This window comes from Prionailurus viverrinus, chromosome B2, assembly GCF_022837055.1.
Source record: "Prionailurus viverrinus isolate Anna chromosome B2, UM_Priviv_1.0, whole genome shotgun sequence".
NCBI lineage: Eukaryota > Metazoa > Chordata > Mammalia > Carnivora > Felidae > Prionailurus > Prionailurus viverrinus.
This window is the reverse complement of record NC_062565.1, coordinates 46,179,200-46,251,288: the sequence shown is the minus strand read 5'-3', so window position 1 is coordinate 46,251,288 and position 72,089 is coordinate 46,179,200.

The window sequence follows — 72,089 nt, the reverse complement described above, 5'->3', positions numbered from 1 at the left end:
CTTTATAGATAAGGAAATTGTGGCCTGGAAAGGCTAACCTGGATATTGCCACACCACTAGTAATTGAGCTGGGATTCATTTCCAAATAGTCCAGCTCAAAACTCAGCCTTAACTAAGATATTACAATGCATGTTTTTGGAAATCCTTATTGGAACATAAAGGTTTCAGAAGATACCTGGTGAGTATATATATTTATTTAAAGTGAACCAATATAACAGAAGATGAAGAAACTTCATTATAAGTATTTATACAGTTACATTTGAGAACTTGGTCTTCTGTTGATGTTGTAGTTTAAAAAGATTATTGACACAGTCATTTATGATGAGGGACTGCAGATACTCAGAATCTTCTACATGCATTTTCATTACCCTGATAAAATAAGAATGAATACAGGGAAATCAAAGAAGGCCATCTGCGAATTATGATGGCAAACTTACTGTGACTTTGAGCTATTCATCAGTTGAACTCAGCAATGGATTCTTTGTTATTAGAAATGATGAAGCAAATAGTGAATAACATAACTGATCTGATGTATGTGGGCTGAGGCTGGAAGACAAACTGTGTCTAGGGAGCTGGTACTGGAAGATAAAGCAAAGACAGAAAAGGGCACTCCCAGGGTGCAGAATTTGTGTTCTCTGGTGTACAAGAAATGCAGAATACTGTGAGAAAGAGTTTCAGCAGCTCAAAGTAATGTGAATAGGATGAGGGAAAACTCAGGCTCTGATCATCACTCATAGACTGCCAAGCAGATCAAGAGGGGCATAGCAGGGAGACTCTCCCAGTAATCACAATACTAGGAAGGCAAAGGTTGGCAACACTGTGGTTTGATTCAATATCTCAATCTAGGACTTCACTGTGGGTCTCATGAAAACCTTTTACATACTCCACAAGAAGATGAGTATCGGGCACTTCCACACCCATGCAGACAGATAACCTAGAAATAATTTCAGAATCAGAAGATAAGTCTGTGAGGTCAGACTAAAAGGGACAATAAAGCGTAACTGAAGACCAGGGGGCCTCAGAAGAGAAAAGCCACCATGGGAGTGAAGTGAAAGGAGATGATTAATTATCTAAGTTTTTAAGAATTGGGGCATTCAACTGGGTGTTGTTTTATCAGACAAGGTCATCACACTGATTTCCTGGGATGGGAACTGAAAATTTGGGGGTGGGGGTACTAAGCTCTGAAACACAGAATTTACAGTCAAGTGGGTCTTTACCCAAAGGGATCTTACACAAGATTTTGCATGGATAAAATGCTAAAATGTTGCATCTACCAAGAGATTCAGGATTAATACAGGATGAACCAAAAACAGTTTCTACCAAGTCCTGAAGAAAACACATGTTCAATAAGTAAGAATTGATTCTTAAGTATTATTGAGTAAAGTACCTAACTATGTCATATTATTTTCTTTTTATAACTTTCTCTTTTAACATATGCTATAAAATAATTATAACAGTAATATGTTGAATTTTAATATACAGACGGTCCCCAAATTACAATGGTTCAACTTATGGTTGACTTTACAATGGTGAGAAAACAATATGCATTCAGCAAAAATTGTATTTCACATTTTGAATTTTGCTCTTTTTCTGGGACAATGATATGTTGTAGAGATAGTCTCTTCTGATGATGGGCAGCGGCCACCCAGTCAGTGTGGCTTCCCATTAGCCACGTGATCAGGAGGGTAAATAACCAATACACTTATAACTCTTCTGTCCCCAGACAACCATTTTGTGTCTAACTTTCAGCACAGTATTCAATAAATTACATGAGACGTTCAATACTTTATTATAAAAGTCTATTTTTAGAGGATTTTGCCCAACTGGAGGCTAATATGTTCTGAGTGGGTTTAAGGTAGACTAGGCTAAGCTATAATGTTCAACAGGTTACAAATATTAAATGAATTTTCAACTTATGATACTTTCACCTTCCAGTTGGTTAATTGGGACGTGAACCCCATCAAACGTCAAGGAATATCTGTAGTTACATGTGCATTTTCTAATATGGAAATGGAAAACTATATTAACTGTCTCCCATTTCCCACCAGTTTTGGAAAGCCACCTTCCTAGATCATACAGTTATGGGGACATCACATAATTATATCATTGCTGAGCTAAAGCATATAAAAAGTAAAAAAGTAAAAGTAAAACCAAACAAACAGTAGACTCCTGACTTCTAATCTTGAATCACAATGCACAAAGTAAGTGATAAAATACAAATAGACAAAATTATAATTGCTGGTTATAGGGTTTTTATATAGCTATGTCTCTGTTCTCTTTTTGCTTAGATATAGTGCTGCAGTTAGGAATTTATTACAACTAAGTGCTTAGGTTATAATTTGGATAATAACAGGCATTACAAATTTTAGGATTATTGGGATATATATATATTTCCATATATTTACATATAGGTTTATATATATAGCCATACACACACACACCTGTATATAAACACATACACACTGATATATAAACATAAATATGTATACTATATATAAACACACACAGATATGTATATCCATGTATACCCATATGTATTGTATATGTCTATATATATGAATATATACGTATTAGAATTTTTAGGACTATTATAATATATAGATATAGATATAGATATGTATATATATGGACATATATGGACCATATAGATATGTAGATATATGGATATATATATCCATATATGTATAGATATATGTATAGATACATATATATATGTATATGTATATATATCCATATATGTATATATATGGATATATATATATATGGATATATATACATATACATATATATATACATGGATATATCCATATATGTATATATATGTGAATATATATACATATACATATATATATACATGGATATATACATATACATATATATACATGGATATATATATACATATATATACATATATACATATATATACACACATATATATACATATACATATATATACATGGATATATATACATATATATATACCCATATATACATATATGGATATATATACATATATACATACATGGATTTATATATACATATATATATACACATATATATACATATACATATATATATACGTGGATATACATATACATATATATATATATACATGGATATACCCATATATGTATATATATATGGATATATACATATACATATATATATACATGGATATATCCATATATGTATATATATATGGATATATACATATCCATATATATATACATGGATACATACATATACATATATATATACATGGATATATATATCCATATATCTACATATCTATATGGTCCATATATGTCCATATATCTACATATGTATATATATATCCATGTATATATATATACATATATATATACACATATATGGATATATATATACATATATCTACATACCTATATGGTCCATATATGTCCATATATCTACATATGTATATGTAGATATATACATATATATATATACATATATGGATATATATATACATATATCTACATATCCATATATAGACATACAGATATTTTTAGTTTTTTTTCTATAAGTAAAATAGTTTACTATATATATAGTTTACTTTCTCCATGCTGAGAGTGGAGCCTGCCTAAGATTCTCTCTTTCTCCCTCTGCCCCTTTCCCCCACTTGTGCTGTCTCTTTAAAATAATGAAAAAATAAAGCACAATTTATGACTAAGAGCTCACAACTTTAATTACGAATAGAATATGAATTATTTTTCCTTGAAAGAAATTCCATGCCCAAATTAAAACATTCAATTTGGTGTCAGAAAAGAACTGACATAGGCCATTAATTACAGGTAGTTAATATAAAATAATTAGCATAAGCATTTGTCATGGAGTTCAGAGACTTATGTGAGAGAGACAGTTCTAATTCAATCAGCATAGCCAGAGCCTTGGAATGACACCTCTACAGCAATCATTCTGACGAAATATGGTTGCCATTTAGAGTATGTCTTTGCACTAAGGAGTCATATATTAAAGGTTGGAGGTGGGGAGAAGGTAGGCTTATTTCTAGTGAAATACCATTCCATAGCTTTGCCATTATTTCTTCCTGTTCTGAGGAAGAAATTGCATTTTTTTTAGCTAGGCACCAGAAATTCTGGGAAACAATCTTATATCCACCTAGAAGTTTGTAGCATTGCCAGTCCCAATCAAGAGATGTATCAGACAGACAGAGGCAGGGCTTTCTGAGTTCTCTTAATGCACACATATATGGCACAAGTAGCTAGAGTCATCGTCGGACTCAACAAAGTTAGACTTGATAAATTTATAAATTAGGATCAAAGAATAAAAGAATAATCTATAAGGGCTAATTTGCTTTTGCATCCTAAAGCACCTCTGAAATTTGCCAATTTTCTATGGTAATCCCAATTATGACTAAATGAGATCTTCCTTTTAGAGTTTTACAGCTTTTTCCTAATAAATATGGATTTATGAAAGGAAAATTTATTGTGTACATATTAGAGTTCTCCAAAAAACAGAACAGGATGTACTTATACATAAAGAGGGAGATTTATTTTAAGGAAATGTGTTATATAATAGAAAAGGCTGGTAAATCCAAAATCTGTAGCGTAGAGCAGCAGGCTGGAGACTCAGGGAACAGGGTAAGGGAGGGGAGCTTGAGTCCAAAGGCAGACTGCTGGAACTCCTTCTTGCTCAGGGGAGGTCAGTTTTTGTTCTATTAACACCTTCAACTGATTGAATAAAGCCCACACACATTATAGAAAGTAATCTGCCTTACTCAAAGTCTACTGATTTAAACGTTAATCTCATCTAAAAACTTTCACGGAAACATTCAGAATAATGTTTGACCAAATCTCTGGGCACTCTGATCAAACCAATTTGACACGTAAAATTAACCATCACGTTGACATTTTGTTAAACATGGTCAGGCCTTCTCTTGTTAGCCCCTTAGTGAAAAACAAAATTTTCAGACACAGATAATAGGAGAAGGCAAAAACTAGTGCCAAATAAAGTCGGCCTAATGGGCACAGTAATAGTTCTGTAATCAGGAACTTAAATTTAGATAGGGTTATCTTGCTGAAAAGTTGAATTATGGTATTCTATTTGGCATTAAGTTGTTTAATAGTCTTTCTGGGGGCAGAAGAGGATAAAAATTCTGAAATTCCTTGTTTCAGATTTTCTTCAGCTCAGTTGGACTCTTTAGCATTCATGGCCCCTGACCTTCTCCCTCACCTGGCCTTTATTTCCCTGCCCCCATGAGAAGAAGAGAACCCCTAAGAAGCCTGGTGGGCTCAGGTGCATCTTTTGTTTATAATCTTCTTATATGCTTCTGATAATCATTACAATTGTGAATAGAATTGGTTGGTGCCTTCAAGTGCCATTTCATCCATTCTCTGAGGCTAGTTCCAGGCTTTTGACAACATCGACCATAGGTCTCTATTTTTATTGTGAACATTATGCTTATTGTTTGCAAAAGAGATGTGCTGTGATTTTTACCAAGGATCCAAAAGTCTTCATAAAGTATACATAAATTTCTCCATAAATATAGTGAATTAACAGAACCATATTTCTATTTGGCTTTAATTACATGCAGATTAAGTTTTAAAAAAAAAAGTCTGAAGAATTACCCTCATAATTCTCCCAGCCCTATTCCTCCCTTATTCTTTTAATCAACACTCCCCACCAAAATATAATGTCTTAATTGGTGTTTTTTTTATTGTTGTTTTTTCTGGAATTTCAGACAACCAGCTATCCCTTTTTTCTTTTCTTCCTTTTTTTTTTGTTTTTTGTTTTTTTGGTTTTTTTTTTTTGTTTTTGAGCCAGTGACTAGGAGAGATATTTATCTTATCAATCATGTTGGGTATATATTTGGACTTAGATGCTTGATAAACATTTCATAATTAGTCAAGGCACAAGCTGAAACAGATGTTATTTCAAAAGAATATATAGCTAGGAGGAAAGTATTAAACAAGCAGTTAAGTTTCACATAACTGTATCAAAAGACAGATCTTACTTTACTAGGCTCTTTACAGAATTAAACTGACCAACTGGATCTCTTTCTCAATGCCTATAAAATCCTATGTATTTATAATTTTACCCCTAATAAACCTGTTTGGAAAGTTCAGTCTATCCTTTCTTTCCTGAGTGGCAGGCAATTTTTATTACCAAAACAATTTAATAAAGACCACGTATATTCTTCAAATAGATTATACTAAATTCAATTTATTATTATGTCAGTGTTTAAGTAAACCTGATAGAAATTGTTTTTGGAAAGCAGGTTCAGTATAATCTCTTTTTGAATCAATTTCTGACTATGAAATTCTAACTATTTTAGCCTAGTTATAATGACACCATTTAAAGTTTAGCAAAAATTCACCATACCTTAAGGATCCTATCACAATGTAAACCTCTTAATCTTACCATACAAGACATATTGAAAGACACAATATACAGAGAATTCTTTACAACTCTCAAACTTATCACCCTAAGAGTTGAGGAAGAGGTTGAGAAAAAAATATTAAATATAGCTTGTATTATCTCCCTTGTATTCTAGTTTAATAAATAGCTAGTCTTCTATTTAAACAAAGAGGATAATCCTCTAATGCATAATGCTGTTATTGAATATTTACCAAAATAGTTCCCTGTCAAACACCAACAGCAACAGAAATCCTGTTTCCTAATAAGCTATCTTGGGTACAAATGCTTCACCAATAATTATATTTTATGCGTAAAGGTACAGAAATCTATTTTAAGCATATTATATTTTCTGGAGGGGTTGAATTTAAAACTATTTCATTGACTGGAATTGCTTTACTAGGTAATATTTTAATTAGAAAATTTGAAAGACTAAAGTACAAGGCTAATAAAATGTTAAGAGATTGGAAAATGGGAAAATATTTTAATCCCTATGGAACCAGGGGCATTTGTCAGGGTGGTAACCTATTGGCAGGAAATGGTGGGGGTCAGGAGAGGAGATGCAGAGATAAGTGTGTGAGAACCACCTTATGTAGATCCTTGATAGTCAGTGTTGTCTATAGTTAGCATCATCTAAGGACTTGCTAGAAATACAGAATCACAGTGTTCATACAAGATTTACTGAATTCTAATCTGTGTTTTAATAAGAATCCTAAACTCAAGCATTATTAACATCTGAGAAGCACTGATCAATGTGATAACAGTCTAAAGCAAGCCTTGATCTATAGGGCTTTTATAATGAGTTTTGACTTTTCATGGTGTGCAAAGTCCATTATTCTGGAATGACTTTGATGGGTTGATTGGTCACAGCTCACAGTGCCATAAACAACACACACAAGAACTTACAGATTTGCTGCCACTTATAATCTGTGCTAAATAACATCAATTAGATTATTTTTCCAGCCATTCTAACTGAAAGAGACAGAGTGGGACACTGACAGCAGGGGCACTTGAATTATCTAGTTCTTGGTCAAATCCTTTATGACTTGAGTAAGGTATACAAACATTTTGAACTTCAACTTTCTCTTCTATAATTCAGGGTGTGTAATGCCTAGTGTGTGGTACTGTATAAGGATTAAAGTAGATAAATTATGTAAGTTTGTGAGGAAGGGCAGGAAGATGGCAGAGTAGGAGGATCCTGAGCTCACTTCGTCTCATAGACACACAGAGATAATAACTACATTTAGGAGTTCTGTGGTGGCTCAGTGAGCTGAGCATCCAATCTTGATTTCAGCTCATGACCCCAGGGTCATGGGATCAATCCCTGTGTTAGGCTCTGTGCTAAGCCTGGGCAGCCTGATTAAGATTCTCTCTCCCCCACTCACATGTGCACTCTCTCTCAAAAATAAAAAAAAAATCAATTAAAAAAAACCTACTACATCCAAGCAACTACTTCTGAAAATGACCTGAAGACTGACAAAACACACCCTTCACAGTTAATAATAGAAGACTATATCAAAAAGGGTAAGAGCGGCAGAGATGTGGTTGGGAACCAAACGCCTGGGGAGTCTTAGCATAAGTGGGAGGGACATCACAATCATGGAGAATCAAAAGGATCAGATCCCATTCCAGATACCCCTAGCACTGGGGACCCACACTGCGAAGACAAGTTCCCATAACATCGGATTTTGGAAACCAGCTGCACTTTGGGAGCTTTAAAAATCATTTGGCTTAACTCTAGGAGAGCTGGAGGACAATAGGAGTCCCTGCCCTTAAAGAGCCAGCATAATAACCAACTTGGCCCATGACACAGTACAGAAGCAACAGTTTGAAAAACACCTAGGGTATACACAAAAAATTATAAACTGATCTTATGTGTCCTTGAAGGATAGCTACCTAAAGGAGACCTCTCCAGGACAAAGTGTTGGCAGGTGCAATTTCTCTTTCTGTTCCCCAGACTACATAGCCGAATGCTTAAAGGAGCCAGTTCTAGTATCTCCACCTATCTTGCCAGCACCACATGCCCTGGTGTTCCCCTATGGACCCACCTCATACATCCTGTCTGCCTCTGTAGGCATTCCTCTGAAGCAGGTCCTGCTCTGGTACACCCTACAGGCAGCCCCAGCAGGGCCCTGTGCCACTGTAAAGTAACTCCTGGCCTGGGGTGGGGGAGATATAACACCCCACACTAGTGTACCCACAGTTCCAACAGCCAGGCTTCTTATCTGGCTGCATAGGGAATGAGCCCTGCAATTTCGTGCAATTGCAGCTACAGCAGAGAGGGTAATTATGGATACCTTGTCTGCTCCTGGCTCACCAATGACAGCTTCTCAGTTGGCCATGCAGGGAGCATACCCTGCCTTTCAGTGCACCTGCAGCTATGGAAGTGACTAACTGCAGACAGCTAGTCTGATTATCAGTATTCCCCTGCAATAAGCCTGTGGTGGCCTCAGATAAGGCCTCTTAACAGCACAGGGACAGAACCTTCCCATTGTGTCCACAGCAGATATTGCAACAGCCGGGCTGAGGGCAATTGTGGCTCAGGCAAAACAGAAGGACACAAGCAGCCCAAACAGGGGACACCCCTGGAGGATCTCCTTCTGGTGACCAGGGGGGAATTGCACTACAGGGTACCACAGGACTTCTCCATAAAACAACTTCTTCAAGACCAGGAGATGTAGCTGACCTCCCTATTAGCAAAAACAAACAATGAGAGTTTGACAAAATAAGAAGACAGAGAAATAGGCCCCAAATGAAAGAATAAAACAAAATCATAGTAAAAGAGCGAAATGAAACGAAGATGAGCAAAATGCTTCACAAAGAATTCAACATAAAGGTCAAAAAATACTTGCTGAGAAAAGAGTGAATGAGCTCGGTGAGAACTTCAACAGAGATTTAAAAAAAAATAAAAAAGAACCAGACAGAGATGAAGAATTTAATAACTGAAGTAAAACATACACTAGAGGGAAGCAACAGCCCCATTAAAAGATGCAGAAGAATGGATTGGCTATTAGGAAGACAGGGCAATAAAAAGCAACCAAGCTGAAAAGCAAAAAATACAAAATAAAAAATAAAAAATGAGACTAGATTAAGGAAACTCAGAAACATCCTCAAGCATAATAACATTTGCATTATAGGTATCCCAGAAGAAGAGAAGCAGACAGAAACATATTTGAAGTAATAATAACTGAAAACTTCTCCCCAGGTCTAAGAAGTACAGAGATACCTGTAACAAGATAAGCCCAAGGAGAGCTACACAAGAGTCATAATTAAAACTGCAAAAAATAATGAGAGTTTTAAAAGCAGCAAGAGTAAAGAAAAACAGTTATATACAAGGCAAACCTCATCTGGTTTTATAACAGAAACTTTGCAGGCCAGAAGGGAGTGGCATGATATATTCAAGGTGTTGAAAGAAAAAACTTACAACCAATAATACTCTACCCAACAAAGTCATTATTCAGAAAAGGAGAGATGAAAAATTTCTCAAACAAAGCAGTTTATCACCACTAAATCAGTGTTCTAAGAAATCTTAAAGGGACTCTTAAGTAAAAACAAAAAGCCATAACTAGAAGAAAATTATGAATGAAAAAAATTCACATATAAAAACATATAGTAAATGTAATAGATTAATCACTTATTAATGCAATATAAAGATTGAAACATGAAAATAGTAAAATCAATTATATCTACAAAAATTAATCAAGGGGTATGCAAAATAAAAAGATGTAAAATATAACATCATATACATAAAACACGACAGAGGAGTAAAAATTTAGTGCTTTTAGAATATGTTCAATCTTAAATAACCATCAACTTAATGTAGACTGCTAGACACATAAGATACAAGACTCAGTTGTAACCACAAATCAAAACTCAGATACATAAAAAGCAGAGAAATCCAAACATAATACTAAAAACAAAAACCATTAAATCACAGGACAAGAGAAAAAATAAGGACAAGAATTACAAAAAACTAGGAAACAACAAAATAATAAATCAATTTGGCAAAACAAAATCAATAATTACCTTAAATGTAAATAGATTGTATGTTCCAATCAAAAGACAAAGGGTAACTGAATGAATAAAAATTAAGACCCATCTATATGCTGCTGGCAGAGACTCACTTCAGACCTAAAAACACAGCCTGAAAATGAAGAGATGCAAAAGGATATTCTATGCAAATTAAAGGTGGGGAAAGCCAAGTTAGCAATATTTATATCAGACAAAATACACTTTAAACAAAGACTGTAGCAAAAGATAAATAAGAGCATTATGTAATGATAAAGGGATTAATCCAACAAGAGGATATAACAACTATAAAATTTTATTCACCCAACATAGGAGAACATAAATTTATAAAGCAAGTATTAACAGATAGATACAAAGGGAAGCATTGACAGTAATACAATAATAGGAGATTTTAACATCCCACTTATATCCATGGATAGATCATCCAGACAGAAAACTGACAAGAACACAATGGCTTTGAATGACACATGAGTCACCAGATCGACCTGACAGATATATACAGAACATTCATTTAATAGAGTACATGTTTGTTCCAGTTGTACATGGAACATTCTCTAGGATAAATTATATTAAGCCATAAAATAAATCTCAATAATTTTAGGAAGATTTAAATCATATCAAGCCTCTTATCCAACCACAAAAATATGAAACTAGAAATCAGTTACATGAAAAAATCTGTAAAATAAATAAATAAACAAACAAACAAACACAAACACATGGAGGCTAAACAACATGCTACTTTATTATACAACGAATGGATCAACAAAGAAAACAAAGAGGAAATTTAAAAAAAAATGTATGGAAACAAATGAAAATAAAATGGTCCAAAATTGTTGGGACACAGCAAAAGCAGTTTTAGGAGGGAAGGTTATAGTGAAACAGGCCTACCTCAAATAAATAAAAAATAATAATTTTAAAAATAAAAAAGAAACAAAAAAGAAACAAAAATCTCAAATATCCTAAACATTTACCAAAAAGACCTAAACAAAGCAAAACAAAGCAAAAAACCCAACAACAAAAATGAAGCCAAAGCTAGTAGAAGGAAGAAAATAATGAAAAACTAGAGTAGAAATAAATGAAATAGAAACTAAACAGAGAAAATCAGTGAAACCAGGAGCTGGCTCTTGAAAAAATAAAACTGATAAACCTGTAGCCATACTCATGAAGGAAAAAAAGAGGACTCAAAATCAGATACAAAGGAGAATGACAACTGACACCACATAAATAAAAAGGATTATAAAAGAATGTTATGAAAAATTATATGCCAACAAAGTGAACATCCTAGAAGAGAGGGATAAATTCCTACAAACAAAATCTTCCAAAACTGAATCAGGAAGAAACAGAAAATCTGAACAGACCAATTACCACTAATGAAATTGAAGTGGTAATTAAAAACTATGAACAAACAAAAGTCCAGGACCAGAATTCAGATGAATTCTACCAAACATAAAAAAAAAATACATATTCTCCTTAAACTATTTCAAAAACTAAAGGTAGTTTTGAAGAAGGAAAGCAGCCAGATTCATTCTACAAGGTCAGCATTATCCTGATATTGAAACCAAACAGAGGTACTAGCCCCCTCCCAAACCCCCCCCCCCCGCACACAAAAAAGACCTACAAGTTAATATCAGGAATATAGATCCAAAAATCCTCAACAAATATTAGCAAATCAAATTCAACAATACATTTAAAAAATCATTCCATATGATCAAGTGGCACTTCAGGGATCCAGGGGTGGGTCAATATTTGGAAATTAATCAGTATGATACACCACATTAATATGAAGAAGAATAAAAACCATCCAACCATCTCAATAGATGCAGGAAAAACATTTCACAAATATAATATTCATGCATGATAAAAACTCTAAACAGAGTGGGTTTGGAGGGAATATACCCTATAATAAAGGCCATATATGAAAGACTCACAGCTCAATCTAAACTAATGGCAAAAAACCGAGAGCTTTTCCTCTCAGGTCAGGAATGAGACAAGGATGTCCATTCTCACCACTTTGATTCAACGTAGTACTGGAAGTCCTACCTGTAGCAATTAGAAGAGGAGAAGAAATAAAACTCATCCATATTGGTGAGGAATAAGTAAAACTAATAATTTGCAGGTGACAAGATACTACATATATACATATAACTCTAAATACTCCACCAAAACACTACTAGAATTGACAAATGAATTCAGTAAGATTGCAGGATACAAAATTAAAGTACAGAAATCGGTTGCATTTCTATACACTAATAAAGAAATAGCAGAAAAAGAAATTAAGAATTTCATTTACGATTTCACCACAATGAATACCTAAATAAATTCAACTAAGAGGTGAAAGATCTGTATTCTGAAAACTGTAAGACATTAACAAAAGTGATTCCAGGCAACACAAACAGATTGAAAAACACACCATACTCATAGTTTGGAATAATATTGTTAAAATTTCCATACTACCCGAAGCAATCTACAAATCTAAGACTATCTATATCAGTATACCAATAGCATTTTTCACAGTAGAACAAATAATCCTCAGTTTTGTATGGAACCACAGAAGGCCTACAATAACCAAAACAATCTTGAGAAAGAAAAATGAAACTGGAGGTATCACAATCCCAGATTTCAAGATACATTACAAAAAATATAGTTCAGAATACAGTATGGTACCAGCACACACACACACACACACACACACACATAGATCGATCGATCGATCGACTAGACCGATCGATGGAACAAGATAGAGGGCCCAGAAATAAACCCAAGGTTATATGGTCAATTAACGTACAACACAGGCAAGAATATACAATGCAGAAAAGACAGTCTCTTCAACAAATGGTGTTGGGAAAACTGGACAGCTACATGCAAAAGAATGAAACAGACCACTTTCTCAAACCAAATACAAAAATAAACTCAAAATGGATTAAAGACCTAAATGTGAGACCTGAAACCATAAAACTCCTAGAGGAAAATGTAGGCAGTAATCGCTTGGACATTGTTCTTTGCGAGATGTCTATGGATGTGTGTCCTCAGCAGGGGAAACAAAAACTAAAATAAACTATTGAGGCTACACCAAAAAAAAAAAAGCTATGTACTACAAAGAAAACAACCAACAGGACAAAAAGCCAATCTATTTAATGGGAGAAAATGTTTGCAAATAATATATTTGACAAGGAGTTAATATCTAACTCAACACGGGGCGCCTGGGTGGCTCAGTCGGTTGAGCGTCCGACTTCAGCCAGGTCACGATCTCACGGACCGTGAGTTCAAGCCCCGCGTCGGGCTCTGGGCTGATGGCTCAGAGCCTGGAGCCTGTTTCCGATTCTGTGTCTCCCTCTCTCTCTGCCCCTCCCCCGTTCATGCTCTGTCTCTCTCTGTCTCAAAAATAAATAAATGTTAAAAAAAAAAAATTAAAAAAAAAAAAAAAAAATATCTAACTCAACACCAATAGAACAAACATCCCAATTCAAATATGTGTAGGGAACCTAAATAGACATTTTCCAAAGATGATATACAAGAGGTCAACGGACACATGAAAAGATCCTCAACATCATTATCAAGGAAATGCAAGTCAAATCCACAGTGAGCTATCACCTTATACTAGTCAAATGGCTAGTTTCAAAAAGATAATAACAAGTGTAGACAAGAAAGAGAAAAGAAAACCCTTGTACACTGTTGGTAGGAATGTAAACTGGTGTAACTACTATAGAAATCATTATGGAGTTCCCTCAAAAATTTAAATATAGAAGTACCACATGATCTAGTAATTCCACAGCTGGGCATTTGTCCAAAGAAAACAAAAATAATAATTTGAAAAAATAAATGTACCGTGTTTATTGCAGCATTAGTTACAATAGCCAAAATACAGAAAGAATCCAAGTGTCCCTCAATAGATGAATGGATAAAGAAGATATGTACAATGGAATATTACTCAGCCATAAAAAAAATGAGATCTTGCTATCTGTGAAAACATAGGCCTAGAGGGTATTCTACTAAGTGAAAAACTTCAGACAGAGAAAGGCAAATACCATATGATTTCACCTATACATGGCATCTAAAAAAACAAAAAGACTCATAAATACAGAGAACTGATGGCTCTGGGGGTGGGGAGGCTGGGCAAAACAGACAAGGGGCGTTAAAAGGAACAAACTTCCAGTTATGAAATAAATATATCCCAGAAATGAAAAACACAGCATAGAGAACCTAGTCAATAATATTGTAAAAATGTTATATGGTGACAGATGGTTAAAGATGACTACACTTATGGTGAGCACTGAGTAATGTATGGAATTGTTGAATCAGTATGATGTACTGTGTATGTTGTCACTGCAGTGTGATATAGTTTGTTACATAGATTTCAATACAAATAAGAGAAAATAATTATGTAAACTTCTTGGTGTAAATTCAGACATATGTTTGGGTTTCTTATGTGTATGTGTGTGTATATCCGATATAGTTGCATATATTTACATTATATATGTATGATACGTATGTAATATGTATTATGTATATATGTATTATATATGTACTAAACATCTAATATGTATTATATATATATGTGTACATATATAATTAATGTTTTATATATTTTTAGATATACATATATAATCTATATATATCCTTTAGTAATGTGATATGTGCAAATATATCTACACTTATATGCATTTATATATTCTCTCTATATATATAGTTATATCTTATACATGCATGTGCACATGTATACATATAGCCACGTGTATTTGTGTTTGTGTGATTCTCCAGAGCTAATACCTTTTCAACCTATTCTATTTATTTTATAGGCTATTGCCTCCCCTCTACAGAATCCCTTTTTATACCAAACCTACCTGATTTTAGAAGCCAAACAAAAATAAGAAGTTCCTCCAAGAGTTTCTTTCAAACTTGTGATATTAATACACACACCAACCTCATAATGTTTTCCCTCCTCTGCCTCATATTGATGATTCTGTTGGTTTGTATTTACCTGTATGGTGAAATTATGCTTCTTCCCCAAATACCTAGAGACAGAAAAAAACCCTTCTATTTCAGTTATCTGTGCCATGTAATAAGCCATCTTAAAATTTAATAGCATCAAACAAGGCTTCTTTTGATTGTCTGTATTTCTATGGATTGGAATTTTAGGCAGAGCTACCCTCAAGGTTCTTTTCATTTGATTTTGATGGTTTTGATGGGGTGCAAACATCTGATATGACTTGTATTTGACTGCACTCCATCTGTGGATGGCCGAAATGAAAGGTCTCAGAAAGCCTTTCTCATATGCCCGAGGGCTATGTGGACAACTGGGGCACCTCATTTCTCTTGAACTTGGTCTCTTTCGGTGTTTTCCCACCCATGAGGAACTGTCCATGTCTTCTCCATCAGGAGAATTTATATCTTTCTTTTTACGTATCATGGTTCCTGATTCTACCAGCTAGACTTCTAAAATAAAAAAAAAAAGTAAAACATGCTGGGCCTTTTTAATGTTTAAGGCTGGTATTGAATGGCATCGTTTCTTTTACATTTTCTTGGTAAAAGCATGTCAAAGGGACAGTAGAAATTCAAGGTGTGGAAAGTACTATGAGGCATGCATAGTGGGAAGTGCAGTTCCTGTGACTCCAAATGCAACATATCCCACAAATAGTTAACGGTATAACAAGTGTTCAGTCATGCTTTTAGACAAAGAAAACTTACATAAGGAAATGAGGACTAAAATTGGAACGGGGAAGTAACAGGAAACCTGGGTCACGTAGTTGAAATCGCAACAACACACCTTGATGAGTTCTATTGAGGGCAAGATTAATTGGTACAGAGCCCATTGGAGTTCCAGAATATTACAGAAAAAAAAATAGTATGGCTAATTTAAGGAAACCTACAACTCTTTTTTTCATCTCAAGTTGTCTAGGACTCATTATGGAATAGATCATGTTTTTCCTAAATATGGTATTACTTCATGCTGCAAAATTCTCTTCATATTAAAAAAAAAGGTGTTGGAGGAAATCAATGGTGAGATGAATGGTAAATAATGTGTACTATGTTTATTTCACATCAGCATATTTTAAATATGCATTTATTTTTGAAACAGAGAGAGGGAGACAGAGAAGCCCAATCAGGCTCCTGCAGTCAGTCTAGAGCATGATGCAAGGCTGTAACTCCTGAGTCCTAAGATCATGATCTGAGCCAAAACAAGAGTTGGATGCTTAACTCACCAAGCCACCAGGTGCCCCTCCACATCAGCATATTTTAAAAAGGCATTTACGTTAATGAAGGGAATCTATTAACATTGGTTTAATCTGGCCTTCCCAAGACATTTTCCTCCCCCAAAACAAAATATCATCCTAAAGAAAATACTTGGGACAATGCCAGAATAGTTTCTGTACTAAAATCCACCTGAGGGATACATTTTCATCGAGAGCTCTAGGGTTTATACAAACTCTAAGATTTCAGGAATTATATTTTTCCCTGTTACCAGCTAAAGAATTTTTGTGGCATGCATTAATGTAATTCTTCCCATTTTGCGCTTTTCCTTTTCATCTTACTCTTATGAAAATTCCCATTTCTATTTTACTGTTCCTGAGGAGACACCCAAGTAGATAAGGAATTTTCTGTAAATTATTCTTCTTTGAGGGTCGAGAAATGGCTCCATTTCTTGCTGTGCTCACCTGTTCCTCTGTATCCCACAGTGTTTCCTCAACAGGGAATTTCCTCTTGGCTCCTGCAGTTGGCCATGTTCAGGCGCCAGAACGAATGTGGAGTACTAATAGGAATATTTTACACTAGAATGTGCCAAAAAGTTATTGTCAGACTGCAGGCCAGATCTCAGGATATCCTTTCCCACTGCCAGTGTTTGCTTCCCAGTGATGACTTCATGAGAGCAGAAGCAGCCAGTGAGGCAGGGCAAGAGGAAGGATGTTGGACCTAGTGCCAGCCTGCTGTGCTCCTTCACTGTTGTTTTCTCCTGGTGCAAAATACTTATTTTTGCTTCTCCTCTTCTCTATTTTCTTCTAGAGCATGTGTGGGAACTGTAGCCAAAAGAATCTTTCAATCTTAATCAGGGAGAAACTACAGAAAAACACCAATAACTTGCCTAGCAAATACTATAAATCGTAATCATAATGTTTAATATAAGGTACTAATTGTATACCTGCCCCAATGGCATAGGTACCAAAGAAAGTTAAGAAACACATTTCCCTACTTCAAATTCTTTTCAATCTCATCATCGTCATCATTATCATCATCTTTATGGTTGTTAACATGGCAACCAGTTAGGTGTCTACAATGTTATAAAATCTATAATACATGTATATAGGTACACTTATATGTGTACGTATATATTGTATAGCATAGATTTTTGCAGCATAGGTACATACACACATAAAATTTTCAAAATAGAATAGCACAATGGTTTATACCTCAATATTTCAAAAAAAGATACTTCTGAGTGTCCATTTTCATATGTAACTGTTTCTCTAATTGATGGTTTTGATTTCAGTAGGATACCTGCCCACTCAAGTTCACAAGCATTTATAAATTTAGCCCATGTTAAATCATAATTCAGAGACAGGAAAGAACACCAAGAGCTAAAATGATTAGCAAAGTTGCATGGGAACTTGAACTAGACATCACATTCTCAAAGTACATAAATAGGTAAAGAGAATGAGGCAAATGTGCTGTGCCATGTTGGCAGTTTGATCAAGGGTACGGTAAATGAACTAGTAAGACAGAGTTAGAAAACAGTGAGTAAAAGTCAATCCAGCTAAAGCAGAGTAATCAGAAAATGAAACAATGGGAAATGTAGACTATAATAGATGCAGCGGTGCTGAATTCAAAAGTTGAAGGAAATAGTAAAGGATATGAAGTTTTGACAAATAAATGAAGATTTATTTGTCTGACAGAAAATATAGACAACTGAGCTATTAAGGCCTGAGCTATAGAGAGATTTATGAGTATCAATACTGATAATTTGCTGATTGCCTGAGCACAAAGAATTCTGGGACTTGTCAGCTAGTAAAAATAGCAGGAACAGGGAGCAGACTGCACGCAAGAGTAGGACAACTAAGATCCACGCTCAGAGTATGGAGGTGACATTTGTAGGGCATGGCAAGCTCGGGAGGTGGTGACATCACAAATGGAGTTCCTGGTCCTACTTCTTCATCTTAGAAACATAAGTGGGCCAGCCTCTGCATGTTCTGCATGTGTGGGCTCTTAAAGATGAAATTGTAGGGAGCCAGAGAAGACAAGGGCAGGCTAAAAGAGGTCATGATTGAGCTAAGTCTTGTGAATTAATATCAACATGACATAGCAGAAGAATGGAGGAAGATTCATTTACAGACACAAAGATATTTGTGTATACCTATAATGTAGAGGCTCTCCTGTGTGGATAACATTAATAATGACAGCTAAAATTCATTAAGGTCTTGCTTTTGCCAAACACTGAGTTAAGCATCTTAATTCGCCTAGAAATTTCCTTTCACCAGCAAGGTAACTATTAAGGCCTAGAGAAGTTAGGGCACCAAAAGTCACAGTTACCAAATATGGAGCCAGAGCAAGTCATGTTGCGTCTAACCCCAGAGCCCTTCTCCCAAACAGGAAACCACATTGCCTTTTACAAATGTGAATCTATAGGATTGGGGGGAAATATGATGAATCTCTGGGTAGATTGGCTGACACTGAGGCAACTGCAAATCACTCAAGTAGATAATTAGTGATAAAATTAGAGAGAGGTCATGACTGCAGATGGGTAGTTAGAAATTTTACAAATAAGAGATTTTCACTGAAACCATAAGAATGATTTAAATCTCTAATGGAAAGAACATACAGAAAAAGGAAAGAGGGTCAAAAAAGCGAATACTGGCTCTATTTATATCTAACTACTTAGAAGACAAGTTTAGAAATCACAGAAAAATCAAATATTTTTAAACATACACTCTGAGAAAAACAGCAAACTTTTGTGTCACGAAAAGAATAAAAAGCGTTTTGTGCATTAGAGACTGAGCTAATGATACATTAAAATATTTTAGAATTAATATCTTGGCCAAAGGATTACATAATGTATGGACTGAGTATTTCATTAGGGTCAAGCTTCTGTGGTTTGAAAGTTCTCTTGCAAAGTGAATGAGTAACTTCATGGAATATGTTTTTTTTGGGGGGGGGTTGTTTTGGTTTTTTGTCTTAAATGTCTACCTTCTGAATTTTTTAGACTTTTTTTCTCCACAATATGACAGTGGTGGTGGTCATTGTGACTAACATTTACTAAACATATACAATCTGCCAGAGTTCTAAGTATTTTTTTAATTCATGCTCATTATGATAATACAAAATACATATTCTGGTCTTCATCCCAGCTCTTACAATACTTGTAATTTCCTAAGTGATAAAAGCGACAGTATCTTTTGTGGTAGTAGTTGGATTTTGTCCCAGTCTCCTAAACCAGCTCCAGAGAAAAAAGTAGTGAAAGGAGCATTTTTTGTTATTCGGAAGAGGTGCTTTCAACCACAGTAGAGTTTATGATAAATTTTAGGATTTGGGGAAAGCTCCTGAGGATGGGGAGGGGGATGCTGGTTGCTAAGGGAACCTACGGTGTGATTACTGGAATTTTTAGCCCCATTCCCTGACCTCCAGGAAGGAGAAAGGGCTGGAGAATTGAGTTTATTATCAGTCATGTCTACTTGGTGAAGCTTTCATAAAAAACCCTCACTGGAGAGGTTTGGGAGCTTCCAGACTGGGAAACACATGGGGGTGCTGAGAAGGTGGTGCCTTTGGAAGGGGCATAGAGGCTCTGCCCCCTCCCCATACCTTGCTCTGTACATCTCTTCTATTTGAGCTGTATTTTTTGTAATAAACCCATAATCTATTAAGTAATTAGTTTTCCTGAGTTCTGTGAACCCTTCTAGAAAATTATTGAACCCGTGGAAGGGGTCATGGGAATCCCCCAGCATATAGCCAAAACAACCTGAGACTTGAGATTGGCATCTGAAGTGAGGGCAGGCAGTCTTGTTGGATTAAACCTTTAACCTGGGGGGTCTGCATTAACTACAGGTAGACAGCATTAGAACTGAATTGTATTGCTGATTGTGAAAAAAAAACAAACATATTTGTTTTCACATATTTGTTTTCAAACACACATATTTGGTTTCAAAAGTGATGTGAGTAGAAATAAACCCTCATTTTTATCCTTTATTCACTTAATCCTCAAAACTCTTTAAGGAAGAAACAGTTATCCTCATTTTTAAGTTGAGGAAATGGAGGGATGAAGGGGTTAATTTTCTGAAGGTGTGCAGCTGGTAAGAGTGTTCCTCATTAGCCAGTCTGACTCAGAACCATCCCTCCATGTTGGCTCTCTTATTGAAGCAAGAAAATCATTTTCATAGTGTCCACAATAAGGTATAACCCTTCTTTAGTCACAGTATTTACTTGCTTCAAATCATCGCTAAAAACTAGGAAAATAGTTTTTAAACACTAAATCCAGGGGTGCCTGGGTGGCTCAGTGGTTAAGGGTCTGGCTCTTGATTTCAGCTCAGGTCATGATCTCATAGTTCCTGGGATCAAGCCCTGAGTCAGGCTCTGTGCTGACAGTGTGGACCCTGCTTGGGATATTCATTCATTCATTCATTCATTCATTCATTCATTCTCTTCCTCTCCCTCTCTCCCTTCCTTCCTCCCTCAAAAATAAATAAATAAACTTAAAAAAACAACAACACTAATTCCAAAAGGCCAGGATGAACACCTGGGTAAAACCATGTGGTGAATAGAAAAATAATAGAAGTTATTAGGAAAATGTAGAGTTGGGAAATGCTTCCCTTCTTCCCTTCTAGGTTGTTTGGCTAGCCTAATAATTAAATTGGTATAAGACAGATTACCAGGAGAAATACCAATTTTGTACATACAGTAGCCCCATAAAAGTAGGAGACCCTCTAGCAGGTAACTGAGGCTTCCATCCTGAGCTAAGGAGAAGGGAATAGGGGTTTCGGGTCTCCAAAGGCTGCAAAACAATTCACAGGAAGCTGAGAAGAGCAGGTATTTGGTAAACAAATGTTTCCCATGCCTTGCAGATACATCTTTTGGATATAAAAAGGTTATTTTTGGTAGTAGCTCTTTTCCTGGTACAGGTCCCTTATCTAAATCATCGTAGGCAGTTAAGGGGGAGGTAAAAATTCTTCCTAAGTCTTTCAGGCCCTGATTGCTTTCAGCTCAAAATAATCCATGTATCAAGGTGGCACATTCTAGGGTGATGTATTCTGCTCTCCCTCAGAAACTAATCGTACTGTACAAAGAGAAATTTTATATATGGAAAACTTTTAGAAGTGGAGGCTGCAAATCACAAGCAGGGACACAAAGTGAGTATCCAATGTTATCAACCCAGACTGGGCTCCTACAGGAAATAATGTCTTCCACCATCCCCATCATTCTTCTCCTGCTTCAGTTTTCCTTCATCCAGTCTCGCCTACTCCAGCTGTTCATCCCTTCTTCCCCAAAAGTGTCTTTGCTACTGCAAATTGAATCATACACCTCCTCTCCTTTAAAAACTTGCCCTAAATAATGCTTTACGGTCGTTCTAACATGACAAACACACTTTCAAAAACTTCCCCCAATTCTCCCCACCCCACTTCCCTTTGCATTCTCTACCTACATGAAGATAATACAAAAATACTGCTATATGAACACAACTAAGACTTTCAACTCCCCATGTCTTTAAAATTCTGTTTTTTTTATCTGAAATGTCTTTGTTTTACTCTGCCTCTCAAGCTCTTATTTTTCAGGACATAATGCACATTTATTTTAACGATTAATCACAATACCCTACTCTTCTACTTAGTCTCTCTCTCGTCATGCTCTTAACCCACTGTGTACTAGTTTTGTTATAAAGCCCCTCCCATCGTACTACACATGTATCTCCACCACCACCAAATTGTGAGCTCAAAGGAAGAAACTCTTTTGTATGCTCCTTCAGAGTCTAAACAAATAAGCAGAGTGCCTATAACAAAGTAGGTTTTCAATGAAAGAATATTTATTTGAATCCCTGGGAAATCAATGAAATCAATGAACTTCCATGAAAAAAGAGATTCATTTTTTAAAAGTTACCCTTAAGCCACTTGTATACTCATGCCATAATTATATATCACATGAAGAGCCCTTGGTTAGGATAGAGGGATAACTGTGCTTTAATTCTAGCTATACGACTTTTGTTAACCTAACCAAATGAACTTTAGCATTTATTTTTTCTATGCTCCATTCCTAAACTGTGAAATATTAATAATACTCTTTGTGCTCTCAATTCATAGAACTATCATAAAGATGAAGTAGAATAACACAACTCAAGGTATCTCATGCCATACCCACATAAGCACGGAGATCTTTTTATTAGTGAGGATCAGCCTGCAGAGGGATAAGGACAAGTATCACCTTAAAAATTTTTTTGCTGAAGGTTCAACTGAAACTTGTGTTGTCATCAAAGGTGAATTTTTCTTCCTTTACATTGTATTTTGGAAAAGAAATAACCCTCCTTCTAAGAATTTAAGGAAAACAGTTTTCCAACAGGAATTTTGTGCTTCTGATTCAGTGGTGGAAAATCAACTCACTTTCGTGTTAGATATTAAAAATTAGTATAACATTTTCAGTGTTCTCTATTTTAAAACTAATGTATACAGAAATTTATTTTGAAAAGTTCAGTTGTTAAAAAATGCCTTTGAGACAGAATGTTATAAAATCCGAAGTTGTATAGCAGAGGTAGTGACTGGTAGGTTGCAATCTGACTGAAATTTACTATCCAAAGAAATTTTTATTTTGGAAGACATAAAAGTTTTAAACAGTTTGAATAATTCCATTAAAGAGAATAAATTGGCTTATGTAAAATGGTGTTCTATTGATTCCCCCTCGTAATATTTTCTTAGTGTTGCCAACATTTATTTAATTAATTTGGAAATTATATTGAGACCTTTGGCCCCAAACTGTAATGAAACTGCAGAATACTTTTGCATTGTGATTTCTAAAAGAGCTTCTCTATGACTCTAGGGACAAACAGTATGTGAGATGTTGACATCATGAAGGTAATAAAATTTGCTTATAGTAATTCCTTCTATATTTGAATTAATTTTAATCATCAATGTGATGGCATTTTATATGCATGTATGATTCGCCCTTGTAATATTAAGTGTCGTTCTACCCCATACCTGCTAGATTTTGTTTCTTCATTAATTTTTCAGATGAGAGTCCTTTGTAAAAGAACCATCTGGGGTTTAAATGTAAGAAACTGAAATTCCCATCAGACTTTACTTTTAACTTATTATAAATCACTCAGAGGTGAGCAAGTTTGGGTAAGAAATTACCAATGTGGTCTCAAGAGCCTATCCGTGTCTTGGCTAACTGCCAAGAAAGAAAGGATTGCTTCTGAATATGGAGATACCATACATATAATTTTGCTTGTTTTGTCAGAAGTACAATTTTGGGGCTTGATCATTTCATTGATCTCCCATCCCCTCACCTACCCAGTGCCAGACAGATTTTTTTATAAAATGCTTCATTTTAATTGTATTTTTTTGCAGCTCATGAGAGCTTTTAATTATGAGATTAATTAATATGAGATTAATTAATAGAATAATGATGAACCATTTTTGTTTTATTTTATCCATTCAGAAGCCTAAAATTCTCTGCATATTTTTTAAAAATATAAAAAGAAAAATAATGATTGTAACTACTTGCTTCTTTGTCATAATCTGAGTTAGACATTTGATATTTCCCCCATAATTTATTAAAAGATGCTCTATTTCGCTTAGGCACAATTTTAATCATTTTATGTAGCTTATTAGTAAAGCTATCAGTAATGGATATTCATCATGTTTGAAAATATTTGGATCCTATTCGAATCCCTTCCAAGTATTCACTTCTCAACTTCGTGTTACTTTAGATTTGTATTACAACTACAATGAACCCACTACCAAAGCCCTAAAGAATACATTTTTCTGCTCTTCTTTCTTCTCTGTTTTACAAATATTAAGAAACATTAGGGTTTCTAGTAGAGTCCATCTCATGTGAAGAGATTCATAACAAATCTTCCCAAAATGTGCCACTTTGGCATGTGGGTTATTTTGAGCTGAAGACAATCAAGAGCCAGCAGATTCAAGAAAAAAAAAAGTTTTACCTCTCCCACAAACTACTTAAAAGAATTTAGATAGGGGGCCTGGCCCAGAAAGAGAGCTATTGCCAAGAGATCATTTTTCTCTGAATGACCTATCTATATAGCAGGACAACCATCTAATTAGTAAACATCTGTTCTTATCACCCTGTGAATTATCCTCCACCCCTTTGAAGCCTCGGGGTCCCTATCCCATGTCTTAGGTCAGGATTGCATATAAACTTCAATTGCCCAGCTTGCCCTTGAATCTCCTTGCTTTGTGGGGACCCCATAATATGCAATTAAACATGCTTCCCTCTGGTTAATCTGTCTTATGTCAGTTTGATTATTAGACCAGCCAAAGAACCTAGAAGGGTAGAGGGAAAAATTTCCCTCCCCTATACCTGTATCATTTCCAGTAAAATTGGTTCTTTAATTAAATACTGTAGTGATTCATATATACCATTTGGTAAGATATTTTTAGGTCCTTACATTTACAAATACATAAAAAATGTGCTTGTCAGATTGTGTGTTCTAAGTTTAGACACAAATCATAATGCTTACGTTTATACTAGATTGATCTATTTTCCTATAGGTACTGAATCCTTTTCTGCAGGATTCTCTTGATCAGAATAGTGGCAGAAAGTTTTTGACCAACTATTTCTTCAGATGAAACCTTTTGGAAAAAGAGGGTTTCAGATTTCTAAAGGAGATTCCTAGAAACATCGGGCTTAGTATATGATGAGAATTAGCTATTGTTATATTATTTAGACTATTATAATAAACTCTGTCTGCAGAGTCAATGTAAAATCACTATGGGTAAAATATATAAGACTTACAAAAGGAAATGGAGTATAATTTGGATAAGGCATAAAAATCATTTAGGTATGCTCCAGAACAAGTGGTTTTTCTGTTATTGGAAAACAATGTTAAAACCTGATACTACTCTGCTCAGCTCAAAACAATTTGCTATGTATCCCTAGAGCTTAGAATCTGACATTTCATATCCTCCACCACTAAAAAGAATTTTTTCTTAGTGAATGGCTGATTACATATCCTGAACCTGGGAAAAATTGAACAGACCAGTAACTCCTTGTCAGATAAGATTATTTGAAAAAATGTTTGATGGTATTGCTCAAAGAAGTAAAAATATTCAAACTTAAATAGACTTCCGTTGATCAAGTCATATAACTTTGAATATCCAAACGTGAATTATAATTACATATATTGGGAGCAAATTGACTATTAAAAATCCATGAGCCATCATAGAAAAAAATACCTTTAAGTATTTCATAAATGCAATTATAAAAGATGAATAGAATAGGAAACATAACAGTTTCAACATATAAAAAAAGTATTTACAAATATAGAAGTCCTTTACTATTTCTTCCATTAATTTTAATATCTTAGAGGTTTTTTAATATCTTAGAGGTATACTCACCAAGGTTATTAACAGTAGCCATTCTAACAGTCCCCGTAACCCAATGGCTTAACAAAATAAAAGCTTAACACCGTAACTACGTTTTTCTAGATGTGTCTCTTGGGGCAAGGGGAATAAAAGTAAAACCCATTGGGAATACATCAAAATAAAAAGCTTCTGCACAGTGAAAGGAATAGTCAACAAAAGTAAAAGGCAACCTACTGAATGGGGGAAATATTTGTAAATACCATATCTGAAAAAGGGTTTCCAAAATATATAAATAACTTATAAACTCAACACTCCCCCCAGAAAAAAAAAAACAATAACCCAATTAAAAAGTGGGCAGAAGACATGAATGACATTTCTCCAAAGAAGACATGAAGATGGCCAAGAGACACATGAAAAGATGCTCATCACTTATCAGGGAAATACAAATCAAAACTAATGAGATATCACTTCACACGTGTCAGTATGGCTAAAATAAAACACACACACACACACACACACAGACGAGAAACAATGAGTGTTGGCGTGGATGTGGATAAAAAGGAATCCTCATGCCCTTTTGGTGGGAATGTAAACTGGTACAGCCACTGTGGAAAACAGTATGGAGTTTCCTTACAAAATTAAAAACATAACTACCTTAGAATCTAGTAATCACACTATTGGATATTGACCCCCAAAATACAAAAGTACCAATTCAAAGGGATACACACATCCCCGTGTTTATTGCAACATTATTTACAATAGCCAAATTATGGAAGCAGTCCATGTGTCTGTTGATAGACGAATGCATGAAGAAGATGTGGTGTATAGATACAATAGAATATTATTTCTGTAACCATAAAAACGAATGAAATCTTGTCATTTGCAATTAACTACAGACAACAAATTGATGTTACCAGAGTGGAGGTGGGTGGGGGATGAGTGAAATAAGTGAAGGGGACTAAGAGTACACATACGATGAGCACCAGGTGATGTATAGAATTGGTGAATCACTATGTTGTACACCTGTATCTAATATAACACTGTGTTAATTATACTGAAATTACAATAAAAAAACTTTAAAAAGCTTTTATTTCATTCAAGCGGAGTCTGACATGGTTTGGATATTTCTGCTGAGCAGCAGCTTCTCACGTGATAATATGGCTTCTAGGTGTCTCTGTGGGGTCTATCTCTGTACTTCAAGCCACATGACCACAAGTTAGTTCCACTCACATTCCATTTACCAGAACTGATCTCATGGCCTACCTAACTGTAAGGGGAGACAGGAAATGCAGAAGAGGAGTGGATATTCTCAAATCCCGCCACAATAGACATGCATTTTTCTCTACATAAGGGACAGTAGGCATAAGAAACTAAGGAAAAACAAACAGTTGCAGAAATAGGAGCTATACTAAGAATAGTGAAGCTTCATCAGAATGAGTGTTCATATTTGATCATCAGGTAGAAAGAAAGTCCAAGAATGCATTGCAAGTTGATGAATTAAGCAAACTTGAGAAAACAGCTGACCCCACTGATAAGTCCCTCAGTTTGAGGGACAGAAACATTCTGGATATCACTACTACTTATAATGATGAAAGACTAATGAGTCACAGTAAAGTAAATGCCAGCTCAGACAGACCAACCTATAACCAAGACTGGATGGACAGTAAGCAGAGGGAGATAAGCATTCCAAGAACAGGCTGCAATCTGATTAATCCATTTGTGGTAGCAAGAGAACATCACTATGAAAAAGAGAATGAGCCCAGCAAACACCTGTTCATGTCTCAATCACATAAAAATGGCCTTTGTTCTACCAAGTATAAGAAAGACACAATTTGCAAATATATACTTGCAAATATAAACTTGAATGGGCTTATATTTTACATCTATAGGATTATTATAAAGATAGGAAGGCATAAAATGTGTTGTTCTTGGACCTCAAAAACATGAAATATGCAAAAAGAAATAAAGAGAGGAAGAGGAAGAAGAAAGAAGAAGAGAGAAGAATATGGGGAGGAAAAAGAGAGGAAGAAATTATTTGATCCATAGAATTAATATTAAAGTTTGGGCTTTGTAATATTATAAGCCTGTATAAAATACATAAACCTATATATTATAGGTTTGTAACATTTTTTATGATTTTGGGGGTTTATAGACCACATGATTATTTTTGAATGTGGTCTCATTTACTTAGCTGCACTGATTCCCAGAGAATGGGTTTGTGTGTGGGGAGGGGGAGGGGAGGGAAAGTTTATCAATTAGATAGTTTATGACTCCAAGGGAAGAAAAAAAAGAACTGAGAACATAGGATGAAATGATTAAGAATTGAGGCACTAGGCATTAATAACAACAGGGGTGGGCCGTATGATAATATATGATGCTGTTTAAATAATATTTATATATTATATATTATATATTAAATAATATATATTAAATTATAATATTTTTATTATTTAATATATATATTTAATATATTTTATTATTTAATATATACTAAATATATAATAAATATTGAAGCTGTACTGTATTTTATTTTATTCACGGTGCTAGACACAGTGTGATCAGTTCACAAAAATTAAATAAATTGAAAAATGCTGAAAATTAGAGGCAGTCCATTTAAAGTATATAGAACACTGTAACTCAGATGACGTGAGAAAAGTCACTGAATTAAACAGTTGGGCTAACAATGGTTTCAGTTGGTAGTCACTTGTACAACTAACCTGGATACACATATAAAAATTTCTAAACATCTATTTTTTTTTTCAGGGAAGTAAGAATGCTGTTTATATGTGTGATAGAGAAAGAGAGGGAACAAAGATGTAAGGAGCAAAGTTGGGAGCTGGTAGAAGTGAAATCGTCCAGCAAAAGGACCACTGAATAAAAAGAATGAATGAAAAGTCCATTTAAATGTGAAACTGTGGGCAATTTGCAAATATATATTTGTGTATTTTTTTTTAGGAGGGGGAAGGGAGGAGGGAGGATGTTATGCAGAAAGAGAAGGAGAGAGAGAATCTTAAGCAGGCTCCATGCCCAGCACGGGGCACAGTCTCATGACCCTGAGATCATGACCCAGGCCAAGATCAAGAGTAGGATGCTTAACCAACTGAGCCACCCAGGCACCTCAATAAGTATGTGTTGACTTACATCAACATCTAGTGATTTGTAATGAGTCCTTTATGCAGGACTAACATTTTATGTGAATTGGAAAGGATCTCAAGTTCATTGTGCTGCAAGAGACACAACACCCCAAGACAGGAATGTTGGGGGAGAAGAGAACAATAAGAATATAAATTAATGTGTAGAAATATTCAACCAAAATTAAAGCCCTCGTCTGCACAAAAAACAGTGCAGGGAACTGAATCTTTAGCCTTGATCTCCTTCCCCAGTTGATATGTTTTGAAGAATGGCAGCAAAAATTTACTCAAGTCCAAATGGAAACCCCTAGAAGTCTTTCATTTTTCCAAGTTCCCTAAGAGTGTCCAGTGTGGTAATTCTGTATATTTGCCTTGTATTATTGAAACACTTTCCAGATGTATTACAGCTATCCTCAATCATTCAGTTATGAGGGTACAAACTTTTGAAGCACCTGGGATAACATTTCAACATTTAAAAAGAGTGATATATTCATGGCATAATAGATTTGACAAACATCTGCCACTTTTCGTTTTTGCCAAACCTAACCACATTTATGAAGGGCAAGGACTATCTCCTTTAAGATGTTTATAACTTTAAGATGTTTATAAGAATTGAGGAACAGATTATTTCAGGACATATCAGATTAGCTTCCTGATGCTTACTTCCTGGACAAAAAGGTCTATTTAGGGGAAAAAACAAACTGACCAAATATCGGAAAAACAAAGCCGTAAATTAGAGTTTGAAACTAAAAGTGATGAAGAAATCAGACTTTTTAACCAATCAGAGATGGTCCAGATGTTTATTTTGGTAAGCAAATAAACTTCCAGACAATTTCACCTATGGCATATACCCATATAGGTGAGACAAAAGTAAATTTCTTGAAGCATTCTCACCACTGCCCTTGGCATTCCTCTGTAGGAGGATGGATGGGCCCCAGGAAAGAATCTGGGAAGATAGTACAGGAAAGACAACAGGAGCACGCTCTTTCGGTCAGCATTTAAGAGAAAATTCTGATTTAACATACTAGCACACTAGAAAATCATGATTGTGTGAAGACAAAATGTAGTTTTCACTATTATATATTCTTTATAAACCAGAGGTCCTAGAAATTGGAAAAATTTCCTACTATAACTTTGAAAGCAAGCTATGAAGAGAAAAAAAATATTGCATTAGAACTTATTGTCTAGTCCCCACAATTGGGCTCTAGTAACAAATATGGGAATATTTATGCATACTTTCACACATATTTAGTACTTAAATGTCTTATCCTTGAAACAGAATTATAAACCTTGAAGAAATTTTAAAGAATTTTTTTTTTATTTGAAACATCCTTTTCCAAATGCAACAGCTGGTCTGAAATACAACAAGAGATACAAGTGTACTTTCTAACAAATTAATAGAGGTCTAAGTTAGGGAAATTTGAAGAAATTAGTGATAATTTCTCAATTAGCGCTAGCAGGGTCTTAATTAGGCTGATTATAGGGTTGAACAAGAAAAACACAAAGCATTAATCATTTATATTACTCCATGGTTATATAAAACTGGAAACCAAGTTACAGAATTATCACCAGATTTCCTGATGTTTTAGCAATTGATGTTTATGGACAATCATTTTTCATCCAGAGGGGTGCAAATAAAAAGTAAATTTAGGAGACTGAAATGAACGATAGGTTAAGAGAAAGGATTAATACAATGACTTATGCATTCCGTTGAATGAAATTCTACTTAGTGAAAAAATAAACATGGAAAATGAATCTTTCTTAAATTTGATTATAGACTCAGACTGTTTAGATCAATTTTAAATAGTTGACTTCCAAGTTTCATTTATATTTGACTATAAATTCCTGATTACTTTCTCTTATTATTGAGTTGCTTTCAAATATAAGGCCATAGTTCTTTTATGTTTGGTAATAAAGGATTCTAATTTATCACTCCCTAAATTACAATGTCATTACTCCTAGGCCATTAGCTCATCTTAATTTAGATGAATTATTAATTATTAATGTTATTTATATTGCATTCATATTATTTATATATTTATATTTATATTATTCGTATATTTATATTATTATTAATATTGTTTTATTTATCCCCTAAATTACAATGCCAGTACTCCTAGACCATTAGCTCATCTTAATTTCGATGAACTATTATTATTCTGACCAATTATTATTATTATTCTGACCAATAATACCGACTAACAAAGGGTTGGTTTGCCCTTCTCAGGAAACAGAGCCAGTTCAGAGCATTTATTGATGTATGCTATTCGGAGTGAAGAAGCATACAATTTGTCCTTTAAGGCTTAGATCTTTCATTTATGTAAGAGATATAGAAGGCTAAAATATCACCAAGAATTTGTCATTAGAATGGTAGCTAAGGTTGGTTTAACTATACTGTGCTCCTATGTCAACACAGATAAATGTGATAAAAGTGATCTGAAAACATTTTCTGAGGAGCGTCTGGGTGGCTCGGTCGATTAAGCATCCAACTTCAGCTCAGGCCTTGATCTCACGGTTCGTGTGTTCAAGTCCCATGTCAGGCTCTGTGCTGACAGCTCATAGCCTGGAGCCTTCTTAGGATTCTGTGTCTGTCTCTCCCCAACTCACACTCTATCTCTCAAAAATAAATTTAAAAAATGTTTAAAAAAATAAAAATATACATTTTCTAAGATTATCAAACTTCAGTTTAGAAACCTATCTCATTATCCATAGGATTTTTAAAGTTACTTTCTTTTTTGTTTTCAGTAAAGAAAATCAAGATCTGCCAACTTATTTCTCTTGCACCAGCACTAGTTGGTGGAGGAAAAGAAACCTGCATTTTCACTTGGCCCTAACTCAGCCTAACAGAGAGGCCCTTATCGTGGGAGTCCAAAAATGTCTTTAAACTTTTGTCCAACATGTATTTCGAAAGGGAAAAACCACCAGCCATTCCCAGAGAGAAATGTTGGCCATTGATGCCCTTCTCCATAGGATGTAAGTGGCATTGAGAAAGAGTCTGAGATGGAACAGCAGGAGAAAAGTCTTTTTTTGCAGGTCTGTGACTGTTCCCAATGGCCCCATAAGCAAAGCAAGCCTGTGCAGAATACTAGGAGATCCCTGTCCTCTTGTCATTTTATATCCCGTGTGATTTTTGTCCCGTTTGGCTATTGCTTGAAGCAGAATCATATGGCATTATCTGTCACAGCAAGCCATCAGCGCCCAAGTTGTGTGCTTCTGCAGAAGAGTAGATGATCAGTGACATCCAAGGCGCATCAGCAACCATGCTTTTTGGTTTTTTTTTTTTGTTTAACTCCAGTATAGTTAACGTACCGTGTTATATTAGTTTCAGGTGTACAATACACTGATTTAACGATTCTATAGATTACTCAGTGATCATGGTAAGTGTACTCTTAATCCTCATCACCTCTGTCACCCATCACCCCACCCACCTCCCCTCTGGTAATCATCACTTTGTTCTATATGATTAAAGTCTATACCTTGGTTTGTGTCTGTTGTTTTTTGTGGTTTTTTTGCTTTTTTGAAATCTATGTTCCCATTTATTTCAAGAGGCAGGATTCCTGATTCATATAAAATAAAAAGAGAAAGCTAAACGAAGAAAAAAAATGTTCTCAAATTACAAAATGCCATCAATTTTAAGAGATAATTAAAATATGAGAACTTTAAATTGCTAACGTGTAATAAACTGTTCTTCTCAAATCCTGAGTTGTTTCGCTGTATAGATGATATCACAGAATCATGTGGCTAAAGGGAAAATGGTATAGTAAATCAGTCTCTCTTTTTAAGATATTCTCTATACAAAATAAGAACTCACCAAAATGAGAAATTGTGAAACCACTTAACAGACAAGTCCTATCTCCTAACTCCTGTACTTATTTAACTATCTCACCTATAATCAATCAGTGATAATGGCATTTTACCAAGTTACTCAAGTGATTCTTGTGCACTTTAAAATTTGAGATGTGAGGCACCTGGGTGGCTCAGTCTGTTGAGCGTCTGACTTCAGCTCAGGTCATGATCTCAAGGTCCGTGAGTTTGAGCCCCACGTCTGGGTCTCTGCTGACAGAGCCTGGAGCCTACTTCGGATTCTGGGTCTCCCTCTCTCTCTGCCCCTCCCCCACTCACCACTCTCTGTCTCAAAAATGAATGTTAAAAAATATATATATAAAATAAAATTTGAGATGTGCCAGAGAGAACATACATTATACACTCCCTAAAAGGGCAGGTAAGAGCTGTGAAGATCCACTAACAGCTAGCTTGTGAAAGAATGCTAATCTGTTCTGTGTTGTGAAATAATGCAATTAATTGAGAATTTACGAACTCCCGGTGTTTCCAACTGCTATTTGGAGAACGTGTTTAAATACCAAACTTTGCTGAACACAAGATATTGTTTGTGTCTCATAAGGAATATTTCAAGTTTCGCAGATTACATATTGGGAGAGGGCTTTGTTTTATGAATATTACAGTGAGGTATTTTCAAGTACCTATGAAAATTATCTATTCTGGAAATAATTACATATATATCCATATGTTTAATCATTCACTGTACTTTCACTTGCAGTTTAGGCTATCTAAAGAAAAAAATACGGTTTTGCCTGTTCTATTTTAAGATTTTATTTTTAAGTAATCTTTATGTCCAATGTGGGGCTCAAACTCATGACCTCAAGACCACGAGTCACCTGCTCTACTGGCCGAGCTTGCCAGGCACCCCTGCTTGTTCTAATTCCTGAAGCAGCCAAAACAGCGGAAGTGTTTCCTATTTTATGTCCTCCATGAGAATATTTTGAAGTACAAGGTACACACACTACATTTTGATCTGATTATTTAAAAACTCCCCCATCTCTCTTATTTCTCCCTCACTTCTTAATCATCTCTCTTAAAATCAGTGGAAATAAACGCTCAGTAAATAAATCGAGAACCTGTCTATGTAAAATAATTAATTTAAAAATTGAGTGTACCTGGGCAGCTTAGTTGGTTAAACACCTGACTTAGGCTCAGGTCATGATCTCGTGGTTCATGAGTTTGAACCCCGCATGGGACTCCGCACTGACAAGTGCTTGGGAATCAATCTCTCCCTCTCTGCCTCTCCCCCACTTGCATGCTTGCTCTCTCCCAAAATAAACTTTTTAAAAAATAGCCTACTATGTATACTTGAAAGAGAAAAAAATATATATCTAAATTAACCAAAAATGGGCTTTCTAAATTGAGCCTACTCCATTGTAAATCAGTGGCACGTGATTTAACGCAAATTACAAAAATGGCTAAGATAGTCTCTTTGTCCTTAATAAGTAAAACTCAGATGGATGCTTATAAGAAAGAACAGTCCCTCAAGCATATGTTGTTCAGACCAACTAGGGTATGTAACATGCCCACAAAATCTTGCTGCATGTTATTTCAACCAGAGGAGAAACAGGGTTTCTGTGCAATCAGTGAAGTGACACATGTCACTCACCTGGAACAGCCCTGAGTGTCTAATCGGTACTCAACAAGTGTTCGTGAAAACTTATCCTTTTAATTTTTCCAGACGAGAAAGGACAGAATGTTTTCATCACAGAGGATCCAGAGTAATTCCCTTCTCCTTCCCACCCTTCATCCCTAAGGGGTTGAGCCTTAAATTGACATATGAGGGGTGGGAGTGTCCATGTGTCTCGCACATTTTTATCTTCATTCAGGCATGTGACAAGACATAATTCCTCTCTGTGTTCCTCCAGATGCAATTAGGGTAAATAAAGATGTCCAGGCTACAGAAGAAAAATAGTAGGAAATAAGCAATCATTTTTCAGATAACCAGTCCTTTGTGTCAATTATTTTTTTATGATTTAGGTTACTGCAATCTGCTTTTGTGAAGATAAAATATGTTCAGCTTCTCCCAGGTAAGACACCAAAAAGAACCAAAAACGCTGAATGCCCCAGTGTCACACACAAAAAAAATGATCATTGGAGGCTTTCAGAGAGCTAATGGGGCCCAGTTACATTCAGATTTTGTGCATGACCCAAACACGTGGAGGAGAGGAGACAAAGGTCAACAGCTCTCATGAATGGGACACAACACCTGACAAGGCAGACAAATGAGGGCAACTTTAACCCAGCTGGCCAGGATAAAATGAGAAAAGGATCATCAGGCCCTTCAGAGCTGTGATAAAATGCTTTATCTGTGTACATTCTGAAAATAAAGCCAGCTATAAATCATTATAATTCTATTGGACAGCTTCAAAACAGAATCACCATAAATAGGTTTAGTGTAATGAGAAGTGACACATCAGAGCCTAGGCCATAAGTTCTTCAGAGGATATTCTTAACATTTTCAGGCTTCTATACTCTTTATATACTACTCAGTCGTCTCTCCTGTCCCATCCTACTCTGGGAAGGAATGGAAAGGACAGCTGTTTTGAGAACTCTTTGCAAAACAAAGTATCAGTTATTTATACCACTTTTCATCCCAGAGGAAACAAGTGATCTGATCTCAACTGATCTAAAACATATTCATTTGAGGCAGAGAGATGTATCATTTTCCCTTCTCCTACTGTTCAGAAAGAACCAGGAGATATGATGAGGATTACATTGCTTGCATCCAAAGCAGGAATGGTAATAATGGTAAAAAATCTCTTGAAGGCTTCTCATAGCTCTATCCATTAATTACTGTGATAAGCAAAATCTTACCATCAGTGAAAATCATAACCGGCATTTGCTGAATATTTACAATATTCTAGTTATTGTGAAAAGTATTATTTTATTTGAATACTGATACCCTGAAGTTGCTATAAAGAGAGTACTGTTATCTTCATTTTCAGATGAGGGAACTGGTTTATATCAATAAATGTTTGACTAGTACAGATTCCATTTATCAAACTACTATGACTTACAATCTTAAATGCTAATTATTTTCACTTGTGAGAGCCATCAACCATCTCTTAGGGGATAGTTTAAGAAATAGAATACTTTTGTTTTTGTTTTCAATGTAATGTCTGGGTACGATGCTACTGTGTTTAGCATACAAAAAAATTGTTAAGCATCCTATAATACACAGAACACTTGTAGCCAGTAAAAAAAAATTTCCATTCTAAGTATACATTTATGAATATTAAAAAACCACCATGATTTGAGTATAGACTTAGCAACTTAGAATTATTTTTGCATGAACTGAATAAACTTTTCTGGTATACAATTACACTGTTTCTTTTTGAAGTTTTACCAAGAGTTATTCATCATTTTATCATACCCACACTACCATGCTTAAATTGTGGTTGGAACTGTGTCTAATTTACATCAATTTGGGAAAAATTGATATCCGAAAAATAGCCCATCTTCCAAATGATAAAAAACTCTTTCTCTTTATGGTTTCTTGTTATTTTCCTCTTTATATCATCTAAATCTTGCATATCAATTATTAATATCTAATGTTCTTGCTTTTATCTTTTAAACATTTTAGTCATTTATTAATATATGAAAACAAGTGATTTGTATTTTGATGTCATATCCTGCAATCGTACAAAACTTGCTCTTTCTAGAAGCTTGTTAATAAATTCTTTGTTATTTTCTATATAGATCCTCATGCTTTCTATAAAGCTAGTTTTATTTTTCCTTTCATACTTATATTTTTAAATTTTTATTTTTTTAAGTTGCCTTATTCACACTTGCTAAACCTCCCCTAAATCACTGAATAGAAGTGGGAGCTGACATCCTTGCTTCATTCTCAATTTCAGGGTGAAAACATTCAGTTTCACCCCATTAAGCATATTAGCTGTTGGGTTTTTTTTTTCCGAAAAGCCTTTAATTAGATTGAAGAAGTTTCCCTTTATTCTTGCTTATGAAAGTATTTTTTATCATGAACAGAAGTTGAATTTTGTAAAATATTTTTGTCTGCATCTATTGGGCTAATCATGTTTTCTTCTTTTCTGGTCTGTGATATGGTAAAATTCATTACTGATTGGTCAATGTTGTTCCAGCTTCACATTCTAATGATAAATACCCCTTGATGATGATGTATTATCCTTTTTAAATATTGCTGAATTGAACTTACTTCAAGGCTTTTTGCAACTATGCTCATGAGGCATACTGGTCTTTATTTTTATCTGGTGTGGGGAGCCTCATAAAGTGAACTGAAAAATATTCTTATTTTCTTCTCAGGAAGTGTCCATCTTGAATTGGTTTTATTTCTTTCTTGTGCATTTGGCAGAATTTGCCTATGAAGCCATCTGGCTCTGAAGACTTCTTTGTGGGAAAGTACAAATTCATTTCTGTAAAAGATGTTGTACTATTTAGGCTATCTACTACTTCTGGGGAAAACTTTTTGGTGCTCTCAATTTTTTTTCTGTTCTCTATATTATTAAATTTCTTGAATATTTTAAAAATAACTCATTTTCCTTTAAATGCCTGGGATATCTATAATGATAATTATTCTTTTAATTGAAATTGGTAATTTATATTTTCCTTGGTTTTCTTGATCAGTCTTGTTAACGTTTAACAGATTTTATTGATCGTTTCAAATATCCAGGGTTTATTTTTTGTTTTTCTATTTTTAATTTTTGATATTATTTCTTGTTGCTTTGGACTTAATTTTCTCTCCTTTCTAGATTTAAACCTTGAATCTTAGGTGATTGGTTTACAACACTTTTTTTCCATTAATACGAGTATTTAATATGGATAATTCCAGTTAACCTAGGGTAGTATAAGTTCAGGAGAGCCCATCTTTTCCACCAATTACATTTAAAAATTCTGTACTTAAATCCCTAAAATTTATCTACAAAGGAAATCCCCAACATAGGTGTGAACAGTTCATTTTACCGCCTTACTGCTATGGTAACTTTGGTTTCCTGCTTCCTCTCATCTATAGAGTGAAAACACAACTCTATTCTTCTACATATTTGGCCGAACACTCATAATTGTTGCCTCACATTTCATTGAACTAGCTAAGAAGAATACAAAATTTTTGTGTATTTATGTTTCTCAGTTCCTTTCCCTAAGTGAACAATATAGTCAAGCCTTAAATTCTGAGAATTCTGTCTTTCCTAGAGAAAATATTCCAATACAACAATTCTCTTTTTCCAAGGAGCTGATAACATTAAGAAACTAAGTGAGCTCATACATATCAAGTAACAGAACTAAAACCATCAGGTCTGATCTTTCATCCTCCTTGAACAATAACATGCTAAGAGAAAATGTTGGATTTATTATCTATAAATAACCATTCTTTTTTTTTTAATGTTTATTTTTGAGACAGAGCATGAATGGGGGAGGGTCAGAGAGAGAGGGAGACACAGAATCCGAAGCAGGCTCCAGGCTCTGAGCTGTCAGCACAGAGCCCGACGTGGGGCTCAAACTCACGGACCACAAGATCATGACCTGGGCCGAAGTCGGCCGCTTAACTGACTGAGCTACCCAGATGCCCCTATAAATAACCATTCTTAATTACAATGAATATTAATAAGACAAATGATTATTTGCTAAGCTGTGAGATTCAGCAACTGATCTATAAAGTCACTAGTTAGAATTTTTGTAATGTTTGAAAAATAATTTAAATAGCAATTGAAAAATAATTCCAAATGATGAAGAAATTTCCAATTATTTTCTCCTAATGTTAAATCAGAATCATAACCAGAATATCAGAATCAACCTGGAGTATTAGTTGAATTAGAGGAGAGGAGGAGGAAATGTGTTAATTCTCATACAAGTTCATCAAGGACTCTGATGTTCAAACATAAAGACCATCTTAAAGATAGAATCTCCTTTCATTGGATTATCATAAAAAAGGCCTTTTAAAAACCAGAATTAGAGTCTGATTATTTTCTAGAGTTGGCATAGGAATAGCCATTAAAAAGAATGTTATCTCCCCATCCTAAGTCACACTGAGTAATTTTTATATAGAAAGAGAAGATATTGCTCAATAAAACTGGTGAAGATCTTATGATATTAAAATATGTTAAAGGTCAGAGGGTCCTTATATACTAGATTAAGTGTGGAGGAAAATGCAGTATTAAAGTTATCTACAGTTCATATATCTACATTTTAAGATTATATCTACCTAACATTGTGTATTTTTCTTGAATTATTTTTTACAATTTAATGAAACACTTCTTAGCTTATATATAATGAGTTCCTGATTTGTGTTTGTTCCCTGGCTTTCTAAAGACTTGCATTTGGGATAAGCAAAATTTTTAAAGCATTGGTCAATATCACTTGATGGCCATCCTTTCTTTCCTGAGCACAAATTAAATTTTGTTTAAGAACATTTGGCTGCCTTGTCTTGAATATCTCACTATTAAAGAAACTGGAAGCTGTTCCTGTCAATAATTACCTTATTCTCCATCTCAGAACTTTATATTAGGAAAGAACAACAATGCCTCATGGTTCTATTTGTTAGTGAACATTCAATAGGATGAATAAAATCAGTAAGCATATTAGAAAACACAGTAACTCGCTGGGAAATGATTAATTTATTAATTGTAGTAAAAAGCATGACTCTTCAAATAAGTGACAGATTTGAAGTACAGTGGATGTAAGCATTTTTGTACACCCAGTAAAATGTAATTTGGGAATTCGTTTCCTCAGTGATAATAAATCCTCATTTCTTTGTGAAATAACGGTATGTGCTGTTTGCCTGACATTGTATCCCACTTAATTTGACTTAGCAGAAACTCCAAAAATTTATTCATTCATATTTGTAAACATCATCTAAGCAATAAACCAGCCCATATGGCATCCCTAAAGGACCTTGAAATGACAGTGAGACTATAAACAGAACAGATTAAGTTTACATTGTATTTATTTGCAGTTTTAGCCTTTGCAAAAACAGAATTTTATGGAACATTCTTTTATCATACTTAGCAAGTGAGATAAATTTGACCTGCTAGCACTTACATACAGCCTATCTTATGAAATGTAGGCCTATTTCATAAAGGTAGTGAATCAAAAGTGAAATCAGCAATTACGCCAATACAAGTTGAACATTTACTCTCCAGCCTATGGTTTTATCTAAGTATTGTATTTTTTTATCTGATCATCCACATATCCATCATTTACTTTTTATTTTAGAGGTTTAATTGATTGAAAACTAATCATAAATTTGATTTATAACCTACTTTTATACATAATTATGTAACATTCAAATAATCAAATACAAATGGCAGAACAGACATTACTGTTTCTCGTTTTTTTGTGAACATTGAAACTCAGAAATATTTACTGATTTGCATAAGGTGAACAGCTAACATTATGCAGAGTCCAAATTCCATTCCATGTCTTGTGATTTCAAGTCTTTTGTTTGATTGATTGATTGATTGATTTTGAAAGAGGGAGTGCAAGTGGGGGAGAGGCACAGACAGAAGGGGAAAGAGGATGTGAAGCAGGTTCTGCACTGACAGGCTGACAGCAGGGAACTGAATGTGGGGCTCAAACTCATGAACCTCGAGATCACAACCTGAGCTGAAGTGGGACGCTCAACAGACTGAGCCACATAGGTGCCCCTCGTTTCAAATCTTTTGTTCTTTCATTCTCAGTCTCCGCGTGAGCCAAATATTCATTCTTGCTCACCAATCTTTTTTTTTTTGACCACTTCTCCCTTCCATATCTAGTATACCAAAGTTCATATCCCTCACGCCTGCACTGATACCCTTTCCTTCACTCAACAAAGGACCCTACCATCTATTTCACAGAGAGAACATCAAGCACATCCATTTATCATACCAGAAGTTATCTGCACTACCTACTATGTCCTTTTGCAGCCTTAGAGGAACCTGTAATCTACTCTTGCTCAAGACTGATTATTTAACATCTATGTGTTTTTTTAGGTTTATTTATTTATTTTGAGAGAGAGAGACAGCATGAATGGGGAAGGGGCAGGAAGGGAGAGAGAGAATCCCAAACAGGCTCCATGCTGTAAGTACAGAGTCCCAGGATGGGGCTCCAACTGACAAAACCGTGAGATCATGACCCCAGCTGAAACCAAGATTCAGATGCTCAACTGACTGAGCCACCCAAGCACCCTCAACATCTATGAGGTTTTTAAAATTTTTCCCATTACATATTCTTTCTAAATTATTTCCTCCATATGTATGTCAACAGCTACCACCTATAGACTAACTTAAGAATTAACTAAAATTCACGATTCCCCTAACTTAATATAGAATTGTCACTAGGATAACATGCACACAGCTGGGTTCTACATTTCTTAGCTGTGGTGAAGCTCTGCCAATATCACGTGAGCTTATATAGTGTCTCCTTGCCATTTAACTAGGTGGAATGCCAAAACACTCTGGTCTTAGAAGGACCTTTCCTCAGTCTCTGACCCCCCTCCACCTCCATCCACCTGGAAAATGCCCACTTGACTTAAGATTCAGCTAGCAGACAACTTTTCAAGGAAAACTTTGTCACTACAGAATTCTCATTCACATATCTATCTTGGTTCCCATCACACTTGTCTCATTCTAGACAGTAAGCATTTCAAAGTCAAAGACCATATGTTATCTAGTGTTTCATCCAGATACTTGTAGTTTCATCCAGATACTTGTAGTGTTTCATCCAGATACTTGTAGTTTAACATAGTAAAAGTTAAACATTTGTTATGTGAATGAGTGCCTTCCTACAAATTTTTCTGTCATCATAGTATGGACTCTCCAATAGAAACTTAGTAAAACTATTTACATGGTTAATTTTCTCTATCAAGTCCTTTTTGCCCAATATTCTAACCCATGTAAAATAATATCAGGAGTTTTATCAAATCACAGTATAGAAAAGGGTTCAGGAATTTGATATTTTTCAAATTACATTTTCAAAATAATGTTAATTGATGGGAAGTTAGAATCAAAGGTAGAACTAGGGAGGGGCTTCTTCATTGCCTAACACAATTCACAACCATGGTTACATACCTGTACATTTACTTTCTTTTCAGACTTTTTTTCAGGAGTTTGTAGAAGAGAACAAGATAAAATCAGTACAAAAAATCCAGTACAGTAAATCCAGCAACTCCTTGTGTATAAAGAAGACCCACAAAGGAAGATACAGTTCCTCATAATTTTTCCAACTTCTGATACATTGCTCATTGGGTCAATCCACATAATGAATTTTCCTTTCTTTTTTTGAGAGTATCTAAGGCATCACCATCAACTACAGTTTTGTAATCATTTGCAATGTTTTTTTTAACCAGTTGTGTATAACCAATTATCAAGGAAATCTTCATTGTATTTAGTGCTATTTTTTTTCTTCATGTATAAAAATAGACAGGTGCAGAGCATGTGAAAATCTATTCCCTAAATGTTATTGATCATTGATCCATTTTTGAGGAGAAGACTTCATCTAGTTATGGCAATGTGCTTTGATATCCAACAGACAATAGAATTTGGACTTTATTACCAGAAATGGGTTTACATGGATGGGTTAACCTTATATTTGCCTCTTCACCACTCAAGAGCTCTAGTTCTTAGGTGATTTATCTTGCTGCCATTTCTACCTCCAGTTGGACAGAGATGCTCTAGGTAGATCAGAAAAGGTGCCCTGCAACCACAAAGTTCAGCAGTTTGTTTGTTCTTGTGGTTCATTTCCTAAGTGACTTTGCTGGATACTGCTGTGCTAGAAGCATAAATCTTATTTATAGCAAGAACTTCATGTATCTTGTGACATTTTCTTTACTCTCTGCTGTATCACTCCTTGGAATTTGAAGGCATTACCTACTTTTTTTTTAATCTTTTGGCTGATGCCTATTTAATTATAAATTATCTTTTGGCTGATGCTTAGAATTATTTTTTATATTCACTTATTATTCTTATTTGTTGCTATTGCTCTTTCCAAATGACAAGTAGAATCAGAGGTCATGAAACTTTGAACTTTCTTGTATTAAAATAAATTCTGTAACTTTGAATTTTAAGTAGACAATAAAGATCTCCTCTTAACTTTAAGATTAAGAGAACAATGACCAAAACTATGTGTCACTATTTAGTACTTTTTTGATTTGTTGAATACTTGGTGTCCCCAGCAATCTTACTAAATTTATGTACTATGCTTGAGGTAACTTGTTGAGAATCTCATTTATATATGTTCATATTACCTATTTTTAGGTGAAAAAAACATTTGTATTTTAATGACACAGAATTAATATTTGCTGAAGTTGAAGGAACAACTTTGGTTCTACCATTAATTTGATTACTTAAGATGCAAATAGCAGGTTACTGTATTCCAGTGCCTAACACAAAAGTCAAGTGACAAGTACATAAAGCTTTAGAAAAGATGCTATCTGTGGCTCAGTGATATTATCAAAAGTCTGTTTTGTTTCTCTCTTTTCAATCTCTTCCCCCTTAATTTCGGTTTATCCTAATGGTGGTTTCCCTTTGGAAGCAAAGATAATGATCAAAAATCCCCAGGAATACAGGTTTCTTTTTTCATAATAAGAACAATAATGATAGTCTGTTCCCCAGCATTTCTAGCAATATACCAGGAAAATACTAAATGAGAAGTCTTAAGTGCGCAACTGTACCTACCGCTTCTGGAATAATTACATGTTGATTTCTTTACTCTTTTATTGCTCTATTCCTGAAACAAAAACTGGCCAAGACATGAGATAGAATATCTTAAACTTCATCTTTAAAAAACAAAGTATCATCAGTCCTATAAGTGTCTCATGGCTGATAACAATGTTAAAAGTTATTATTTTTAAAACAATCAGAATACTGATTATCAAGAGAAAATATGAACAGTGACAATGCCATAGATGCCTAGCACATTAATCTTTGAATATGATTTAACATGAAAGTAGAAATGATCTGATATTTCTCATGAGTTTTTTTTTAATGTTTATTTCTGAGACAGAGAGAGATGGAGCATGAGTGGGGGAGGGGCAGAGAGAGAGGGGGAGACACAGAATCGGAAGCAGGCTCCGGGCTCTGAGCCATCAGCACAGAGCCCGACACGGGGCTTGAACTCACAAACCGTGAGATCATGACCTGAGCCGAAGTCAGTTGCTCAACTGACTGAGCCACCCAGGCGCCCCATCTCGTGAGTTTTTAAACAAGTTCTATCCAAATAGAACATGTCAATCCTAAAACAATACCCCTTGATATTCATTTTGTTATTCATCAGAGGGCATAACTACTATGTGGTGTGCCAGGATTTCACTTAAGAAAGTAGAGGATATTTGAGAAATGCCCCACTTTCCTCTTAATTGTAGATGTATTTATATTGCAAAGACAAAATAATATCATGATTTGCTCAATTTCAGTTCATTTTGAGTTACAAATTTCTTATTGATAAGTGGTAAATATACATCAATCTGGGGGGACTTTTTTAAACGTAATTTGGAAATTTACCTTTTATTTTGAGCAACACTGCAACTTAATGATGTCTTCATGCCCAAGGTTTTATTAAAAATGTAAATAAATATATATGAAATTTAAGGAACTACTGAATTCTTGCACACTTATTTTTGAGAATGATTATCTATTACATGTCTGCACGGAAACTTTTGTTTCTCTGAATAATTACAGCATGAATAGAAAAAGAAATTTCTCAACTTCTTGGGCAACTCCTGAGACTAAAAAATGGACAACTTCTTAATAAAATAAGTCATAAAAATGAGCATCAAACACCTAAAATATTTCATAAACAGTTAAATTTACGTAAATGTGGGATTGGTCTAAACTTTTGCTGAATAGTACTTTGCCCCTAAAGTGATATTTTATTATTATGAAATTTAAAGTATATAGTCATAGTAAAATACCAAGAATATAAAGAATAATTTTAAGTGCTTTAAATTCTACCACACAGAGGTAACATCTTTTAAATATTCTTTCTTCTCATTTTTTCTCTATTTCTCTAGCTGTATGAATAAAGTAACATATAAACATATAAGAGTCTTAAATCTGATCATGTGAAGAAAGAAGTTGTCTTACAGGAAAGGATACTGTAGATGTAATTTTCTAACTTCAGAACTTTATCAGTCACCCAGCAAAAAAATATATATATATATACACACACATATTTATACACACACACACACACACACACACATGGCTTCTGAAAAATTTTCTGGAAGCATCTCTGTATGTTCCTGTAACAGCGACAGAAATGGGATCAAGGACTGTTTCCTTTCACCTCTGTACCTATTCTGCCTATTCAGACTATTGGCCTTGAACTATAACTTGGTTATTTAAGGCTGTAGTTTGTTCAATAAATATTTAAGTACCCACTCACTGTTAAACACTGTTCTAGTCTTTGGGCAAACAATGATGAATAAAATGCACATAGCCTATATCCCTGCAGTCAGCATTAGACACACACTGAACTAACTGGTATAAATGAGCAGTACGGGGAACAAGGGATATAATTCACGGCAACACCAAACCTGTCTGGAATTGACAAGTCTTCCCTGAGGAAGGTGGTGTGTGACATTAAATAAACAAAGATTGAGTGTGTGTAGGTAGTGTGTCAGTGGGTGGAAAGGGGGTGTGTATCATATTATTTAGATAAGGCGGCAATGTATGCAAAAGCCTTGAGATGAGAAAGGACACAAAAGATAAAGACAATGGGTCACCCTACGGGTAAAAATGTATCCTATAAAGAGACGGGTAAGAGACTGAATGTGGACAATAGAGTATGGGCAGTGCTAATATTTTGGGCCTTCAATAAGAATAGACGATAAAAAGCTTTAGATAGAATAATGAAATAAAGTTATTTTTTAGAAGTCTCTAATTCTATTGTAGAGAATTATCTTGAAAGAGAAAGAGTAACTCTCTGGGTTCATCTAGGCTAGGAGAGGATACAATAGTTTAGGTAAATAATGATACTAGTAGGACTTACGATGATGATAGGAAATGCAAAAAAATTGACTCCAGAGATATTTATACAGGGAAATTAATGTTTGGTAATTGATTGAATATGGGGCTAAGATACAAATCTAGGGTCAAATACAAATTCTATGTATACTAGGAGCAAGGTATTTGTGGCGCTATTTGCTGAAATAGCAAACACTAGTGGAAGAACAAGTTAGGGAAGGGTAGAGATCATTTTTTAAAAATTTTACACATATAATTTGTCCAGGCAAAGGTATTACATAGCAAAGTAAGTGAATATCAAGAAGTTAAGAGAAAACTCTGCAATGGAGATATAAATTTGATAATTATCTATGTATGAATAGCGACTGAATTCATAAGAATAGATGAAACTACCCTGGGAGATTGAAAGCAGGCCTCAAATAGAACATCAAAAAACGACACCATTTCCATTATTGAGGTCAGATGGAAGAGATGCTAAGGAAGCCAAAAAAAATTTGAAGGAAAACGAGGAGAACTTAAAGTCATGCACACAAAGGGAAAAAGATGTTAGGATGGGGATAAACCTTAGAATGCAGAAGACTATCTGTTGCCTGCATGCCGATGACTTTTTAAGCAGAAACAGCCATGAAATAAAAGAAAGTTTGATTTTATTTTTAAAAATAAAGTTATCTCCATCAGAGATTAATCTAAGCAAATATAAGGTCGAACAAATTACAGCATGGGAAAATGAAAGAAATACCATATATTCTCAGTACCTAAGTGAAGAAAAATAGAAAATTAGACTTCAAAATGAATGATTCAATTCTTCCACGTTTTAGAACCAATTTGCTAAGGTCTGAATGTTTGTGTCCCCCCAAAATGAAGATGTTAAAATCTTAATGCATAACATGATGGTATTTAGGAGGTGGAGACTTAGAGAGCTGATAAAATCGTAAGGGGCCCAAGAGAGCTTCCTGGACTTTTCTGCCATATCTACACAAAACCAGAAGTCTGTGGCCTGAAATAAGGTCCTCACCTGACCATGGTAGCACCCTGATCTCTAACTTCCAGCCTCCAGAACTGTAAGAAATGTTTCTGTTCTTTAGAAGCTCTCCAGGTTCTGGTATTTTGCTATAGCAGCCTGAATGGACTAAGACACTATCCTAAAGAAATACTCAGAAGTTCACAAGATGTGAATGCATGCATGTATCCCACAGTCAAGAGAGAAAAGCTAGCGTAAGTTAATCTATAGCTACCTAGAATTGTGGCAGGACCCCAGCAACAAGAAATGTAGGTGAGAATCCAAGGTCCAAAAAAGGCCCCCAAGCAACAACCATAGACTGAACTGTATTCACTCAAGTCAAGGGAAGTGATTCCAGGTAAAAGGGACTCAGCCTTAAAATATCCACCAGACTTCAGAGAACACAGAGCTTGCTTTTGTTGACACCACTTCAAGTAGGTTCTATTTATTTGTTTCTTCTCCTTTCCCAAATCTTAGTCCAGGAAAGGCTTAAAATCTAGGTAACTAGTTGGGAGAAGAATGAGAAGACACCCTTCTCCCAATATCCACTATAGGATTCCAAGCCGAGGCACACATAAGCTAGAATGGGGAGAATGACTAGTGCCAAATCAAGTTTAGAATTCTGCTTACTGTATTGGACAGGATACTCAAGAGCAGGGTCTGCATTTGCAAACTGAAGAAACTAGTACTTCAGATTGAACAAAATGGCAAGAGTCCTGATGGTATTTTACCCAATGGCTGGGAAAAAAATTCCTTATTGAATAAACTGTAAGTGAATGAGAGAAAATTAAAATGTTTTGTGCTAGTCTCAGTGTTTCAATAACCACTATTGTAGCTGGACCAGGCCCTGTGGTTCTTATTATGATTGCAAGATGCTGTCAGCAATAACAATCAGGGAACTTTGGTGGGGGTGAATGCTGAGTGGGGAGAATATTAATTACTTACAAGTCCTAGAAGTGTACAGAATATCTGAGAACACACAGTGGTCAGGGTAGAGATAGGCAGTGCATATACCTGGAGTTCTGCTTTTACTGGGAAGGAGGGTAGGGACCTAAAGTTTTGTAGAATCATTCTTCATTGGTAAATTTAAAAGATAAGAACAAGGAGGAAGATAGGGTCCAAGATGGCAACATACAAAGACCCTAAGCTGACCTCCCCACGGACACACCAAATCTACACCCATTTATAGAGCAATTCCTGGGGTACCTGGGTAGCTCAGTTGCTTAAGCATCTGTCTTGATTTCTCTCAGGTCATGATCTCACAGTTCGTGGAAGATTCTCTCTTTCCCTGCCCTCCGCCCCCTCTCGTGTGTATGTGCATGCACACGCTCTCTTTCTCTTAAAAATAAACATTCTATAAAGCAATTCCTTCTGAAGAACAACTAAGGGCTGACTGGACGGCTTCTGCACAGTACAAGATAGATCACACAGACAACAGCAAGACAAATGGAGACGTAGTAACAAAGGTTACCTCTATCCAGGACACTGAACCACAATGGGGAGGAATAGTACTAAGGCACTGTAAACCAGTTTATCTGCCCTAGAGCCCAGGGAAAAAACAAAAACAAAGAAACAAACAACAAAAACAACAAAAACCCACTATGGCTTAAAAGGGCAACTAGGGGGGTGCCTGGGCATCGGTTAAGCATCCGACTTCTGCTCAGGTCATTGTCTCACGGTTCATGGGTTCAAGCCCTGTATTGGGCTCTGTGCCAATTTTAAAGGGCAACTAGAATATCAAGGAGCTAGCACTAGAACCCTGTCTGGAAGTGGGGTAGCTGCTGCAACTCTGTCTAGGTCTAAGTGTCCAGCAAATGTCACAGTTCATGCTTCCCTTCCACCTTGACAGCACATACGGGAGCAAGGGCCAGACACCATAGCCAGCCTGCTGCCTCAGTGAGCCCTGGGCCCCTAGCCCGCACCATCCCCAGGTACCTGGGACACAGGAAAAAGAAAACTTCTAGAATATAAAGGATCCAGCCCTAGAACCCTGTCAAATTATGGGGTTGGGGGAGCTGTTGGAACTCTCTCCAGGTCAGAGGAGCTGATGAGCACCCCAGTTTGTGTTTCCCGCGATAGCACAGTTGAGAACAAGGTCTACACACCCAGCCAGCCCACTGCCTCAACGATTCCTGGGCCTGTAGATCAAACCAGACCTAACAACCCCACAATGGTGTCCTGAGAATAACACACACTGGGATATCCCTAGTGAAGGCTTGCTACAGCTCCAGACTTCTTGCCAAGGTGACACAGGCACAAAATACTCCAGGCCTGAGCCACTTTGGCTCTAGACAACTGACCAGGGAATATTCTGGGACACACCAGCTTGCACCTACTTCAGCTCAAGCTGTCCTATGAAGAACCTTCAAGGTGGAGAGTCCTGGGACTACCATGGCCCATGCACATTTCAGCTTCAGATGTGCTTCCAGGACATCTTCTGTACAGAGAGCCCCCAGATTGGCCTCACCTGCACTCATCTCAGTTCTGTCATCCCACAGAGTACCCCACAACCCTAAGCCCACACAAGCCTAAGCACCAGCCAGCCAGTGAGCGAAAGTTGCCAGGTACACACAATTTACACAGGGAACAACCATACACAAGACCATTCCTTCTAGTTTAGAAGTAGCTGTTCCTCCTAAGTCACAGAAACAAAGAAAGTAAAGCAAAATGAAGAGACAGAATAATACCACAAATTAAAAAAAAATAAGAAGACAAACCTCCATAAATAAAATGACACAGATAAGAAATTTGCTTTATTCAGAGGTCAAAATAATGATCATAAAGTTGCTAACCAGACTAGAGAGAGGAATTCAGTAAGAAATTCAACAAAGACACATAAAACAAAGTAGAATCAGAGTTTGAGAATACAATAACTAGAATGAAAAAATACACTAGAGTGAATCAAACTAGATTAGAAGATGCAGAATAATGGGTCAGAAATCTGAAAGAAAGGGTAATGGAAAGCACCCAAGCTAAAGAACAACAACAAAATATACATATATTTTTTTTCTAAATGAGGATAAGTTAAGGGAATCTCTTGGACAACATCAAACAAACAACCATTTGCACTAGTGAGGCATGAGAAAGAGAAGAGACAAAGGGGCAGAAAACTTAACTGAAGAAATAATAGTTGAACACTTCCCTAACCTGAGAAAGGAAAGAGACAACAACAATCAGGAAACATAGGGAGTTCCAAGTAAGATGAACCCAAGGAGGTCGACATAAAACATAATAATTACAATTTCACAGATTAAAGATAGAGGATTTTAAAAGCAGCAAGAGTGAAACAAGCAGCTATGTACAATGGAAACTGCATATAACTATCAGCTGATTTTTCATAAGAAACTTTGTAGGACAAAAGGGAGTGTCATGATACATTGAAAGTGCTGAAAGAAAACATCTACAACCAAGAATAATCTGCCTGGTAATGTTATCATTCTGAATTGAAGGAGAGATGAAGAGATTCCCAAAGGTAAAGGAGTTTATCACCAGTCAACTGGCCTTCCAAGAAATGTTTAAAAGATTTCTTTATGGAGAAAAGGTGAGAATTAGAAAAAAAAAAAAAAAAGGAAAAATTGTCCATAAGTAAAAGCAAACATAAAGGTAGTAGACCAATCACTTATGAAGCTAGAGTGAAGATTAAATACAAAAGCAGCAAAATCAATTATATCTAAAAAATTACTTAGGAGGATTCACAAAAAGATGTAAAATATGACAACAGACACATAAATAGAGGAGGAGAGAAGTAAAAATGAACTTCTTCTAGAAGGTGTTCAAACTTAGGGGCACCTGGATGTCTCAGTCAGTTGAGCATCTGACTTTGGCTCAAGTCATGACCTCACAGTTCATGGGTTCCAGCTCTGCATCAGGTTCTGCACTAATAGCTCAAAGCCTGGAGCCTGCTTCAGATTCTGTGTCTGCCTCTCTCTGCCTTTCCCTTGCTCACACTCTGTCTCTTTCTCTCTCAAAAATATATTTTTTTAAAAAAAGGTGTTCAAACTTAAGTGACCATCAACTTAATATAGACTGCTATATACTTAGGATGTTATATATGCACTCAGTGGTAAACATAAACCAAAAACCTAACACGGATACACAAAAAATAAAGAGAAAGCATAACACTAAAGAAAATCACAAATCACAATAAAAGAGAGCAACAAAAGAGCATAAAAACAACCAGAAAACAACAAAATGGCAATAAGTACATACCTGTCAATAATTAATGCTTCAGGGCGCCTGAACGGCTCAATCAGTTAAGCGCCTGACTTTGGCTCAGGTCATGATCTCATGATTTCGTAGGTACAAGTCCCATGTTGGGCTCTGTGCTGACACCTCAAAGCCTGGAGCTTGCCTCTGATTCTGTGTCTCCCTCTCTCTGTCCTCACCCACTCATGCTCTGTCTCTCTCTCTCTCTCTCAAAAATAAACATTAAATTTTTTTTAAAAAAATAATTAATGTTCCAATAAAAATACATAGCTAACTGAAGAGATTAAAAAAAAAAAAAGACCCATTTATATGGCGCCTGCAAGTCTCAGGTTAGACACAAAGACACATACAGACTGAAAGTAAAAGGATGAAAAAAGTTATTCTATGGAAATGGAAGTTAAAAGAAGTTGGGTCAGCAATACTTAGACAAAATAATTTTTTTCAAGTTTTTATTTAAATATAGTTAGTTAATATATAGTGTATTATTGGTTTCAGGAGAATTTAGTGATTCATCGCTTATATATAACACCCAGTGCTCCTCACAAGTGTCCTTCTTAATATCCATTACCCATTTCGCCTAACTCTTCCCCACCTCCTCTCCATCAACCCTCAGTTTGTTCTCTATAGTTAAGACTCTTATGGTTTGCCTCCCTCTCGTTTTTGAAAAAGTAGGCTTTAAAACAAAAACTGTAACAAGAGACAAAGAAGGGCATTATATAACGATAAAGGGATCAATCCAACAAAATGATACAATTGTAAGTATCTATGTACCCCACGTTAGAGCACCTAAATACATAAAGCAAATATTAACAGCAAGAAAAGAGCACTGGACACTAATACAATAGGGGACTTTAATATCCCACTTACATCAATGAATACATCACCCACGCAAAAAAGAAAAAAAATCTTTAAGAAAACAATATTTTGAATGACACATGGACTTAAATAGAATAAAACAGAATATTTTTAATAGACCAGATGGACTTAACAGAAATATACAGAACATTTTATCCAAAAATAACAGAATACTCATTCTTTTTAAGTGCACTTGGAAAAATCTCCAGCACAGATCATGTTAGGCTACAAAACACATTTCAATAAATTTAAGAAGGTTAATATTATAGCAAGCATCATTTCTGACCACAATATGAAACTAGAACTATATGAGGAAAAATAACTGAACAGATGAACATAGAGGGAAAGAGAAAGAGGCAGACTAAGGTATTTCTTTAATATGTGGGCTTTAGGAAACAAATGAACATGGGAGGAACAAAAGAGGCAAATCAAGACATTTAACTCATGTGAGGTTTAAGACACAAAACAAATGAACATAGGGCAAACAAAAACAGGCAAAAAATAACTGGAGAAAATAAAACAGGTGGAGACTAAACAACATGCTATTGAACAATCAATGAATTGTTCAATGAATTGTATAAAGAAATCAAAGAGGAAATTAAAAAAATACATAGAGACAAAAATGAAAATACAATAATATCTGGGACACAGTGAAAGTATTTCTAAGAGGGAAGTTTACAGGTCTACCTCAAGGGGTACCTGGGTAGCTCTGTCAGCTAAGTGTCCGACTTCAGCTCAGGTTATGATCTCATGGTTCATGAGTTCAAGCCCTGCATCGGGCTCTGTGCTGACAGCTCAGAGCCTAGAGCCTGCTTCGTATCCTGTGTCTCCCTTTCTCTCTGTGCCCCTCCCCTGCTCATGCTCTGTCTCTCAAAAATGAATGTTAAAAAAATAAGAAAATAATACATTTCAGATAGACAATCTGACCTTATGACTAAAGGAACTAGAAACCACCAAAGCCCAAAGTTAGAAGAAAGGAAATAATAAGGATCAAAACATAAATAGAGACTTAAAAAACAAAAGATCAAAGAAAATCTGGTTCTTTGGAAAGACAAAATTGATAAACCTTTTGCCAGACTCATAAGGAAAAAAAAAAGAGAACAAAAATAAAATTAGAAATAAAAGACAAAATATAACCACTGACACCACAGACATAAAAGGATTATAAGAGAATACTACAAAAAATTATATACCAAATTGGACAACCTAGAAGAAATGGTTAAATTCATAGAAACATACAAGCTTCTTAATCTGACACAGGAAATATTGGATATCTGAAGACTGATTACTAGTAAAGAAATTAAATCGCTAATAAAAGAACTCAAGTTCAGGATAAAATGGATTCACAGATGAATTCTACCAAACATTTATTTTTTTTGAATTTTCCAATTAAATAACATACTGTCTCTTCATGTATTTAGATTTTAGAATATTTTTTAATATGAAATTTATTGTTAAATTGGTTTCCAGACAACACCTAGTGCTTATCCCAACAGGTGCCCTCTTCAATGTCCATCACCCACTTTCCCCTCCTTCCCACCCCCATCAACCCTCAGTTTATTCTCAATTTTTAAGGGTCTCTTACAGGTTGCTGCCTTCCCTAATTTTTCCCCTTCCCCTCCCCCCATGGTCTTCTGTTAAATTTCTCAGGATCCACATAAGAGTGAAAACATATGGCATCTATCTTTCTCTGTATGACTTATTTCACTTAGCATAACACTCTCCAGTTCCATCTACATTGCTACAAAAGGCCATATTTCATTCTTTCTCACTGCCAAGTAGTATTCCATTGTATATATAAACCACAATTTCTTTATCCATTCGTCAGTTGATAGACAATTAGGCTCTTTCCATAATTTGGCTATTGTTGAAAGTGCTGTTATAAACATTGGGGTACAAGTGCCCTTACGTATCAGCACTCCTGTATCCCTTGGGTAAATTCCTAGTAGTGCTATTGCTGGGTCATAGGGTAATCTATTTTTAATTTTTTGAGGAACCTCCATACCGTTTTCCAGAGTGGCTGCACCAGTTTGCATTCACACCAACAGTGCAAGAGGGTTCCCATTTCTCCACATCCTCACCAGCACCTATAGTCTCCTGATTTGTTCATTTTAGCCACTCTGACTGGCATGAGGTGCTATCGGAGTGTGATTTTGATTTGTATTTCCCTGATTAGGAGCAACGTTGAGCATCTTTTCATATGCCTGTTGGCCATCCGGACGTCTTCTTTAGAGAACTGTTTACTCACAAGTACGCGAGACAGCACAGGGGAAGTGCCCTGCAGTTTAGAGCTACCACAGGGATTACCCAAAATGACAAAATGGAAGAATTCTCCTGAAAAGAAAGTCCAGGAAGTAGTGACAGCTAACAAATTGATCAAAAACGATTTATGCAATATAATGGAACAAGAATTTAGAATAATAGTCATAAAATTAATCTCTGAGCTTGAAAAAAAACAGAGGACAGCAGAGAATCTATTGCTATAGAGATCAAGGGACTAAGAAATAGTCACAAGGAGCTAAAAAAAAATGCTATAAATGAGGTATAAAATAAAATGGAGGTGGCCATAGCACGGATTGAAGAGGCAGAGGAGAGAATAGGTGCATTAGAAGATAAAATTATGGAAAAAGTGGAAGCTGAGAAAAAGAGAGATAAAAAAAAAAATCCAGGAGTATGAGGGGAGAATTAGAGAACTAAGTGATGCAATCAAACGGAACAATATCCACATAATAGGAATTCCAGAAGAGGAAGAGACAGAGAAAGGGGCTGACGGTGTACTTGAACAAATCATAGTTGAGAACTTGCCTGATCTGGGGAAGGAAAAAGGCATTGAAATCCAAGAGGCACAGAGAACTCCCTTCAGATGTAACTTGAATCGATCTTCTGCACGACATATCATAGTGAAACTGGCAAAATAACAAGGATAAAGAGAAAATTCTGAAAGCAGCGAGGGATAAACAGGCTCTAACTTACAAAGGTAGACACATAAGAATAGTAGCAGACCTATCTGCTGAAACTTGGCAGGCCAGAAAGGCACGGCAGGAAATCTCAATGTGATGAATAGCAAAAAATATGCAGCCAAGAATCCTTTATCCAGCAAGTCGTCATTCAGAATAGGAGAGATAAAGGTTTTCCCAAACAAAAACTGAAGGAATTCATCACCACTAAACCAGCCCTATACGAGATTCTCAGGGGGATTCTATGTGTGAAATGTTGCAAGGACCACAAAGTACCAGAGACATCACTAGAAGCATGAAATCTACCAAACATTTAAAGAAGTGTTAATACCTATTCTTCTCAAACTATTTCAAAAAATAAAAGAGGATACTTTTACAAGGCCAACATCACTCTGATACCAAAACCAAAGATTCTATTTAAAAAAAAAAAAAGGTCAATATTACTGACAAACATAGACATGAATATAGATGCTAAAATCTTCAACAAAATATTTTAAAAACTGAATTAAACAATACATTGAAAGGATCATTCACCACAATGAAGTGACATTTATTTCCCATAATGCAAGGATGTTTCAATATCCTCAAATCAATCAACATGATACACCACACTAACACAATTAAGGATAAAAATCATCTGATTATCACAATAGATGTAGAAAAAGGATTTGAAAAAATACAATATCTACTCATGATATAAATTCTCCGTGTGGGTTTAGAGGGAATATACCTCAACCTAATAAAAACCATATATAAAAAATCCACAGCTATAAAAAATCCGCAGGCAACGTCATACTCAACAGTGAAAAGCTGAATTTTCTCCAAGATCAGCAACAAACTATGTGGTCCACTGGCACCTCTTTTACTCAGCATAGTACTAGAAGTCCTAGCCACAGAAATCAGACAAGAAAAATAAAAGGCATCCAGATGGGTAAGAAGACAATTAAATTATTTGTAAATAATACAATGATATACATTGAAAACCCTAAAGATGTCAACGAAAAACTATTTGAATAGTTGAATAACGTGTTGCATGATAAAAATTAACACACAGAAATCTATTGCATTTATATATAGTAATAACGAAATGGCAGAAAGAGAAATTAATGAAACATTGTTTACATTTGCACAAAAAGATACCTAGGAATAAACTTAATTAAAAAGTTAAAAGACCTGTACTCTGAAAATCAGAAAACATTGATGAAAGAAATTAAGGAAGATGTAAACAAATGGGAAAATATATGATGCTTATGGATTGGAAAAATATTGTTAAAATGTTCAAACTACCCAAAGAAATCTACAGATTCAATGTAATCCCTATCAAAACACCAATAGCCTTTTTCACAGTACTAGAACAAATAATCCCCAAATTTGTAGGGAAACACAGAAAACCTCCATCAAAGCACTCTTGAGAAAGAACAAAGCTGAAGGTATCACAGTTCCAGACTTCAAGATAAATTACAAAGCTAGAGTAAAGAATACAGCATGTTACTGGCACAAAAGCACATAGATGAATGGGACAGGATGGAGAGAATAAAAAGGAGGCAAGAATATACAATGCAGAAAGGATAGTCTTTTCAACAAATGGTGTTGGGAAAATTGGACAGCTACATACAAAGAATGAAACTGGACCACTTTCTTATACCATACACAAAAATAAACTCAAAATGGATTAAAGAGCTATATGTGAGGCCTGAAACCATAAAACTCCTAGAAAAAAGCATAGCTATTAATCTCTTTGACCTTGGCCTTAGCAGCAATTTTTTTCCAGATAGATCTCCTCAAACAAGGGAAACGAAAGCAAAACTCAACTATTTGGACTACACTAAAATGAAAAGCTTTTCAGAGCAAGGAAAACATCAACAAAATATAAATGCAATATACTGAATGGGAGAAGATATCTGCAAATATCTGATAAGGGGTTAACATACAAAATATTTAAAGAAACTGTACAACTCAAAACCAAAATAGTTAATCCAATTAAAAAATGGACAGAGGACCTGAATAGACATTTTTCCAAATAAGACACAGATGGCCGACATATACATGAAGAGATCTTCAATATCACTAATCAGAAAAATGCAAATCAAAACCACAATGCGTTATCACCTCATACTGGCCAGAATGGCTAGAATTAAAAAGACAAGAAATAACAAGTGTCAACAAGAATGGAGAGAAAAGGGAATGCTGGTGCACACTGGTGGGAAAGTAAATTGATGCAGCCACTATGGAAAAGGGCATGGAGGTTCCTCAAAAAATTAAAAAAAAAATAAATAACACCGTATGATTCAGTAATTCTACCACTGGGTATTTGTCCAAAGAAAACAAAAGCAGTAATTTGAACAGCTATACATCCCTATGATTATTGCAGCATTGTAGATAATATCCAACATATAGAAATAACTTGTCTTGGGGCACCTGGGTGGCTCAGTCAGTTGGGTGTTTGACTTCGGCTCAGGTCATGATCTCGCGGTCTGTGAGTTCAAGCCCCGCATTGGGCTCTGTGCTGACAGCTCAGAGCCTGGAGCCTGTTTCAGATTCTGTGTCTCCCTCTCTCTCTGACCTTCCCCCATTCATGCTCTGTCTCTAAAATGAATAAACGTTAAAAAAAAAATGTAAAAAGAAATAACTTGTCTAGATGAATGGATAAAGAAGATGTGACATGACATATATATTATGTATTTAAATAGTATTTGTGTATATTTATAATAAAATATTTATAGAATGGAATATTACTCAGCCATAATGATGAATGAGATCCTACCATTTGCAACAGTCTAGATGGACTTACAGGGTATTGAATTAAGGCAGAGAGAGACAGATCATATGATTTCACTTATTTGTGGAATCTAAAGATCCAACCAAGCAAGAGACAAAGACCAGAAACAGAGACATAAATACAGGGAACAAACTGATGGTTGCCAGAAGGACGGGGGTGGACAAAATGGGTGGAAGGGAGTGGGAGGTACAGGCTTCCAGTTACAAAATGATTAAGTCACAGTGATGATAAGTACAGAATCAGGAATATAGTCAATGGTATGGTACTATAATATGTGTTTATACTAACAGATTGCAGCTACATTTGTGATTAGCAAACCATAATATATAGGGTTGTGGAATCACTATGTTGTACATGTGGAGCTAATGTAACACTGTAGCCAACTATACTTCCATTAAAAAGAAACTGGTAATTTTAAACATGAAACATAAGAGTGGGAATTTAAAGCACAGAGAGAGAAAAACAAATGGCTCAAATGGCCAGTTACCTAAATCAACCAGGATCTCTAACACAAACGCTCCTCAAAGGATGAAGCTGTAAGGGCTGGCTCTCAATCTAGCTGTGTGGCTGGCTGTGTGCTTATTCTAGATAGCCATCTTTGAAGAGAAATACCTCTGCAACAAAAGCTTAAGTCAGCCATTTGCAATACAAAAACATCGGGTTTACACTACAATGACATTCTGATGACAGAAGTTGTACATATTCAATTTAGCACATAAATGCATTATATAGAAGCTAGAAGGAAAAGGCTAAAATGTTAAATATTCATTTTTGAATATGGGATTAAAGGTGATGTTATTTTACATCCTACTTCATTTTCCAAATTGTATTTATAGAGAGTTTTCTTTATGTTTGAAACAATTACACAATTGTGTAACTTCAAATATGCAAAATTTCTTTAAGTTTTTAAATTCCAACTGACCTACAGTGTAATGTTATTTGCAGGTATACAGTACAGTGATTCAACACTTGCATACAACACGTGGTGCAAATGCACTCCTTAATTCCCATCACCCATTTTACAAATCCCCCCTACCTACTTCCCGTCTGGTACCATCAGTCTGTCCTCTATAGTTTAACAACAACCTGTTCCATGGTTTACCTCTTTTTTTTCCCCTTTGCTCATTTGTTTTGTTTCTTAAATTCCACAGATGAGTGAAATCATATGGTCTTTCTCTGATGGACTTATTTCACTTAGAATAGTACTCTCTAGGGGCACCTGGGTGGCTCAGTCGGTTAAGCGTCCTACTTTGGCTCAGGTCATGATCTCCCAGTCTGTGGGTTCGAGTCCTGCGTTGGGCTCTGTGCTGACAGCTCAGAGCCTGGAGCCTGTTTTGGATTCTGTGTCTCCCTCTTTCTCTGACCCTCCCCTGTTCATGCTGTCTCAAAAATAAATAAATGTTAAAGAAAAAAAAAAAAGAATAGTACTCTCTAGCTCTGCTCCATCCATGCTGCTGCAAATGGTAAGATTTCATTCTTTTTTATGGGTAATATTCCATTCATCTGTCCGTGGGTACTTGGGTTGTTTCCATAATTTGGCTATTTTAGATCATATTGTCATATGGGGAGGAATTAAGAATGTAGAGTGGTAGGGGGACCCTATGCTTGCCTCATCCATCAAACACAGCTACATAAATACCAAATCAATCTGAACACTCAAGATATCAACCTGAGGACTGAGAGAATAAACTGCATACCTGGAGGGAAATAAGAGGGCACATTGTGGAGGGTAGGAGGTGTGCAGAGGAATCACGGGTGCAGTGGAGGAGAGGGAGCCCTGATCACAGATTCAGGTGGGGGGGGGTGGGGAGAGAGAGAAAGAGGGAGGGAGGGAGGGGGAGAGAGAGAGAGGGAGGGAGAGAGAGGGAGGGAGACAGAGGGAGGGAGGGAGAGGGAGGGGGAGGGAGGGGAAGGGAGGGAGAGGGAGGGAGAGGGAGGGAGGGAGGGGGAGGGAGGGAGAGGGAGGGAGGGAGAGAGAGGGAGGGAGAGAGAGGGAGGGAGACAGAGGGAGGGAGGGAGGGAGGACACAACATGTAGGGGATTGCACAAGAAAAATACGTCCCCAAAATTATTGATAGGGAAAATGAGAGGATCTGATTATTGCCAATTAGTACAAGTAGCAGAGCTCAAAGACTAAAGTTTGAGAGGTCTGTGCCATTGCCACGGTGGAGCCTGACAGGCATAGCAGTGCTTCTGTGGAGAAAGAGTGTGGAGGCCCATAAGCAGACAGTGTGGTCAGAGGATCCCCTGGGTCACACTGGGAGAGACAGTCCCCCTTCTTGGAGTGCTTTGGAAGAGGTGGCACTGCCTCTCAGGGGACAAAAGAGTTAATAGTCACCATTGTGCTGTCCTGTATCATAGGAGTAGTGAAACCTGCTGAGGACAGCTAACCTAGATCCAGCTTTTCACTGCACTTGACCACAACACCAAGCCCCCATGTGTTTGTGTACCTGCCCTTCTGGGACAAACCAGCACTAGCAACACCATGGCCAGACCTTCCCTCAAAAGTTCAGCATGAGTCTCTGACTCTCAAGGTCCCTAAAATCTGGAGTTTTGAAACCCAGCCAGTGTGCCAGAGGTAAAACACAGGAGCATTGCACTGCTTGGTGGGCACACAGGTTGGGCACAGACAGGCTGAAGGCAGGGATTGGAGGGACGTCTAGAACACACACCAGGAGACTGTTCCACTCTTCTCTGACAGCCTCCTTAACAGTAGAGGGCATGAACTCTCTTCTCTGGGGACAACAGAGCCAGCCGACACCATTTTCCCCCTCTGCCCATCAGCACAGACTTTAGTGAGCATCAGAGTTCACACAGCAGAGGCTTTGAGCCACTTACATCAAGCCCTGCCAACCCTGTGCTCTGCAAGTGCTTTTTTACTAAGTCAAGTGTGTCTGAGAGGCAGAGCAGATCAGTTCCCCCAGAAGAACAGCACAAATCCCCTCATGGACCAAGTCTACTGACCATAGAGTGTTATAGCTCCAGCTATAAGGGAAATAGGATCTAGCGTCTTCTAACAAGCAAACCGAAACACATCTAGTTGAAACTTGACACACATTGGACAAGGTCCAAACACTCCCTAGTACAGGCAAGGAGAAACTCTGCCAACTACTAACCTGAGGGAAAGAACAGCCAAAACACAACAACAGAGTGCACACGGCATACACTAGAAACACTTCCTGAAGTGCCAGACCCTAGGCAGTATGTGTCCTCTCCTAATATAGCCATTAGTCTCAGGATCATGATATATACCAGGCTTTCCTAACACAGAGAAGAAAACAGATGTAGACAAAATGCCAAGATGAAGGAATTCATCCCCAAAGAAAGAACAAAAAAGGTCACACAGCATGGGATCTAATCAAAATAGATATAGGTAATATGCCTGAACCAGAACTTAAAATAGTCAGAAGGATACTAGCTGGGCTTGAGAAAAGCATAGAAGGGGGGGTCCCTTACGATAGAGATAAAAGACCTAGAACTAGTCACACTGAAATAAAAAATACCATAACTAGTTGCAAAACTGACTAGTGTTATGACCACAAGGATGTAAGAAGTGGAAGAATGAATGAGTGACACAGAAGATAAAATTATGGAAAATAATGAAGCTGAAAAGAAGAGAGAAAGAAAAATATTGGATCATTAATGTAGGCTTAGAGAACTGACTCCATAAAGTGTAATAACATTTGTATTCATAGGAGTCCCAGAAGAAGAGAGGGGAAAAGGGGAAGAAGGTTTATCTGAGCAAAGCATAGCTGAAATCTTCCTTAATGTGGGGAAGGAAATAGACATCCAAATCCAGAAAGCACAAAGAACTCTCATCAAAATCAACAAAAGCTGGCTAACACCAAGACATATCATAGCAAAATTTGCAAAATAGAGAGAAGGAAAGAAAATCCTGAAAGCAGTAAAGGAAAATAAATTCCTAACCTACAAGTGAAAACAAATCAGGTTAGCACCAGAACTCTCCACAGACAATTGGCAGGACAGAAAGTAGTGGCATGATATAGTCAACATGCTAAATGGGAAACATATGCTGCCAAGAATACTGTATCCAACAAGACTGTCATTCAGAATATAATGAGAGAAGAGTTTCCCAAATAAAAACTAAGGGAGTTCATGACCACTAAAAAAGCCCTGCAAGAAATATTAAAGGGGACACTTTGGGAAAGAAAGACCAAAAGTAACAAAGACTAAAAAATAGAGAAAATCTCCAGAAACAACAGCTTTAGAGATAATACAATGGCACTTAATTCATACCTATCAGTAAACATTCTGAACATAAGTGGAGTAAATTCTCCAATCAAAAGGCATAGGGTATCAGAATGGATTTAAAAAATATACCCAACCATATGCTGCCTACAAGAGATTCATTTTAGACTAAAGACACCTACAGACTTAAAGTGAGGGGATGGAAAACCATTTATCATGCTAATGGACATCAAAAGAAAACCAGGGTAGCCATATTTATATCAGAAAAACTAGATTTTAAACCAAAGACTGTAATAGGAGATGAAGAAAGTCACTGTATAATAAAGGGGTCTCTCCAACAAAATCTAATAATTTTAAATATTTGTGTCCCCAACGCTAACCACCCAAACATATAAATCAGTTAATAACAAAGGAACTCATTGATAAGAAAAAACAGTAGGGTACTTTGACACCCCACTTACAACAATGGACAGATCATTAAGCAGAAAATCAACAAGGAAACAAAGGCTCTGAAAGGCGCACTAGACCAGATGGACTTCACAGATATATTCAGAACATTTCATCCTAAAGCAGTAGAATACACATTCTTTTTGAATGCATATGGAACATTCACCAGAATAGATCGCATGCTGGGTCACAAGTCAGGTCTCAATGAATGCAAAAATTAAGATCATACCAAGCATCTTTTCAGACAACAATGCTATAAGACTTGAAGTTAACCACAAAATTGGAAATTGGAAAATCCACAAATACATGGAGGCTCTATAACATCCTACTAAAGATAAATGGGTTAACCAGGAAATTAAAAATTAAAAAAAAATACATGGAAGCAAATGAAAATGAAAACATGATAGTCCAAAATCATTAGGATGCAGCAAAAAATGTCATAGGAGAGAAGTAGATAGATAGCATTATGGGCCTAACTCAAGAAGCAAGAAAAGTCTCAAAAACACAACCTAACCTTACACATAAATGAGCTAGAAAAAGGAACAAATAATACCAAAAGCCAGCAGCAGCAGATGGGAAATAATAAATATTAGAGCAGAAAGAAACGATACAGAAACAAACAAACAGTAGGACATATCAATGAAACCAGGAGCTGGTTCTTTGAAAGAATTAATAAAATTGATAACCCCCTCGCCATACTTACAAAAAGAAAAAATACCCAAATAAAATCAGGAATAGAAAAGATCACAGCCAACACTGCAGAAATACAAAAAAAAAAAATGTAAGAGAATGATATGAAAAATTATATACCAATAAATCGGGCAATCTGTAAGAAATGGTTAATTCTGGGAAACATAAACTACCAAATCTGAAATAGGAGGAAATAGAAAGTTTGAACAGACCGATAACCCATGAAGAAATTGAATCAGTTATCAAAAACTTCCCAGCAAACAAAAGTTCAGGACCAGATGGCTACCCAGATGAATTCTACCAAACATTTAAAGAAGAATTAATACCTATGCTTCTCAAACTGTTCCAAAAAAAAAAAAAAAAAAGAAAAGAAAGAAAGAAATGGAAAGAAAACTTCATTCCTCATCATATAAGGCCAGCATTACTTGATTCCAAAATCAAACACTCCTCTAAAAAGGATAATTACAGACTAATATCCCTGATGATCACGGATGCAAAAATTCTCAAGATACTAGGAAATCAAATCAAACAGTATATTAAAAGAACTATTCACCACGATCAAATGGTATTTATTCATGGTCTACAGGGGTGGTTCAATATCTGCAAATCAATCAACATGATACGCCATGTTAATAAAAGATAAGAACCATATGCTCCTGTCAATAGATGCATAAAAAGCATTTAACAAAGTACAGCATCCGTTCTTAATAAAGACTTTTAACAAAGTAGGGACAGAGGGAACAGACTTCAACATCATAGAAGCCATATATGCAAGACACAGATAAAATAATTCTCAATTGGGAAAAACAGAGCTTTTCCTCTATGGTCAGGAACAAGACAGGGATGTCCACTCTCACCACTATTATTTAACATAGTACTGGAAATCCTAACGACAGCAATCAGACAACAAAAAGAAACTAAAGCTATCCAAATTGGCAAGGAAGAAGTCAAACTTTCTCTATCTGCAGATCATAGGATACTTTATGTAGAAATCCTAGATTCCACCAAAAAATTGCTACAACTGATACACAACTTCAGCGAAATTGAAGGATACAAAAATCAACAAAAGGAGACATCTGTTGCATTTCTATACTAATGAAGAACAGCAAAAAGAGAAATGAAGGAATCAATCCCGTTTACAATTGCACCAAAAACAAAATACCTAGGATTAAGCTGATCCAAAGAGGTAAAAGATCTCTACTCCGAAAACTATAGAACATTTATGACAGAAATTGAAGAGGACACAAAAAAATGGCAAAACTACATGCTCACAGATTGGAAGAACATGTCTATAATACCCAAAGCATTCTACACACTTAATGCAATCCCCATCACCACCAGCATTTTTCACAGAGCCAGAACAAACTATCCTAAAATTTGTATATAACCACAAAAGACCCCAGATAGTTAAAGCAATCTTGAAAAAGAAAAGCAAAGCTGGGGGCATCACAATTCTGGGCTTTAAGTTATATTACAAAGGTGTAGTCATGAAGACAGTATGGCTCTGGCACAAGCACAGACACATAGATCAATGGAACAGAATAGAAAACCCAGAAATTGTCCCACAACTGTATGGTCGACTAATCTGCAACAAAGCAGGAAAGAACAACAAATGGGGAAAAAATCTTTTCCACAAATGGTGTTGGGACAACTAGACAGCAACATGCAGAAGCATGATATTGGATCAATTTATTACACCCTACATAATAGTAAATTCAAAATGGATGAAAGACCTAAATGTGAGACAGAAAACCATCAAAATCCTAGAGGAAAACACAGACAGCAACATCTTTGACATTGGTGGTAGCAACTTTTTAAAAAAAAATTTTTTAATGTTTATTTATTTTTGAGAGAAACAGAGACAGAATGCGGGTAGGTTGGGGCAGAGAGAGAGAGGGAGACACAGAATCCGAAGCAGGCTCCAGGCTCCAAGCTGTCAGCACAGAGCCCGACATGGGGTTCGAACCCATGAGCTGCGAGATCATGACCTGAGCCGAAGTTGGATGCTCAACCAACTGAGCCACCCATGCACCCCTGCAACTTCTAACTAGGCACATCTCTGGAGGCAAAGGAAACAAAAGCAAAAAGTAAGTATGGTACTTTATCAAGATAAAAACCTTCTGCACAGTGAAAGAAACAAATCAATAAAACTAAAAGGCAGCCTACAGAATGGGAAAAGACATTTATAAAGGACTTATCTGATAAAGGGTTAGTATCCAAAATCTATACAGAATTTATCAAACTCATCACTCAAAAAAACAAATAATCAAGTTAAGAAATAGGCAGAAGACATGAATAGACATTTTTCCAAAGAAGACCTACAGTTGGCCAATAGTCATGTGAAAAGATGTTCAACATCACACATCATCACAGAAATACAAATCAAAACCACACTGAGATACCACCTCACAGCTGTCAGAATGGCTAAAATTAACAACACAGGAAACAACAGATGTTGGTGAAATTGTAAAGGGAAGGGAACCCTCTCACACCATTGGTGGGAATGCGAACTTGTGTACCCACTTGAGAAAACAGTATGGAGTTTTCTCAGAAAGTTAAAAACAGGACTACCCTATGACCCAGGATTTGCACTACTAGGTATTTACTCAAAGGATAAAAAAATAGTGATTTTAAGGAGCACACACACCCTGGTGTTTATAGCAACATCTTCAACAATAGCTAAATTATTAAAAGAGCACAAATGTCCATTGACTGATGAATGTATAAAGAAGTGTTATATATACACACACACAATGGAATATTACTCAGCCATCAAAAAAGAATGACATATTGCCATTTGCAGTGATGTGTACAAGGCTAGTATATTATACTAAGTGAAAGAAGTCAGTCAGAGAAAGACAAATACCGTATGTTTTCACTCAAATGGAATTTAAGAAATAAAACAGATGAACATAGGTGAAGGAAATAAAACAGGGAAGCAAACCATATGAGACTCTTAACTGTGGAGAACAAACTGAGGGGCACTGGAAGGGAGGTAGGCTAAATAGGTATTGGGTATTAAGGAGGGCAGTTGTTTTGATGAGAACTGGGTGTTATAGAACATCGGTTCTTGAAAAACATTGTATATGTTAACTAAAACTGAAGTAAAAACTTGAGACACAGAAATAATGCTATTATTTTTGTGTGTGTGTGTGTATGGTGTAAGAGTTGTACAATTTTTCCAACTCCATTTGTTAAAGAGACTGTCTTTTCCCCATGAGATATTGTTTTCTGCTTTGTCCAAGATTAACCAACCATAGAGTTGTGGATTCATTTCTGGGTTTTCAATTCTGTTCCATTAATCTCTGTGTCGGTTTTTGTGCCTGTCGCATACTGTTTTTATCACTACAGCTTTGTAATATAACTTGAAGTCCAGAATTGTGAGGCCTCCAGCTTTGCTTTGCTTTTTCAAGATTGCTTTGGCTCTTTGGGGTCTTTTGTGGTTCCATACACATTTTAGGATTTTTGTTCTAGCTCTGTGAAAAATGCTGGTGGTGTTTTGATAGGGATTGCATTAAATGTGTAGATTGCTCTGGTAGAATATCTTTTCATTTCCTTGTGTCATCTTCAATTTCTTTCATCAATGTTTTATAGTTTTCAGACTAGAGATCTTTTACCTTTTTGGTTCAGTTTAATCCTAGGTATCTCATTATTTTGGGTGCGTCTGTAAATTGGAGTGATTCCTTAATTTCTCTTTCTTCAGCTTCATTATTGGCATATAGAACTTCAGCATATTTTAAATTGATACTGTATCCTGTGACTTTACTGAAATCATATCAATTGTAGCTGTTTTTTGGTGGGATTCTTTCAGGTTTTCTATATATAGTATCATGTCACCCATATATAGAAGTTTGACTTCTTCCTTGCCAGTTTGGATGTCCTTTATTTCTTTTTGTTGTCTGATTTCTGTGGCTAGGACTTAAAGTACTATGTTAAGTAACAGTGGTGAGAATGGACATCCCTGTCTTATTCCTGACTGTAGAGGAAAATCTGTCCATTTTACCCTCTCTAGGATATTAGCTGTGGGTCGTTCATTTATGGCCTTTATTATGTTGAAGTATATTCCCTCTGTCTCAACTTTGAGAGTTTTTATCATAAATGAATGTTGTATTTTGTCAAATTATTTTTCTGTATCCATTGATATTATATGATTCTTATCCTTTCCTTTATTAATGTGGTGTATAACAGTGATTGATTTGCAAATATTGAACCATCCTTGCAATCCAGGAGTAAATCCCACTTGATCATGGGTAATGATTTTATGTGTTTTTGGATTCAATTTGCTAGATTTTTATTGAGAATTTTTGTATCTATGTTCATCAGAGAAATTGGCCTATAGTTCTCTTTTTCAATAGTGTATTTTCTGGTTTTGATATCAGGGTAACGTTGGCCTCAGAATAAATTTGAAAGTTATTTCCTTTCTATTTATTGTAATAGTTTGAGAAGAATAGGTATTACCTCCTCAAGTGTTTAAGTGTTTGGTAGAATTCACCTGTAAAGCCATTTGGTCACGGACTTTTGTTGGGGGTTTTTTGATTACTGAATCAATTTTTTTTTGCTGGTTGTGGATATGTTCAATTTTCTTATTCTTTTCTGTTTCAGTTTTGGTAGTTTATGTGTGTCTGGGAATTTTTGAGGTTGTCCAGTTTGTTTGCATCTAGTTTCTCATTACAATTGTTTGAATTTCTGTGGCACTGATTATTTCTAATTCGTGATTTTATTATTTGAGCCAATTCTCTTCTTTTTGAAAAATATGGCCAGAGATTTATCTATTTCATGAATTCTTTCAAAGAACCAGCTCATTTCATTGAGCTGTTCTATTGCATTTTTATTTTCTATATCACTTATTTCTGCTCTGATCTTTGTTATGTCTTCCTTCTTCTGGCTGTAGGCTTACTTTGTTTTTCTTTTACTAGCTGCTTTAGTTGTAAGGTTAGGTTGTTTGAAACGTTTCTTGCTTTTTGATGTAAGCCTATATTGCTATATACTTCCCTCTTCTGACAACTTTTACTGCATCCCAAAAGTTTCAGACCATTGTCTTTTCATTTGTTTCTATGTATTTATTTAAATTTCTTCTTTGAATTTCTGGTTGCCCCTTCATAGTTGAGTAGCATGCTGTTTAACTTACATGTATTTGTGGTCTTTCCAAATTGTTTCTTGTAGTTGACTTCTAGTTTTATTTTTCTTTGGTTAGAAAATGTGCATGGTATTTAGTTCAGTCTTTTTGTATTTGTTTTATGACCTAATATGTGATCTACTTTGGAGAATGTTCCATGTGTTCTTCAATAGAACGTACATTCCGCGGTTTTAGAATGGAATGTTCTGACTTCATCAAATATGATAACATTTGTGTTATTATGAGTCCCAGAAGAAGAGAGAGAAAAGGTGGCTGAAAATTTACTTCAAGAAATAATAGCAGAAAACTTCCCTAATCTGGGAAAGAAACAGACTTTCAAATCCAGGAGGCACAGAGAACTCTCATCAAAATCAAGGAAAGCATGCAAACATCAAGGCATACTGTAATTAAATTTTCAAAATACACTGATAAAGAAAAATCCTAAAAGCAACAAGATAAAGTCCTTACCTTAAAAGGAAAAATCCTCAAGTCTAGCTGTAGATTTCTCAACAGAAACTTGGCAAGCCAGAAGGGAGTGGCATGATATATTCAAAGTACTGAATGGGAAAAATCTGCAACCAAATATATCTACTTAGCAAAATTGACCTTCAGAATGGAAAGAGAGATAATTGTTCCCTAGACAAACAAGAAGTAAAGCAGTTTGTGACTACTAAACCAGCCCTGCAAGAAATATTAGAGGGGATTCTTTGAGTGGAAAGGAGAGACCAAATGTGACAAAGACAAAAATGGATCAGAGAAAAGCTCCAGAAACAATGACATAGCAAGAAGATGGCACTAAATACATATTTATTAATTACTCTGAACATAAATGGACTAAACACTCTAATCAAAAGACATAGTGTCAGAATGGTTTTAAAAAAATAAGATCCATCTATATGTTGCCTATAATAGATTCATTTTAGATCTAAAACCACCTGCAGATTTAAAGTTAGGGAGTAAAGGGGCGCCTGGGTGGCGCAGTCGGTTAAGCGTCCGACTTCAACCAGGTCACGATCTCGCGGTCCGTGAGTTCGAGCCCTGCGTCAGGCTCCGGGCTGATGGCTCAGAGCCTGGAGCCTGTTTCCGATTCTGTGTCTCCCTCTCTCTCTGCCCCTCCCCTATTCATGCTCTGTCTCTCTCTGTCCCAAAAATAAATAAAAAACGTTGAAAAAAAAATTAAAAAAAAAATAAAGTTAGGGAGTAAAGAGACATTTATCACACAAATGGATGTCAAAAGGAAGCCTTGGTAGCTCTCCTTATATCGGACAAACTAGACTTAAAGACTGCAAAAAGAGACAAAGAAGATCATTTACATAATAATAAAGGGGACAATCCAACAAGAATATATAACAATTGTAGATATTTATGCACAGATATGGAAGCACCCAAATATATACAACAGAATTGATAATTAACACAATATAGGGGACTTTAAACAAGGAAAATTTTAAAAACCTACTTTATTTTATATACAACATGATTTGATAGATCACATTTATAATAATTTTGCAACAGGTAGAAATTGGTAATGAGGACTAATAGAAATTTCTGACACTACTCCCTGTCTTCTGCACACTTTTTCTATTATCTCTACTCTTTTCTTCAAAAATCTAATTATCACAAGACTTTTTAAATTCTGATTATTTCTCAGTTGTTATTCCTGTCACTTCACAAGAAATAAAGCTATGCTAGTTGAACTGTGAACCCTGGTGAATGTCAATGACATGTATAGAAATATAAGTTCTTTGGAGTGCCCGGGTGGCTTAGTTGTTTAAGCCTCTAACTCTTGATTTTGGCTCAGGTCATGATCTCATGGTTTAGGGGGATCAAGCACAGAGCCTACTTGGGATTCTCTTTCTTTCACAATAAACATAAAAACAAAGAAATATCAGCCCTTTATTCTCTTACAAATTCTCTTACACCCTCAAAGAAACAAAAATAATAATCCCTTATCACTTAACAGAATCATTGTATCTTGAAACCATGAGATATGAAGGCTTCCCTTCAGATCCCATTTTATTTCTCTTTGGTCACATAAATTGTAATTTTATTAATGTCATAAGACATTTGTCCTTTTTTATGTTTAAGTAATTGTTTTCTGAGGCTGAGTAATATTTTTCACAAGAGACAACCCGTGTTCTGTGGCACTAAATGAATGAATAAACAAAGGACTTTTTTGGATTGTATATCAACCTCTGTGTGCAGGCCACTGTGTTAAATAAAGTGAGAGAGAGCTAGAAACTCTCACCATGAAAATGAACACTTTGATGCTATGTTTATAGAGAAAAATGTTAAACATAGAAAAATGTTAAAAATGGAAGAAAACATTGTTTAGGAGAACTTGATGGGATGCCCAAGTGTTGAGAAAGCAAATCCTACAGCTGGTCAGAGTAAGGTGAGCACTGGAGTCTGGAATTGATAATGATTTTAAGCTGGACTTTAAATTGAAACAGGTCACTTTTGGTTTGGAGAAAGAAAAATATGAAAGTTTGATAGAGATAATATGTCCCAAAGTGGCCCTAAGTAAGCAATAATGACTGTAGCAAAGATTTTGGTAAGCTGAGAAGTTGGCTACTATACTGAAAACATAGGGTTGAGTAAGAACTTGAAATTCCCCAAATGTTATCTCAAAGTGTCTTGATTTTTTCTTGTAAGAAATGGGAAATCATTTGGAAAGAAATTACCCAAAGGCATATGAAGAAAGCAAATTTTAAGGAAGATTGGCTTGTCTGTCTAGAGACTAGAGCACACAATGGCAGTTATTACAACTCTAAGCATGGAATATGCCATTGCATCACACCTGCAAACATTGCTATGTTCCCTGAAGAACGGAAGAATGTTGTGAACATTCCTACAGAAGACAGGTATGTATCCTATATTTTTAAAATAATAGAATTATGAAGGGAGAGTTGCACATGGTATCATTACAGTATATAAGTGAAACAGTGATTTTTCAACCTATTTTTTTTGTTTATGCCACATTTTGTATTAAAATAACTGCAGATGCATTTTGAAAATTTACTTGCCCTAAAATACTACTGGAGTATCTATAATTCTATAAAGCCATCCAGAGTCATCATGCTCTGCAATGGACTATTCCTGAGGTCTGTGAAATCTCACTGTCACTGTTTTCTACTATATAATCAAGAGACAGAGTTCTCCAACATATTTCTTTGCGGTTAACTTGATGGCATGTGTCTTAATTCTCAGGTTCACAAGTGGTTCCTGAACTGCAGCATGTCCTATGCTTCATTCAGCAATGTGACTTTTATGACAGGCATTGCCATAAAATACGTATATATATGTACACACATACATATATGTACACATATGTATGGTATATATATACGTATTTTTTTGTATATATATGTATATGTGTGAGTGTGTGTGTGTATATATATATATATATATATATATATAGCCTGAATGGCAACAAAAACACATTTTATTTGTTGATCAAAATTTGGCTAAAGCTATAAAAAGTTTGTGCTACACCATCTTATCTACATCATACTGGCTACGTCCCTTTAATATAAATATATATGCATATATATACATACATAAACATTACATGCTTGTATATATTTTTCTGCCACGCACACATTCTATCTCTAGAAATAGAGGACATTTATCCTTAATACATTCAGTACAACTAAAGAAAGGAATGATGCTCAGAGATAAAGTAACAATGGTTCACATCATAAAAATAAAACTTTGGGAGGATATTCTTAAATGAATATGGGATATTATGATTTACAAAAATTTTTAAAAACACATGTGATTTTTTTTTCTTTTTCTTTTTCTTTGAGGGAAAGAGAGCATGCCAGTGGGGGAGAGGAGCAGAGGGAGAGAGAAATTCTAAGCAGGCTCTATGCTCAGCATGGAGTCTGATGCAGGGCTCAATCCCACAACCCCGGGACCATGACCTGAGCTGAAATCAAGAGTTGGACGCTCAACCAACTGAGCCACCCAGGCACCCCATGATTTATTTTATTAAAAGAAGCACAAGGACTT